A 72,089-nucleotide genomic window follows, 5' to 3' on the forward strand; every position below is an offset into this window, starting at 1 on the left:
TTTTTTTTAATTAGAGCCCAAACAGGAGCTATAGTTGCAGGTCTTTCTGGAATATAGGGCAGTAGGTCACCCCACCCATTCCAGTCCCTTTGTTGACACATATACACCTTGTCCTTTAATCCAGTCCAGTCATGTGATTTGCTCTCACTGCCCTCTAAGTAGAACAGTGTACTGAGGGCCTCCCTGACTGTGCCTGCCTTCCAGCCTTTCAACTTTAAACTCTCACACCTGAGAGCTGCTCCCTCACGGTTCCTGGATCTCATTGGCCATATTTCTAATGAGAGCTGTCAGAATTATAACTGCCTTCTCACGTTTCGCATTTTCTTGTCCATTCCACCAAGTTTTCAGCTCTACTATTGAAGTCTCTCTCTCTCTCGGGACCATTAGTTGGCCTCTGCCCTTTGCCATGCCTTGGAAGGTCTCCAGAAGGTGTACGAGTTCAGTCTGAAGGTGAACCCTGTTTTTATACTTTTACAGATGGTTTTCTGGTACTTTAGTTTTAGCCAATGAGGAAGACTCACTTTATAATTTGAAACATTGTCTGTCATTTGGACGGTGTGCTCCTTTGTTTCATGAATAAGTTGTTGGGACGAGACAACAGCTTGATGTCTGGCTTGGGCACTTTACAGAGGTAAATATTTAGAATGAACAGTTCCACATTTTCATTGTACGTATTTCACCGTATAATAAATCAATAATCTTCTATGTGTTAAAAGAACCCTAATTGATGGATCTTTTTATTTTAAACCTAATGCAGAGAAAGCATTAAATTGGCTATAACAGACCGCGAGCACTGGATTCACCCTGAGGGGAAAGAAATATCCATGCTCACCCTGTCAAATCTTATATTAAATTCAGGATCTTGTATGCTTCAACTAAGTCAACCCTCACTCCTCTGAACTCAAATAGAAACAACTGCAGCCTGTTAAAGCTATTCTCATAAAACAATCCAGGTAACAACCTCTTTTGAACTATTTCCAATGCGCAGGATCAATAAGTGTAAGCAGGTAAATGCATGACTCAAAGATTGGTGTGGGAGAAATGAGTTTGGATTCATAGGACACTGGGGAAGAAGGCATCTGTTCTGATGGGAAGGTGTTCATCTGAACCGTGCTGGGACCAGAGTCCTAACGAATTGTGTAACTAGGGCTGTAGACAGGGCTTTAAATTAAATGATGTTGGAGTGCAGTCTGGATTCAGTTATAGGGAAAAAATAGAAAACCCGAATTAAAAGAGGAGGTAAGACTGCAGGACCCAGGAGAAGTTAGACTAAGATCTCCAGAATGGACCCAAATGCAATGATCTCTCTGTATAGCTAGCAAAACAAAACTTTTCATTGTACTTACATACACGTGGCAGCAATAAATCACATCAAATCAAAATGTTCAATTCCTCTTGTAATAAAGGATAGCATTTAGTGATTTTGTGCTGTACCTCCATCATAAATTTTAGTGACTCATTTCTGATGAAGGGCTTATGCCCAAAACATCGATTCTCCTGCTCCTTGGATGCTGCCTGACCTGCTGTGCTTTTCCAGCACTACACTCTCGACTCTGATCTCCAGCATCTCCTCAATCGTCACTTTCTCCCTCCTACTCATGTACCAGAATACGTAAATTATTCTGCAACTCGAAAATCTCCAGTTCTCCATTTAGTAAAGTACTCTTTTTAAAATTCTTACCATAAAGGAAAACAACTTCCCATTTTCCCAAGTAATATTTTACCTGCCAGATGTTTGCCTGTTCATTCAACTCACTCCCATTTGTAACTTCCCTATGTGTTCTTCACAACATACCTTCCTACCTATCATGGTGTTGTCTGAGAATTTAGGTGCCATGATTTTGTTCCTCTCCTCTGAGTCATCGATGTAAATTGTAAAAGGTTGAGCTCTAGTATCGACAAATACAGGGCATCACTCATCACATCCTGCTCATTGGACAATGATTCATTTATGCATTCCCTCTGTTTTCTGCCAGCTAGCCAGTCTTCTTTCCATGCTATGTACACAGAACTTCTATTTTGTAGAATAACTTTTCATGTGGTACTGTATCAAATACCTTCTGGAAATTCAAGAACTGCATAACTACTCACTTCGCATTGTCTACAGTGTAATTCAGGTAGCTGTGGGAGGGGGTAAGTTTGTAGAAGATGGTCGTGGTTAATCGGTCACCAGAGATGGAGATGGGGAGGTCCAGGAAGGGGAGGGAGATGTCTGAGATGGTCTAGATGAATTTGAGATTGGGGTGAAAGACATTAGTGAAGTAGATAAACTGTTTAACTTCCTTGTGGGAGCATGAGGTAGCACTGATAAAGTCATCGATGTAACAGGGGAAAAGGTGGGGGATAGTGTCGGTATAGCTGTGGAAAATGGACCGTTCCATGTACCTGACAAAGAGGCATGCATAGCTGGGGCTCATGCAGATGCCAATGGCTACCTCTTTGGTTCAGAGGAAGTGGGAGGATTGGAAGGAAAAGGTGTTGAGGGTGAGGACCAGTGCAGCCAGACGGATGATGATGTCAGTGAAAGGGTACTGGTTGGGACGGCATGAGAGGATGTGTTGGAAGGTGTGGGGTTCAAGGGTGGAGGTGCAGGAAATGGAGGAGATGCGCTGGAGAGCATCATTGACCACGTGGGAGAGAAAATTGCCATCTTTGAAGAAGGAGGCCATTTGGGATGCTCTATGATCAGAGGGATCATTCTCTCTGCAACTCCCTTATTAGAACCACATCCCCCACCAGCACACAACCCACCCCTGGCACCTTCCCCTGCCACTGCAAGAAGTGTAACACCTGTGGCCACACATCCCCCCTCACCTCCATCCAAGGCCCCAAAGAATCCTTCCACGTCTGACAGAAATTTACCTGTATTTCCACAAATGACATCTACAGTATCCATTTCACCCGATGTAGTTTTCTGTACATCAGGGAGACGGGATGCCAACTTACAGATGATTTTAGGGAACATCTCTGGGACACCCACACCAACCCCACCACCTGAATACTTTAACTCCCGCTTCCACTCTGCCAATGACATGCAGGTCCTGGGCCACTTCCATCGCCAAACCCTAACCACCCAATGCCTGAAGGAAGAATGTCTCATCTTCTGCCTTACTGAGTAATCAATGGAGTCTGTCTTGGTCACAGTTGCTATTTGACAGTTGCTAGTCACAATGTATTATCCATGTTTACGAGATGTCACCTTTACACCTGACAATTAATTGGTACATGGATTGCAGATTGAAGACCAATTCCAAGTTTTCTAGCAATGTATTGTTCGTTCAAACCATGCTATCTTGTGCCTTTATTCCCTTTGGATCCAAACTTCAGTCTTTCTACTTTAAAAGGAAAGCGTTCTGGTTCTTAACCAAATCATAGCATACTTTTCACATTGCATTCAGGATCATAATGTAAATTGGGCGCACTGATCTAGAATCAGGGGACACTTTAATTGCAGTTTGCCAAGTAAGCTTTCCAGCATTTTCTGTTTTTATCGGACCTTGATGAATGCATTCCTGTGTTCATTCTCTCATCCCCACATATTAATCACTCACATGCTCTTCAGTAACCTCTGGATATCACTGACATGTTAGAGGTTGCAAATCTAGTTCTACTCTAAACTCCACTGGAATCTGTGAGATTCATTCATTTAATTTGCTTAAAACATTGTGCATTTTCTGAAGACACACCCACACAGCATGCATAGATTGCTGGTTATTCAAACCCATCTCCACTTCACACAATCAGGTTGCACCACTCCCATGTTTCACGCCCTTCTTTCATGTGATGCAATGAGTCATAGAGTCATAGAGATGTACAGCATGGAAACAGACCCTTCAGTTCAACACGTCCACGCCGACCAGATATCCCAACTCAATCTAGTCCCACCTGCCAGCACACGGCCCATATCCCTCCAAACCCTTCCTATTCATATACCCATCCAAATGCCTTTAAATGTTGCAATTGCACCAGCCTCCACCACTTCCTCTGGCAGATCATTCCACACCCGTACCACCCTCTGTGTGAAAAAGTTGCCCTTTAGGTCTCTTTTATATCTTTCCCCTCTCACCCTAAACCTATGCCCTCTAGTTCTGGACAACCCCACCCCAGGGAAAAGATTTTGCCTATCTATCCTTTCCATACCCCTCATAATTTTGTAAACCTCTGTAAGGTCACCCCTCAGCCTCTGACGCTCCAGGGAAAACAGCCCCAGCCTGTTCAGCCTCTCCCTATAGCTCAAATCCTCCAACCCTGGCAACATCCTTGTAAATCTTTTTTGAACCCTTTCAAGTTTCATAACACCTTTCTGATAGGAAAGAGACCAGAATTGCATGCAATATTTCAACAGTGGCCTAGCCAATGTCCTGTACAGCCGCAACATGACTTCCCAACTCCTGTACTCAATACTCTGACCAATAAAGGAAAGCATACCAAACGCCTTCACTATCCTATCTACCCGCGACTTCACTTTCAAGGAGCTATGAACCTGCACTCCAAGGTCTCTTTGTTCAGCAACACTCCGTAGGACCTTACCATTAAGTGTATAAGTCCTGCAAGGATTTGTTTTCCCAAAGTGCAGCACCTCACATTTATCTGAATTAACTCCATTTGCCACTTCTCAGCCCATTGGCCCATCTGATCAAGATCCTGTTGTAATCTGAGGTAACCCTCTTCGCTGTCCATTACACCTCCAATTTTGGTGTCATTTACAATGAAACCATGCAGAGTACATCCATGCAATAAACATTCCATAGATAATATGCTCATTTCCAAATCATTCCAATGGTCTTTCCAGCTGTTTGGAGTTGTCTTTTTGTTTGAAGTGATGTAGCAATCTTAGCTGGGCCCAGAGTGAACAAATGTTTGAATTATCTTTCCTGTGTGTGAGCCTATCCTGGTAACAAGGGCCAGGTTCCTATACCATTGTGTGAGGTGATCAATATCTTGATTGTACCAGGAAATGACAGGTTGTGGCAATTCCCTGTCCCGTTACTCCTTGATAGATATCAGATGTTAAATTCCTCATAGTGAGCTACTGTCAAGAACAAAGTACAGCACAGGAAGAGGCCCTTCAGTCCACCAAGACTGTGCACATGATGTCTTTCTAAACTAAATACCTTTGCCTCTTTGCAGTATGAATTCCAGTGTTCTTGCCTGAAGTGTTGATTCTCCTGCTCCTCGGATGCTGCCTGACCTGCTGTGCTTTTCCAGCACCACACTCCCAACAATAGCAGTTAATTTGACTATTTATTACAGGTTATGTTCAGATCGAAGGTAAACTGGGGAAACACTTACAGGCTACAAACTAAAAGACCGGTATGACATTTTTATAAATCAAATTAAGAAATAAGTATTTACAAGTCAGGCCAACTTTAAGGGCATTTAAATGGTCATTGGATAGACATATGGATGATAATAGAATAGTGTAGGTTAGATGGGCTTCAGATTGGTTTCACAGGTCGACACAACATCGAGGGCTGAAGGGCCTGTACTGCACTGTACTGTTCTATGTTCTATGTTCTCTGCTTATGCACATATTTGTCAAAAGATCTCTGAAACATTGCTATTTAATCTTCCATCACCATCTCCTTTGGCATCTCATTCCAAACGATTACCATCCGCTCTCACATCTCCTTTAAAATTACCTGTATTTTTACCGTAAACCAATGTCCCCTGATAATTTACATTTCTATCCTGGAAAAATAACTCTGACTGTCCGTTCTATCCATGCCTCTCATAATTTTGTAAACTTCTGTCAGAGTCACCCATCAGCCTTTGATGTTCAAGAGCAAACAAATCAGGATTGTCCAATCTCTCCTCACAGCTATTCCCTCCAAACCAGGAAACATCCTGGTAAGCTCTTTCCGAATCAAATGCAACATTCCAAATGAGGCCTAACTAAAGTTCTATTCAACTGCAAAAAGACTTACCAATTGTTATACTCTATGTCTAATGAAGGCAAGCATGCTATGTACCTTCTTGAATAGTTTATCCACTTGTGTTGGCCAGATCCCTCTGTTGTTGATGCTACTAAGGGTTCTGCCATTTACTGTACATTTCTCTCTTGCATTTGATCTTCCAAAATGCATCCGTTCGCATTTGTCCAGATTAAACTCAATCTGCTAGTTCTCTGTCCAAGTCTCCAGCCTATCTATATCCTGCTGTATCCTCTGGCAATTATCCTCACTATCCACAGTTCCCAATCTTTTTTATCATCCGCAAGTGTACTCATTAGGTTTCCTATATTCTCCTCTAATGGTCTTAGTACCATTCCCTGAGGAAAACCAGTGATCACAGATCTCCAGTTAGATCTCTATTCTCTGTGTTCTATGGCGAAGCCAGTTTTGTATTCATTTTAACAGCTCACCACAGATCCACTTCACCTTTTGGTTCAGCCTGCCAAGAAAGACTTTATTGAAGTCCTTGCTAAAGTCCAAATAGACAATATCTACCGCCCTGCCCTCAACAACCATCTTTGTCACTTCATCAAAAAATTCAGTCAAGCTTGTGAGACACAATCCCACACAACTCTATATCTTTCCAAATTTGAGTAAATCCTATCCCGAAGAATCTCTCCTTCCCACTGATGTAACGTTCACCAGCTTGTAATTTCCTGGATTTTCCCTATTGCCTTCTTTAAACAAAGGAACAACATTGGCTCCTCTCCAAGTCTTCTGGGACATCTCCTGTGACTAGGAGAATGCAAAGGCTTCATACAAAGTCCCAACAATTTCCTCACCAACCCCCCTCAGCATTCTGTGATAGATCCCATCACATCGTCGGGACTTATCTACCAGAATGTTTTTTAAAGCACCCAACACCTCTGTTGGAATACCTCATAAAATCAACATACACCTCCTGAACCTCAACCTCCACCATGTCCTTCTCCTTTGTGAATACTGATGCAAAATATTTCATTCTATCCCTACAGTGTGGAAGCAGGTCATTTAGCTCATCAAGTCCACACTGACCTTCCCACAGCATCCCACCCAGAGACACACCATTCCCGTAACTTTGCATTTACCATGGCTAATCCATTTAGTTTGCATATCTGAAGCACACACAGTTGCCTGAGGCTAGAATTGAACCTGGTCCCTGGTGATGTGAGGCAACAGTGTTTGCTACTGAGCCAACCTGCTGCCCGTAGAAATCTGGACTCGTCTGGAATTGGAACCCATGGACCTCTCACATGTCTGCAATGTACAGTCCCCAAAGTGTGAATCATACTCCTCAACCAACAAGCCATTGCAGGATCTCACCCACTTCCTCCAACTCCATGGATAAATTCACTCTTTACTCCTCGAGGGATCTATCCTTTCACTAGCTACCTTCTTGTTCCTTATGTATGTATAAAATGCCTTGGAATTTTCCTTGTTCTTATTTGCCAAAGACATTTCTTGACCCCTTTTCACCTGCTTAATTCTTTGTTTACGTTCTTTCCTGCTATCTTTTATTGTTCAAGGGCTCTGTCCATCTTCAGTTTCCAAAACCTTACAGATGCTTCCTTTTGTTTTGGCTGAGCTCTCAATTTCTCCTGTCATTCAAGTTTCCCGAAACTTGCCATCCTTATACATCATATTCAGAGGGACATGCTGGTCCTGAACTCTAATCACATGGTCTTTAAAAGAGTCACACATGACAGATGTGGATTTACCCTCCAACAGCTGCCCCCAATCTATGTTCCCTAGTTCTGGCCTAATATTGTGGTGGTTAGTCTTCTCAAGAGAATATTCTTATCCCTCTCCTTAGGTAACTTAAAACACAATGGAATTATGATCCCTGTTCCTGAAATTTTCCCCCACTGAAACACGGATCACTTGGCCAGGCTCATTACCCAATATCAGGCCCAGTATGGTCCCTTCCCTCATTGGAATATTTACATGTTGTTTTCAAAAACTTCCCTGGACACACTGAACATTTTCTCCCACATCAAAGTCCCTGGCACTAAGCGAGTCCCAGGCAATATGGGGGAAGTTTAAATCCTCCAGAACAACCACCCTATTGTTTTCACCTTTTTCCTTAATCTGTCCAAATATTTGTTTCTCTACCACCTGTTGGCTGTTGGGAGGCCTGTAGTACATCAAAGTGACTTTACCTTCCTGTTCCTGAGCTCTACCCATTTGGCTTCACTGGATGAGCCCTCCAAGATGTCCTCCCTCAGTGTAGCTGCAATAGTTTCCCTACCTCTTTTACATCACTCTCTATCATACCTGTCTTTGTGTTAATTTCTGAATTTAATCGCTGACTGCATAGCCTGCCTTTGTGTTTTTGTGGTAACAGCTGGAATTTCTTTGCAGCATTTATATGCTGGGTCTTTAAGGCTTTTTTTCAAATTTCATAACATCCAGTCGGAAAAGTTTTTGATCCCACACTTGTGATGTGGCATGTTGTCACTTCAGGAAGTTGAAGCGCAGTACATCCACCAGCTCCCCATTATCTACAGCATTTGTTAATTCCTCATAGAACTCCAAAATACTTTTTTTCTCCTCATGGTATAGGGGTATTCTTGACACTAGCCAGTATTTATTCCCTGTCCCTCGCTGACTGTGAGAATGTGGTGGTGAGCTGCCTTTTTGAACCAATGAAATCCATGTGCTGCAGGTAGACCCACAGTGCTGTAAGAAGGGAATTCTAGGATTTTAACCCAATGACACTGAAGGAATGGCAATATATGTCAAAGTCTGGATGGTGAATTGGTGAAACATGATTTCCCTTTCACAAGATCATATTGACTACAATCCATTACCATCTTCATCTTAATAAACACCTGAACAAGAAATGTTTCTCTACCTTAAAGGTGTTTGGAATGCAAGCTCCAACTCTCTCTGTTACCAATAACCCTCTGGATTCTCCCTTCCCACTCCAGTTCCCTCATTCCACCATTCATCTAAGTTCACCTCGCGCTGTGTAGTTCCTATAATTTCTGGCCTTCCCCTCTCTGATGTTGCATGATAAGTGCTCTGCAAAGGATATAGTTTTATCCCATGACACCGACATGGGATAAAACTATATTATAATCATGAGGTAGTGTGGGAGCATTTCTGACTGCTCAGACTGCATAAAGAAGAGCTCACTCTCCCTGGAAGAAAGAATAATCTGATAAGAAATAATGATCTCAGAAGAATAAGGAAGAATTTATCATGACAGAATACCTAATGCAGAGGTAAATTCATAATGAAGCAAAATAACTGTTCCTCTTTATTCATTATATTTGGTAAAAGTTAGATTTTGTAGCAATAAAAGTTGAATCTGAATTGTTGAAAACTTTGGTAAAAATTATTCCAATAAAATTATTGAATTATTATATGATTATGGCGTGCTGGGGCAAATCCTGTGTGTTATAATTTGATTTCAATCAATTTCATCATTGCTGCCCTGTTGATTTCAATCACTTATACAAAGTAAAACAAGAAAGCCAGTTTGAGAGTTTATGCAAGACCCTGCTGTATACACAAGATACACAGACATTGTAACAGTATGATAGCCTGCTATATTGTGAGAACTGTATGTTCTGAATACGTTTGAACATTCTGACTATGAAATTGGGCAGTAGCACCCTGATGCAGGATTGCTTCTGATTTAGCAACATGCAAATCTCATGCTGCTGACTGAATTAAATGATTGTTGTTTGCTGTCAATTCTTGGCTCATTCTTTACTGGTTATGTGCCTGAACAAGAAGCACAAAGTCAGGGATTCAAATTACGATGGCTTCACGATAGCTCATCCTGCTACCTCGCCTCTTCAAGGGGAGCTGCACTGCAGCTAAAGAAGGGAGTGGAAGTCTTTTCAAAGAAGTTTTTGCCACAGTCTATCCTCAAAATTGGCTGGCACTCTGCTCCAAGATTTTCCAACTGGTTGCTGGCCTTGTTACTGAAGCTTGTGAGGAAGAAAGCTGTCATCTAACCACAAGTGGCCTGGAGTTATTCCAGACAAACTTTGTGCAGTTTGTGGGTCCAGGCAACACCAGAAGTATAGGCCTGACGCTCTGGGTGCAGTGCTGCAATTTGCTAAATTACCTCACACCAGCCATCTAAGTCTGTGAATGTAACTTCAAATACCAGATCTTCATAGATCAGAGGGTCATATGACGTTGAAACTGTCTGCCTCAAGGTGTTGAAGGTAGAAGTCATTGAACATTGTAAGATGACGATAGATAGATAGATTCTTGCTAGTCATGGGAATGATAGGACATCAAGAGTAGCTAAGAATTCAAAACACAAAGCGATCATATTGAATGGTGGAGCAAGCCATGGGAGTTTAATAGCCTACTGCTGTTCCTTGTTCATATGCTCACATCACGGTGTTAGCTGGGATGTCAATCAAGTTGCCTGCTTTTTCCTGGATGGTGTTGAGCTTTTGAGTGTTGTTGGAGTTCAACCCATTCATCAAAGTGGATAATATTCCATCTTACTCCTGATTTGTGCAGTGTAGATGATGCTTTGGTATGATGGAGACAGAATGGGAGTTAGTCACCACAGAATTCTCAACATCTCACATAATCTTCTAATGACAGTGTTTATACAGCTGATCCAGCTCAGTTTTTATTCAATGGTAACCTCAGATTTCTTGATTACGGGTAGATCAGCTTTGATAATGTTAGTAATTATCAAAGGAGCAATATTTGGATTCTCTCTTGTTGAACATGGTCATTGCCTGGCACTTGTCTAGCAAAGAGGTTGCTTATCACTTATCAATCCAAGCTTGGAGAGAGTCCAGGTTTTCCTGTGTATGGACACGAGCTACTTCAATGTTAGAGGAGTCACAAACAGTGCTGAACATTTTGCAATGATCAGCAAACATTGACCCAATGATGGACGCAGGTAATTGATAAAGTTGGTTGGGTCTAGATCACTACCCTGAGGATCTCCCTTGGTGATATCCTGGAGCTGAGGTAATTGAACTTTAACAATCTTCTTCCTTCTTTGGTCAGTCTGTCTTCATCTCAAAGCAAGTTTTTCTCCTGACAACCATTTATTCCAGTTTTGTGAGGGCTCCTCAATGCCACACTCAGTCAAATGTGACCTGGACATCAAGACAGTCACTCTGACCTCACCACTGAAATTTAGCTCGTTTGGCCTTGTTTGAACCAAGTCAAAATAAAGTCAGGAGCTGAGTGTCCCTGGCATAATGCAAACTGAGATTCTGTGGAAAGGTTATTATTGGGTAAGTGTCATTTGAGAGCAATATCGATGACAGACTCTATCACTTTGCTGATGATTGGGAATAGGCAGTTGGGATAATGAATGGGCAGTTTAGATTTGTCCTGCCTTTTGTTCACAGCATGTACCTGCCTTTTTCCTCCTTGCTGTGGTGATGTCAATATTGTTGCTAAGTAATAGTTTGACTTTAGTTTCTTTCCCGCTTCCTGTGAAGATTTAAAATAGCAGTAAAGCCTTTATTGATATCATTTTTCTTCAGGGTAAAATCTATCCAAATGTCACAGGGAATCAGGACAAGTTTGGCAAAATCGTGCAAAGTGTGTCAGATAGTTATGTATGATCCTATTCACTGAATGTTGGCATTACATATCACTTACATGGTAGTTTCAGAGGAAATATCTATGAAATTCCAAAGCAATGCTGAGGTTGTTAGCAACGCGATATTCTCTCAGTGGCTTATCGTTCCCTCATTACTGATTGCATTCTCAGAGGAATTAAAAGGATGATTCATTTCAATGTAGGAGAGAGAGTTATTAATGATAGTTGCTGTGCTGACACAATATTTACAGCACAAATGAAAAAAAGACAGGGGAAAAAAAAGGAATTTGTCTGTCCATAACGAAAGTGGCAGTTCTCAGCTTCGACTCGAGTGTAAGCAAATATCAACTGGGGAATGACAAAAGAAAAACAAATTCTATCTGCAATAACAAAATAGACACATGTTAAGTTATAATACTCAATTATATTCATAGATAGCAGGAGGTGGTTGTTAATGAGGTCAGTATCTGGGAATTGGTTCCGGTAAGTCTGGAAGGCACCATGAATTCAAGCAGATGGCAGATGTTGAATAGTAATCTTGAATGTTACTGGTCAGTCGTAATTAACTGGTATATTAATCCTGGCACCACATCGTCTACTGTTGAAGCAAGGAAAACCCTAATGATAAATGTTGTTTTTCCTTGACATTGATATTTCCTCGCTCATTGTCCTGATGAATGGAAGAAAAAAAGCTTGAACTAAATGTATCTTTATTCAGTAATACTCAGGTGCTGTACAACCAAACCACAATTTGTATCCCTTCTGTATTTAAGAGTGGTGAACAATAGTTTATGAGCTGTTTCTATTTTAAACTGTATCACACAATCTAAACATTTTTACATGCCCACATTCCTGCAAAAGTCTATTTTTCGTTGCTGCTTCCTATTGTTCCACCTCAGTGAGTGGTCCAGGAGCATTGCAGACTGGGCTATAACTTTCCATCTTCCTGCACCGGAGAAAGCACTGCACCCCCACTGTCCTGTTCAAGATCCATCAGCTGCTATTATCGTTGGTAGATGTGGATAGTGATATGGTCAGATTTCGGATGAACTCAGGAATTGTTTGATTTTTGTTAATTCTCTTTCATGGTTGATGTTGCAACTCCTTTGTTGATCCTGATCCGAGTGGTGTAAATATTCCCTACGGTTTCAAGGATCCTCTGAAGCTTGTTGATGTATCTTGAAGATGAAAATTCACTAATGGCCTTGATTTTCTGGTTTCTGGGTGAAACCAGTGGTTTGGATAATGCGCCCAACTCATTTTCTTGTAATAAAAGCAGAGAGTCCTCTACAGAACAGTCTTACTGGACTCGAAATGTTAACTGTTTCTTGTCCACAGATGCTGCCAGACCTACTAGTTTTAGTCTTGGATATGCAACTTCACAGTTCTACATTAAAAGTGCTGCTCCCCATCATGAATTTAAAAACTTCACCTGAAACATAGTTAATAGATGCTGCAAGTTGTTGGTGATGTTGACATCAGCCTTGCTAGATTTCTCAAATGATTCTGCCACTTTGTTCAGACCCTGACTACATTCTGTTCCTTGTTACTAAGTCTCTTGGAAGAAGCAAGATAAAGGTCTGTCTCCTTTTCAGAGGTTTCTTTTAATTTATTCACTCATAGGACGTGATCATTGCTGACTGTAACAGCATTTATGTCTGTCCTCTTGAGAAGATGGTGATGACCTGCCTTCATGAACTGGTACTGTCCCTGTACTGCAGGTAGACCCCACAATACCACTCTTTTCATCTGGTGGGTCCAAGTGAAATTCTGGTCAATAGTAACCTCCCCCGCAAGATGTTGATAGTGGGGGATAAAGTGATGGTAACACAATTAAATGTCTAGAGGTAGTGATTAGACTGTCTCTTATTCCACATCATCATTACTTGGCATTTGTTTGGTGCGAATGTGACTTGCCACGTGTCAGCCCAAGCCTGGATATTGTCCAGATCATGTTACATTTGAACATGAACTTCTTCAGTATCTGAGAAGTCACAAATGATGCTCAATATTGTGCAGGTATTGCTGAAGATTCTGATCTTATGATGGAAGGAAGGTGACTGATGACGCAGATGAATATGGTTGGGTTGAGGACACTATAGTGAGGAATTCCTGAAGAGATGTCCTGGAGCTGAGATGGCTTACCTCCAACAACACAGCATTTCTCAATGTACCAGGCATGACTGCAACAAGGACAGAACCTGCACCCTGATTCCCATTGACAGGTGAAACTCCTTGATGCCACACTCCCGGCCAAATATGGCCTTCATGTCAATGGCTGTCACCCTTACCTCATCTCTGAAATTCCATGTTTTTGTCAATGTTTGAATCTAGGCTGTAACAAGATCAGGAGCCGAGTGGCCCAGGCAGAATCCAAACTGGACATCACTGAGCAAGTTATTGCTGAGTAGGTGATGCCTGATCGTGCTCTTGCCCGAGGGCTTTTGCACGGGGTGTTGACTTTTCTGCTCCTTGGATGCTGCCTAACCTGCTGTGCTTTTCCAGCACCACTCTAATATTGACTCTAACCTTGCTAACCAGTCTACCGTGAGGAACCTTGTCAAACGCTTTACTGAAGTCCATATAGATCACTGCTCTGCCCTCATCAATCTTCTTCATTGAGGTTTTTTTTTGAAGAAGTAATCAAATTAATGAGGCATGATTTCCCACACACAAAGCCATGTTGACTATCCCTAATCACACGTTGGCTTTCCAAATACGTGTAAATCCTGTTCTTCAGGGTTCCCTCCAACAACGTGCCCTCTTATCACCTTTCCTAAATAGTGGCATCACATTATGGAGGTTAAGAAAATCATGAGGCATCGATAAGGTAAATAGCAAAGATCCTTTCCTTTGGGAGGGGCGGGGGTGGGGGGGAGAAGAAATATCTAAGGGGCAACTTCTTCACACACAGGATGGTTCATATATGGAATGAACTGCCAGAGGAAGTGGTACATGCAGGTACAGTTACAGCATTTAAAAGGTAATTGGATAGACACATGATTAGGAAAGGTTGATTCTGATATGGTCCAAACGCAGGCAACTGGGACTAGTTTTTGGGAAACTTGGTCAGCATACACAAGTTGGACGGAAGGGTCTGTTTTCATGTTGTATGACTCTATGACTCTATAAGTTAAACAGTGGGACTCCTAGCATCGTTCGGCCACTTGCTGGTGAGGCCAGAAATAGGAAGATAATACAGCTGAATGTGTGGCTAAAGAGTTGGTGTAGGTGGGAAGGGTTCAGATATCTGGATCATTTGGGTCCTCTTCCAGGGCAAGATGGACTGTTCAAGAAGGACAGACTGAACCCTAACTGGAGGGGTACACGTATCCTTGTAGGGAGGTTTGCTGATGCCACTCGGAAGAATTTAAACTCGTGTGGCAGGGACGGTGGGAACCAGACCAATAGGTCAGTGTATATCGTGTTTGAAAGGAAGAGAGGGACTAAGTCAAGTAAGTCTTGTAGGAAGAACAAGTAGGGCCAGGTTAATGAACACATCAGGACTAAGTATGAAGTGTATTTATTTTAATACTCTGAGAATAACAAATAAGGCAGATGAGTTTAGAGCCTGGATTAGTACATGGGACTTTTATGTGTAGCTAGTACAGAAAAACTAGGTTGAGAGAAAAACAGGAGGAAGTGAGGACTGCAGATGTTGGAGATCAGAGCTAAAAATGTGTCACTGGAAAAGCGCAGCAGGTCAGGCAGCATCCAAGGAGCAGGAGAATCGACATTTCAGGCATGAGCCCTTCTTCAGGAATGAGGAAAGTGTGCCAAGCAGGCTAAGATAAAAGGTAGGAAAGAGGGACTTGGGGGAGGGGTGTTGGAAATACAATAGGTGGAAGGAGGTTAAGGTGAGGGTGATAGGCTAGAGTGGGGGTGGGGACGGACAGGTCAGGAAGAAGATTGCAGGTTAGGAAGGTGGTGCTGAGTTCGAGCGTTGGGACTGAGACAAGATGGGGGGAGGGGAAATGAGGAAACTGGAGAAATCTGAGTTCATCCCTTGTGGTTGGAGGGTTCCTAGGCGGAAGGTGAGGCGCTCTTCCTCCAGCCGTCGTGTTGCTATGGTCTGGCGATGGAGGAGTCCAAGGACCTGCATGTCCTTGGTGGAGTGGGAGGGGGAGTTGAAGTGTTGAGCCACGGGGTGGTTGGGTTGGTTGGTCCGGGTATTCCAGAGGTGTTCTCTGAAATGTTCCTCAAGTAGGTGACCTGTCTCCCCAATATAGAGGAGGCCACATCGGGTGCAGTGGATGCAGTAAATGATGTGTGTGGAGGTGCAGGTGAATTTGTGGTGGATATGGAAGGTTCCCTTGGGGCCTTGGAGAGAAGTATGGGGGAAGGTGTGGGTGCAAGTTTTGCATTTCTTGCAGTTGCACGGGAAGGTTCCGGGAGTGGAGGTTGGGTTGGTGGGGGGTGTGGATTTGACGAGGGAGAATGGTCTTTTCGGAACGCTGATAGGGGAGAGGAGGGAAATATATCCCTGGTGGTGGGGTCCGTTTGGAGGTGGTGGAAATGACAATGGATGATACGACGCACATGGTGGTTGGTGGGGTGGTAGGTGAGGACCAGTGGAGTTCTGTCCTGATGGCGATTGGAGGGGCGGGGCTCAAGGGTGGAGGAACGGGAAGTGGAGGAGATACGGTGGAGAGCATCATCGACCACGTCTGGGGGGAATTTGCGGTCTTTGAAGAAAGAGGCCATCTGGGTTGTTCAGTATTGGAACTGGTCCTCCTGGGAGCAGATGCAGCGGAGATGAAGGAATTGGGAATATGGAGTGGCGTTTTTACAGGAGGCAGGGTGGGAGGAGGTGTAGTCTAGGTAGCTGTGGGAGTCGGTTGGTTTATAGTAAATGTACATGTTGATTCGGTCGCCCGAGATAGAAATGGAGAGGTCTAGGAAGGGGAGGGAGGAGTCTGAGACTTTCCAGGTAAATTTGAGGTCAGGGTGGAAGGTGTTGGTAAAGTGGATGAACTGTTCAACCTCCTCGTGGGAGCACAAAGCAGTGCCGATACAGTCATCGATGTAGCAGAGGAAAAGGTTAATGAACACATCAGGACTAAGTGTGAAGTGTAATTATTTTAATCCTCGGAGAATAACAAATAAGGCAGATGTGCTTTGAGCCTGGATTAGTACATGGGGCTTTGATGTGCAGCCAGTACAGAAAAACTTGGTTGAGAGAAAGACAGGACTGACAGCTCAACATTCCATGCTTTCGATGTTTTTAGCATGGTAGAGCAAGATGTAAAAGGAGAGGGGGAATTGCATTGCTGGGTACAGAGAACATCACAGCTGCACCATGAAAGGACATCTTGGAGGACTCACCCAGCGAGACTAGATGGGTAGAACTCAGGAAAAAGAAAGCTGCAATCACTATGATGAGGTTATTTAATCGGCCCCCCAGGAGCCAGCAGGAATTAGAGGAACAGATATGTAAGCAGATCATGGAAAGATTTGAGAATAATAGAGTTGTGGTAGTTGGTGATTTAATTTTCCCAATATTGACTGGAAGTCCCTAAGTTCCAGAAGCTTAGATGGGACAGAATTGGTCAGGTACATCCAGGAGGGTTGCTTGAGCCAATATTTGAATTGATTTATTATTGTCACAGGAACCTAGGTGCAGTGTTTTGTGTGCAGTATGGGCAGATAATACCATACAAAGTGCATCAGGGGTAATAGGACAGAGCAAGGAATACAATGTTACAGCTGCAGAGAAGGTGCACAGACAGTGAGATCAACATTAAACATGAAGTTAAAAATCACACAACATCAGGCTATAGTCAAACAGGTTTATTTGGAAGGATCAGCTACCTGATGAAGGAGCAGCGCTCCAAAAGCTAGTGCTTACAAATAAACCTGTTAGACTATAATCTGGTGTTGGGTGGTTTCTAACTTAGTCCACCCCAATCCAACACTGATGCCATCCCATCATTAAATATGAAGCTGTCCACCAGAGAAGTGGCTGTTAGACCTTGTATTGGGGAATGAGCCTGAGCAGGTGATCAAAGTTTCACTGAGGGGGCATTTTGGGAAAAGTAATTATTATCCCATAAGTTTTAAGATGGTTATGAAAATGGATAAGACTAGTCCTTGGGTGAAAGTGCTCAATTGGAAGGACTTATTCAGCAGGAACTGCAAAAATTGGATTGGGGACAGAGATTTGAAGGTAGATCCATATCTGATATGAAGGAGTCTTTTAAAGGCATGTTGACTGGAATTCAAGACCAGCATACTCCTGTGAGGGTGTCAGTTCCTTCAGCAACTTCTATATGTCAATTAGATCTCATCTCACTCTTGTAAAATCCAAATAGTATAGGCCCAAACTGCTCAATCCATACTCATGATACCAAACCCTTATATGTGGAATCAATCTAGTGAATCTTCTCTGAACTGTCTCCTACATCCACTACATCATTCCTTAAGTGAGAGGACAGAAATTGTACTCACTACTCTAGGTGTGAGTTCACTAATGCCTTCTCCAGTTGCAGCAACACTTCCCTACTTTCACACTCCTTGTCTTTACCAATAAATGGGAGAAAGTGAGGACAGCAGCTGCAAGAGACCAGTGTCGAGAGTGTGGTGCTAGAAAAGCACAGCAGGTCAGGCGGCTTCCGAGAAGCAGGAGAAGTGATGTTTCGAGCATAAGCCCTTCAACAGGAATGAGGCAGCCTCATTCCTGATGAAGGGATTATGCCCAAAATGTCAATTCTCCTGCTCCTCGGCTGTTGCCTGACCCTCTGTGCTTTTCTAGCACCACACTCTTGACTCTTTACTAATAAATGCCAAGATTCGATTTGCCTTATTATCTGCTAAACTTGCATATTAGTTAGCTGTCATTCACGTACAAGGACACCCAGATTCCGCTGTACTAAAGCACTTTGAAGTTTCTCTGTATTTCAATAATCGGTTGCCTTCCTACTCCTCAGCTTCCCTCGCCTTCTGAATGAAGGTGTTATATTAGCATTCTTCTAGCATTCTTCCAACCCACAGAAATCTTTCTCATGCATCCAGGAAATTTTGGAGTTTTGTTAACAATGGATCATTAATCTCTGTTGCCACTTCCTTGAAGACCTTGGGATGTTGGTCATCAGGCCCTGGGAACTTGCCTCCTTTAACTCCACTAGTTTGTTCAGTATGTTTTCCACTAGTGATCACAATCTAAGCTCCTCCCTTCCTATCATCTCTGCATTACCTGTTACTTTTTGGATGGTACTTGTGTCCTTCACTGTGAAAACTGAAGTAAAATATTGATTTACTGGCTCCATTATTTCTGTGCTCCCCACTATTCACTCCTCAGTCTTTGCTAGCAAGGGACCAGCTATGCTCTTCCTTTTTATACAATCATAAAGGTTTTCCTGTTTTATACATTGCACTAATGTTCTTTCCAATTTAGATTGTTTTTAGATTTTCAATTTTTATTGTCACATGTACTCAGGTACAGGAGTACAGTGAAAGTGTATAATGTCACCATATATGTTGCCATCTGTGATATATTGTGTTATGAAATATTGTTATAGGCTGTCTTTATTAACTCACTCACCAGCTTGCAATATTCATTAATACCGCGTTCCCGTTCATTCATTCATAATCCTTTCCTAATCCATTATTTAATATAACACAGTCTCATTCATCCATTCATTCATAAAACCGCGGTTCTATCGTATTCAAATTTACAATCAAACCCTTTCAAACCCATCACTGTATTCCCACACCTTATCAGCCCCTGCTACAAGCCGTGTTTACCTCAGCATACAGACAATATCATCCCCATCAAGTCTCCATGAAGCAATATAATATTAGTCAGCTCTTACCAACCATCTCCTGGACCTGAATAGATTAAAAAACCTGTTAAATACCTTTGAAATGGGCCATTGCCCTTTTAAGAAAATTAACTGACAAAACAGCACTTGCATGAAATAACATGATGAGTAAACTCACACCGGCAAATTCTAAATAAATCTCGCAACCAGCTGCAGTAATCAGTTCAATATTCTTTATTTTTTAATTATGATTTCTAACTTATTTAGAGCATATAGGCCTAGTATTTTTACTGACACTTGCTAATTTAAAAGATAAAAGGGCTAACGCCTCCTAAATAGGCAAGTCGACTGGATGGACATCCCATCAGAAGTAGCAGCCAGCAGTTAGCATGTTTTAAACCATCCCCTTCAAAGCTTTGTATACTATACATAAAAAACATAACACTATAGAAATGAGATTTTAACATGTGTAAGAACTGTGTATAAAGAACAGTACAAACTGTATTTCAGGATGCTATTGCCACCTTGTGCTGTGATTGCTGAATGAACAAGCTGTTTTGGCCACTCACCAATTTCGGTCGTTATTTGAACAGGATCCCACATATTTTCGGTAACAAGTCCAAAAAAAGCTTCAATATAAGGTTGTAAGAGAAACAAGAGTTAAAATGTTAAATGTTGTATTTTATGACTTTGTTTCAGTAACCTTTTGTTGATCTTTAAAACTTCCCCAATCTTCCGGCCTGCGACTCACCTTTGCAGTAAGGCATGCCTTAGTTTTTAGATTTAATATTATCTTTAATGTTCTTGCTTAGCCAGTAATGTTTGTTGTGACTCTTATAATTTTTCTTCCTTTCTGAAATATATTTCACCTGGGAGCAATAGAATATCTCCTTAAACATCTGTCACTGCTCATCGACTGCCCTACCTTTCAGTCTTCCCAACCAGGGCGCTATGGCCAGATTGATCCGTATGCCGAAGTAATCACCTGGTGTGGGACTTGTTTCTTACTCTCCAACTGATTTAGAAATTCTAGCATGTTGTGATGACTCTTCTCTCGAGAATCTGTTATTATGAGATCACTCATTAATCCCACCTCATTACACAATGTATAATTCAGAATAGTCTGCTCTCTGGTTGTTGTTTAGAGCAAGATGCTCTGGAAGCAATCTGTAACACATTTAATGACCTCTCCCTCAAGGCTACCCTTGCTAATTTGATTATTCTACCTCCGCCTAATCCAGTTTACCCCGATAGCAGGGAAACAATGCATCATTCAGGACACAGGACTCTCAATGTATAAAGACAGACTGGACAAGTTAACCCTATATTCACTGGATTTTATAAGAATTGATGGGTTGGTGGGTAGTGGATGAATCTCCTTGAGACCTATAAAATCCAAATCGGATAAATTTAGGAATGATGCTCCCAATGCCTGGGCAGTCCAAAATCAACAACCAGAATCTAAGGACTGAAACAAGAAGCATTTTTCTTTCACCTAGAAAGAGCGATAAACCCGAAGAATTCTCAGCAACAGAAAGTGGTTGAACCCAAAACAGAGCTTGATGTAGTTCTTGGGGCTAAAGGATTCAAAGGGTAAGAGGAAAACTCAAGTATACTGTACTAGATTGGATGATTAGCCATGATCATATTGAATTACCAAACAAACTCAAAGGCCTGCTCCGACTTTCTGTGTTTTTATGTATGTGCTGATGTTAGTAACATGGCCTGTCTGTCCACCTAAATGTAGAATCTCCCAACTACATTTCTACACTTTGTTATTTCTTCCAGTGTGGTGCCCTACCTATTGAGAGACCGTGGTTTGGACTGCACATTTTTCAACGGATTCCTTCCTCTCACTCTGTTTCTGGCAACGCTTCATTTACCCAAGAAAAATTCCCACTGATAAGAAAAGAAGATGGTGTTTGTTACAATCCCTATCCCATCATTCAGTAATCTGTGCTGCTTTCGAAAAAATCTGTTACGTATCAAATAGGGACATAGAGCAGTTTGTTTAAATTAATTATGGAACCAGACCAGATCCCTTCAAAACATTTCAAGAAAGTAGCCTGGACCCTAATTTTGCTCGTTGTTTTCAGCAGATGTAACATGGATATTCCAGGAGTGATGCAGCTGGGCCAACCACTTAGTTTTTGTGGGAAAAGATTTGCTAACCCACGACAGGCGAATAGATAAGATGCTGTGAGGGGACGAAGCTAAGCTAGATACACCTGTACAAACAGTAGGTATAAACATCTGTTTCCCACTTTTACAGAAACACAGGAACAAATCCCAATTAAAAGGGTCATAAGGATCAGTATGGTAGGGGAAGGTACAGATGGAGGGAGTAGATAATGGTGAAGAAAGAATATGCCTAACAATGACCTACAGCGGGATGAGGTCAGAGACAAGGCCAGATAAGGCAAGAGATGAACAGGAGTAATGGGTGCTGGTCTTAGGGAAGTGGAAGATGTAAACAGAGGAGGAGCAATGAAAACAAAAGAAACCAAATTATATAAATATTGTTTATTAATTGAATTTGGGGTGTGTATGTCCCTTGCTTTGTAGACACTGGACATCACACCCTCTTGCAAGAGTAAATTTAAAGGACACTACTCATCCAGATTTTGTCTCAGACTGAAATTATTGAAGTGTGTGAGCTTTGTTTCTCACAATTCCCTTCATTGTTAAGAGCCTGAGAGTCCCTAAGGATTTAGGCCTCATGATGGTGCACCTAAAGGAGCACCCCCTCCATTTCACACCCCTTGGTCAAGCCCCCACCCATTTATTAGAGATTGCCCAACTTGAGCAGAAGGTGTTCTGTGTGCGCTGTGCTCCTGCAACACTCCAGGCCACTTTCACCAAGCTAACCTCAGACACTGCCTCCTCCTTCGAGAACCCCCTATTGCTATCAGACCTCCCGACCTCACTGTGGGCACAACACCCCAACCACGCAGGCCAGGTGAAGTCTGCCCCACCACACACTGTCACAGTTAAACAGGGAGCCATCGTGCCGTCTGTACAGCAATACCCACTGTCGCCTGCAGCAGCAGAAGGCATCAAGCCGGTGACTGACTCCCTCCTACAGCAGGGTGTCCTAATTCCAACAACCAGTCCCTGTAATACACCCATCCTACCCATCCTGAAACCCGGGAGGCCAGGAAAGTGGCATTTTGTCCAAGACCTCAGAACCGTAAATGTAACTGTAATTCACTGCTCCCCAGTGGTCCCGGACATTGACACCACCCTCACCCCTATCCCTGCCTCCACCAACTGCTTTTCTGTAATCGACCCCTGCTCAGCCTTTTTCTCCATCAAATTGTCCCCTGAAAGCCAGTACCTTTTTGTTTTTATGTACGGCGGCTGCCAGTACACATGGATCAGACTTCCCCAGGATTACATGGAGAGCCGCACAGTCTATGCTGCTACAGTACACCGTATCCTCTCTACTTTACACCTGCCATGCAACAGTACCCTTCTGCAGTGTGCAGATGATTTGTTACTGGCCTCCACCTCCACGAGATCATGCTTGCAGGACACTGTCGCATTGTTCTGCTGTCTGGCAAAGGATGGACATAGAGTCTCCGTGGAGAAAATGCAACTCTGCCAGTACACAGTAAAGTACTTGGGATACAAACTCTCACATGGCCTCAGGGTACTATCTAGAGAGAGAGTCACAGCCATCACTCAGCTCCCCCCCTCCAGCCACAAGAACTCAGCTGCAGGCTTTCCTGGGGATGGTGAATTATTGCAGACACTGGATCCCAGACCACCGTGTCATTGACCAGCCCCTACGGGAGGCAGCCTCACCAAAGCAGCCCGCAAAAATAACCTGGACACAACAGATGGAACGGGCATTCACTAAATTAAAACAACGACTCGTGTCTGCTCCTACCCTGGGGGTCCCAGACAACACTCAGCCCTTCTACCTATACGTTAATGAATCTGAAGAGTTTGCATCTGGCATCCTAACACAGCACCATGGGGATCTCCGGCGCGCTGTTGCTTTTTACTCTGTACACTTACCGCCTGTTGTAAGGGGAATGCCGGCATGTTTGAGAGCTGTGGCAGCAGCTGCGGTAACAGTAGAGAAGGCCAACCCCATTGTGCTGGATTGCCCATGCACCTGTTTTGGTTCCCCATTTAGTCTCCCTGCTGTTAAATTCAGCAGCAATCCAACATTTCACTGCCACCCAGAGAATTGGTTATGAGGTCGCTTTACTGTCCAAAGCCAACCTGGCCCTACAATGTGACCCTGCACTGAACCCCGCCACCCTGCTCCCACTCACTCAGAACGCCATTGCGGACGACCACGACTGTTTTGACCTTGTTCAGCAGGTTGTCACTCCATGCCCTGACTTCTCTGAAACACCTCCAGACAATCCTGACCTCCTACTCCATACAGATGGTTCATCGTTCAGGCCCTCAGACCACTGCACACTGGCAGGGTATGCCATCTGCTCCCCTTTCACAGTCCTAGAGGCAGCGGCACTGCCAGATGGCACATCCACACAGGGTGCGGAGCGGTTTGCGCTCACTTGGGTTTGTATCGTTGCTAAAGGACTCACAGCAAACATTTATACTGACTCCAGAAATGCCTTCGGAGTCATCCATGATTTTGTCACACTCTGGGAAAAGAGAATCTTCATCACGTCAGCAGGGAGGCCACTACAACATGCCACGCTGATTTTTAATCTCCTGATAGCAGTCCTGTTACCCTCGGCCCTAGCAATTACCAAATACACAGCCCCCACCTCTGCCACTGACCCGGTCACCCTCGGGAATGCCTCAGCTGACACAGCAGCCCGGGAAGCCACAGTGTGCTTCACCACCTACGTCCTGCAGGCCCCCAGAATAGTGAAGGCCCCAGTATTCCCTGACCCCATGGAGGCAGTGTGAACTGCTCAACAAGGCTGCTCCACATCAGGAAAAGGACAGTTGGGCCCCACATCGGGGCCACACAATCTCCTTCCCTCAACCTGTTAGTACACCCTGGTGGCCCCATCATTTGCCCAAGAGCCCACCTACACACACTGTCCGTAGCAGCCCACGGCACTGGCCACACTAGCAAGAGAGGCATGATGCATACTGTGAATCAGTCCTGGTATGCGCTGGGATTTGCTGCCGCAGCTCAAGTCCTGCTGTCACAGTGCCTCATCTGCCTGCAGAACAATGCAGGAAAGCCTGTTGCCATATATGATCACTTGCCAGTTCCTGAGGGGCCTTTTAGCCACTTACAGATTGACTTCACACACATGCCCCAAAAAACAGGGTTACAAGTACATCCTGGACATCATAGACATGTTCTCCAAATGGGTAGAGGCATTTCCCACGAGAAAGGATGATGCTCGTACAGTGGTTAAATGCCTCCTAAAGGATGTCATCCCCAGATTTGGAGTCCCTGGTAGCATAGGGACGGACAGGGGACTCACTTCACTGCTAGGCTTACAACTGGGATTAGTGAGGCTCTAGGGATACCATGGCGACAGCACACACCCTACCGACCCCAGTCATCAGGTATAGTTCAGCGAATGAATGGCACTCTGAAGACCACACTGATAAAAATCACCCAAGAAACAGGACTGACCTGGCCAGACGCCTTGCACTTGCTCTCTATACTATACGTATGCAGGCAAACTGCACGACTGGGCTCACTCCTTTTGAAGTACTTATGGGGCGGCCTATGCTTATTGTGACCAGACCCCCGAAGCACAACACAGACACAGCCCTTCTTCTGACACAAGTGGCCCTACTGGAGTATGTCCAGGCCCTAAGCAGGAGCATTAGTGCTAGACATGTCCAGGTCAGAGCCATGTTTCCCACACCCCAAGCAGTGCCCATTCATCTATTCCGACCCACGGACTATGTCATGATCAAATCACTAGAAAAAGATTCTCTCTCCCCTAGGTGGAAAGACCCATACTCGATCCTAATGACAACCCAGACTGCTGTGAAACTGGATGGACGGCCTGCATAGACACATGCCACCCACTGCAAGAGGGCTCCACAACCAATGACCAGGGACCACACAGAGGAAGACGCCACTCCGACCACCGAGGAGGAATCCAACAGCTTGCAACAGCCATCACCATCAGCACCCTAGGCCTGATCTGTCTGACCAACACACTGTGGCTTGCTGGTAAAAAGAGACAAGGGGCAGCACATGTCATAATCCGCCATGACCTACAGGCCAACACCTTCCTACCCTCTGCCCTCCCTCACCATTTAGCTAATGCAGATCCACTGGGAGAACATTCCTGCCCCAGGGATAGCCACTGCTGGGCCAGATTCGGACACTGAGAGCTACCTGTCTGATACGGAGTCCCCTACACCTGAAAATCCCCCTGGCTCTGGCTATATTGTCCCCTTCTCATCCCTCTCCGAAGCAAAACAAAAAGAAGGGGGGATTTGTGGGAAAAGATTTGCTAACCCACGATAGGCCCACAAAAGCAAATTGGCCAAATTGTACCAGAACACCCAGAATTCCCGAGCAGCTCACAAACTGAGTCAGACAGCACGCAGACAATAAAATACACTTTAAGCTCCCATGGACATGACAGAGATCTCAAAGCCCTTACGGCAGTTTCACAACCCAGCAATACCAAAGCCACACAAAGAGCAGGACAGGCACCACAGGACAATGGAAGCACCTCACCACTTCAGAAAAGACTAACACCTACCTGTGAAGATGAATGGAACCATGATACTGTCAGGATGTTGCATTGTGTGAAGGAACAGGACATTCATCATATTAAACTGTCTTCCAATTAGCATCCTTGCAACTAAATTACTCCATTTCCAGAAACATTGTAGTTTCCCATTTCTTAACCAGTCATTGTGCAGCATTACTATAAAACTGGTCTCATCCTCAGCTCTGGGAGGAGAAATCAAATTATCTGTGCAGACTGTCAGTTCTGTGTCAGCTGGTCTGTTTTCTCGCCCAGTGATATTGTTTGCAATAAACTGTTTGTCAATTTCACTTCGAGCTGTGTTTTGTGATCTCTAATCTATTGGGCAAATTTCTCTTACAGTTTTAAACAAAACAGAATTTATTTGCAAGATTACCGAATGAAACACAAGCAAAAGAGGACAAAGAATAACTTAATTGATCCAAAAACACAACAGATTGTCCCAACTTAATGATGCTGTTCCAAATAGAGCCATAGAGCCAGAGAGATGTACAGCACAGAAATACTTGCAACAATCCCCATAAACACCCCTTGGCAAAAAAAGGAAAAATCCAAGACAGGTTCTTCCAGGTGAGATGTCAGGGAGATGGCTGGGAGATTCAGCATGGAACACCCTCTTCCATGTCATTACTTCTTTGACCAGCAGCTTCAAAACTGACTGCTTCCTAATACCAAACCAAACCAGAGTCAGCCGAGTTGGGTGGACTGGCCACTTCCTTCTCATTGTACATGTTTTTTTTTAAAAGCTTGTAAAACTTTTCTTCTTAAGGCAGTATCTGTTAGCTATAATCAAATTGGTCCTAAAACCCTTCAAACCTAGACACCCTGGAATCTGTACCTTTATGACCACACTGAAAAAAACCGAAGACAACATAACCTTGTGAAAGGAGCAACATCATCACAAGTCACATTCCTTCGGTTATAATGTAACTTTTGCACAGAAAAAGAAAAAAAAATTATCAGCTCCAACTATAATGAGTGCTTCCACACATGAATAATTTAAGAATGGTCAATTGTTTAATTGTGTGTTGTCATCCATGTCTGAAAATGTATATTGATTTAAGGCAAGTACATAAATCTCAGTTTTCCAAAACCCACATAGATTTTGAAGACCACAGTAACTAAAACCTGTTTGGAATGGAACTAATACATAAGTTATTTCTTTATTTATTTCCAGAAGGACACACATATGAAAGAAGTACATCTATTTCATTTTTTACAATGATTCGTTCAGGGTGTAAATTATATGGCAAGTAATGTGCTATTGTCATCTCCCAGGCATCTACAAATGCCACATTGATGCCTGTGAACATCTTTCTCATCAGGATATCAAGCTGGTAGGAGTACCAGTCACTGTTATACAGACTGACATCTCCTGGAAGGGCCTGCACATTGGCAGTCATCAATACAACCACTGTATCTGGACTCCTCCCTTGTAACTGCAAAATTGACCTGCGGATATTCTGTAGTCTTCGGATGTAAACTTCCACTGGAAAAGTGCTGAAATGAGACCATAAGGTGATAGCTATGACCGTGCCCTTTCCTCCTTTAATTTCATCCAGTTCATTTGCAATGTAGTGTAGGTCCTGGCTTGAAACAGTGTTGAATTGGATTGGTGGGCCATGATTATTTCAAATGCGATGCCACAATATTGTTGACATTAATAGGTTTGAAATAGGAAGGGTATATTGTTTCAAACAGAACACCTAAATGTAGCCACAGATTTTCAAGCATGCTCACGTCATGAGTGAGAGTCATAATCGTAATGTGATATCTTACAACAAGCACAGACCAGCTGACAAACAATCATACACTAATATCCCATTAGTTTACTTCAATCTCGTTTGTTAATCACTTATTCTTCTTTTATGTACAGGACATTGGTGAGGCCACATCTGGAATACCACGTTCAACTCTGGCTTTCGTGTTATAGAAAAGATGTTGTGATAGATTTACAAGGATGTTGCCACGTTTGGAGGGTCTGAGCTATAGGAGACTCTGAATAGGCTGGTGGTATTTTCCCTGGAGTATCAGAGGCTGAGAGGTGATCTTATAGAAGTTTATAAAATCATAAGAGGCATGGATAGGGTGAATAGTGAATGTCTTTTCCCCAGTGCAAGAGAGTCCAAAAGTAGAGGGCATAGGTTGAAGGTGAGAGGGGAAAGATTTAAATGGGATCTACATTTTTCACACAGAGGGTGGTATGTGTGTGCAGAATAAGCTGCCAGAGTGGGTAGTGGAGACTTGAACCATTACAAAATTTAAAAGGCATTTGGATAGGTCTATGAACAGGAAGGATTTGGAGGGATATGGGCCAAATGTTGGCAAATCGGACCAGATTAATGTAGAATATCTGATCAGCAAGGATAAGTTTGATTGAAGGGGCTGTTTCCATGCTGTACATCTCTATGACTATGTTTCTTCATCTTAAACTGATGCACAATTCTAGACCAGCACGAACTGCTGCCCTATTCGCAATGTGCTGCCAATGCTAGCTAGCTCAGTTGGTTGGGCAGCTGCTTTGTACTACAGAGTGATGCTTGTAGAATGGATTCTACCCCTGAGAAAAGCAGAAATTGATAGATTAGCTCAGCAGGTCTGGCAACATCTGCAGAGAGATATCAGGGTTAACATTTTGGGTTAAGTGACTCTTCTTCAGAACAGTTCCTGTACTGGCTGAGGTGACCATGAGGGCTCTCCTTCTCAATCTCTCAGTTTGCCTGAGGCATGGTGGTGGTTTAACCTGAGGGTCACCATGTGTCTCTCTATAATGAGAGAGCAGTCCTATGGTCCTGTAGGACTACAATTACCTTAATTGGTATTAGTTACGCTATGGACTATGAAATTCAATTGCCGTATCCCTGATGAAGGGCTTATGGCCAAAATGTTGATTCTCCTGCTTCTCGGATGCTGCCCGACTGGCTGTGCTTTTTCAACACCACACTCTCGACTAAGAAATTCAATGTTACTGATGTCATCTGAAACATTTTCTACCAGGTGATCACAGTTAACAAAGACTGTCGCCTTTCCTGCAACTATTACTCAATTTCTTCTCCACACCTGAATTCCTTTGGTCCCTGTCTAACTATTTGCCTCAGAGCTCGTACTGTTCTGTTCTGTATTCCACTTCCAACATTTGTTTGTCATTTCTATTTTATTTTATCTTCTAAACAACAATTTTCCTGCTTTTCTTTCCTTTCATTTGTTATTTCTTTCATAAATATTGCGTTATCCATTGATACACATTTTGTATCACTTTTAAAACCTAAGGCAGGATATCAAAATGGCTGACAACATTGCACGGATCGGATATTGATGCCTGGTCCAATCAGGGAGAGGACAATGCTGGATGACAAAAGGAAGTAGTATTCCAAGAACTACTGCAACTCATATCAGTGAAGGAAATTAGAAGCCTTGAGCTGGGAGGAGAGACATTGCACAGAATGAGACTGAGGATTCATGGTTAAGGTTTTCACCCAGGGCCAGAAGTTTGTTCTGACACTATCGAGATGAATCAGAACAATCATTACAATTGTTTCAGACACAGGGACCCACTGCAAAAATTTACAGAAGCTCAGGGTCTGTCATTGGAAGAAAGCGAGGTTGAAACTGGGTCTGGAACCTAGGAACATGTCGGAGAAACAGTGAGGTGGCAAACTTGGGGCTACTGAGCTGTAGAATCAACAGATGTGTAACCATGAATGAAACAGATCTTTTGAAATGGTCAGAAACATTTTTAATTGAATAACTGGATTGACCATACTGCTGTATCTGTTCAATACACCACACAGTCATCAGGAATCCTTAACAGTTAGGATGCAGGATGAACATTCAGAAATATGATCTCACATGCCAAAGATGCTAGTCTTGCATAGACACTTGTCAGAGTCTCCACACCTCCAGTTATTCTTCAATCCCAAATGCATTATCCTTCACATAATGCTATATAATCATTGTTGATTAAACTTGATGCCACGGCATAAGGTCATATACATCAGAAGAGAACATAACAGAACAGAAGCAGCATACCTAATGACAGAGAACACTGGAGATGTCAGGATGGCACTCTGCCCATTCTTACTTCCCAATAACCCTTGCACTGCTACTTGGCATGAAGTGCAAGATGCAGATAGTAGGATTATGGGGATCTTGCTTTCCAACTAATCTCACCCCAATTCCTCTGGCCCCAATTGTCGGCTTTCAGATATTAAAGAACAGAAACCCAGAGAATAGACCAGGAGTAGGCCAATCAGCTCCACCATTCATTCTGACGGTGGCTGATCATCCATCTCAGTAACCTCTTCTCACCTTTCCCCACGTTCTTTGATCCCTTTGGCCCCAAGTGCTACATCAAACTCCTTCTTGAAATCACATGACATTTTCGCCTCAATTGCTTCCTGTGGTAGGGAATTCCACAGGCTCATCATTCCTCAGGTGAAGAAAGATTTCATCTTTATCCTAAATGGTCTACCCACATCCATGGACTGTGGTTTGGGCTCCATCAACAATGACATCTTTCCTGCATCTGTCCTGTATAGTCCAGTTAGAATGTTAAAGGTTTCCATGAGGTCCACCTCTTTGTTCTGAACTCCAGTGAATATAATCCGAAACGATTCAATCTCCTCATATGCCATCCCAGGAAGCAGTCTGGGAAGACTTCACTGCAATCCCTCTTTGCAAGAACATTCTTCTTCAGCTAAGAAGACTAAAACTGCGCACCATACTCCAGGTGTGGTCTCACCAGTGTACTGTATATTTGCAGCATGACATACCTGCAAATCATTGCACTATGAAGGTCAAAATATCAATTTGCAGTTTTACTGCCGACTGCACCTGCATACTTACCCTCAGCAACTGGTACATGAAGACACCCAATTCCTATGCTCCAACAATGCCCATTGCACATTCCCCTCTCTCAACGTATTGCCATTCAGATAACAATGCGCCTTCATAGTTTTGCTCCCAAAGTGGATAACTTCACATTTAGGTAAAAACAATGACTGCAGATGCTGGAAACCAGATTCTGGATTAGTGGTGCTGGAAGAGCACAGCAGTTCAGGCATCATCCAAGGAGCTTCGAAATCGACGTTTCGGGCAAAAGCCCTTCATCAGGAATAAAGGCAGTGAGCCTGAAGCCTGGAGAGATAAGCGAGAGGAGGGTGGGGATGGGGAGAAAGTAGCATAGAGTACAATGGGTGAGTGGGGGAGGGGATGAAGGTGATAGGTCAGGGAGGAGAGGATGGAGTGGATAGCTGGAAAAGGAGATAGGCAGGTAGGACAAGTCCAGACAAGTCAAGGAGACAGTGCTGAGCTGGAAGTTTAGAACTAGGGTGAGGTGGAGGAAGGGGAAATGAGGAAACTGTTGAAGTCCACATTGATGTCCTGGGGTTGAAGTGTTCCGAGGCGGAAGATGAGGCGTTCTTCCTCCAGGCGTCTGGTGGTGAGGGAGCGGTGGTGAAGGAGGCCCAGGACCTCCATGTCCTCAGCAGAGTGGGAGGGGGAGTTGAAATGTTGGGCCACGGGGCGGTGTGGTTGATTGGTGCGGGTGTCCCGGAGATGTTCCCTAAAGCGCTCTGCTAGGAGGCGCCCAGTCTCCCCAATGTAGAGGAGACCGCATCGGGAGCAACGGATACAATAAATGATATTAGTGGATGTGCAAGTAAAACTTTGATGGATGTGGAAGGCTCCTTTAGGACCTTAGATAGAGGTGAGGGAGGAGGTGTGGGCACAGGTTTTACACGGTGGCAGGGGAAAGTGCCAGGATTGGAGGGTGGGTTGTAGGGGGGCATGCACCTGACCAGGTAGTCACGGAGGGAACGGTCTTTGCGGAAGGCAGAAAGGGGTGGGGAGGGAAATGTATCCCTAGTGGTGGGGTCTGTTTGGGGGTGGCGGAAATGTCGGCGGATGATTTGGTTGATGCGAAGGTTGGTAGGGTGGAAGGTGAGCACCAGGGGCGTTCTGTCCTTGTTACGGTTGGAGGGGTGGGGTCTGAGGGCGGAGGTGTGGGATGTAGACGAGATGCGTTGGAGGGCATCTTTACCCGTATTCCCAATTCCTCCACCTCCACCGGATCTGCTCCCAGGAGGACCAGTTCCACCACAGAACACACCAGATGGCCTCCTTCTTTAGAGACTGCAATTTCCCTTCCCATGTGGTTAAAGATGCCCTCCAAGATGCCCTGCATCTCATCTACATCCCGCACCTCCGCCCTCAGACCCCACCCCTCCAACCGTAACAAGGACAGAACGCCCCTGGTGCTCACCTTCCACCCTACCAACCTTCGCATCAACCAAATCATCCGCCGACATTTCCGCCACCTCCAAACAGACCCCACTACCAGGGATATATTTCCCTCCCCACCCCTTTCCACCTTCCGCAAAAACCATTCCCTCCGTGACTACCTGGTCAGGTCCACGCCCCCCTACAACCCAACCTCCAATCCTGGCACTTTCCCCTGCCACCGTGTAAAACCTGCGCCCACACCTCCTCCCTCACCTCTATCCAAGGCCCTAAAGGAGCCTTCCACATCCATCAAAGTTTTACTTGCACATCCACTAATATCATTTACTGTATCCGTTGCTCCCGATGTGGTCTCCTCTACATTGGGGAGACTGGGCGCCTCCTCGCAGAGCGCTTTAGGGAACATCTCCGGGACACCTGCACCAATCAACCAAACCGCCCCATGGCCCAACATATCAACTCCCCCTTCCAGCACCACTAATCCAGAACTTCACATTTATCCCATTCGCCCATTCCTTCAGTTTGTCCAAATCAAAGTGAAGCTTCTCTCATCTTCCTCACAACTCACCTTCCTAATCAGCTTTGTGTCATTGCCACCTTGGTGATATTGCATTTAGTTCCCTCATCTGTGAACAGCTGGAACCCAGCACTGAGTTACTCCCATTGTTTGCCATTCAGAAAAAGTCCCATTTATTCCTACTCTTTGTTTCCTGTCTGCCAACCTGTTTCTATCTATCTATCTCAATACACAACCCCTAATCTGATGTGTTCTCATTTTACATGCTAATCTCTGTCAAAAACCTCTGAAAGTCCAAATAAACCACATACACTGGCGCTACTCCATGAACTCTATAGGTTTTATCCTTGTAGGATTCTGAAAGATTGGTCAAGAATTCCTCCCTTTCATAAATCCATGCTGACACTGGCTGATCACGCCACTGTTTTCCAAGTGCTCAACAATTAAATATTTTATAATGGGCTTTCACATTTTCTGCACTGTTGATATTAAGCTAATTGGTCTACAATACCCACATTTCTCTCTGTCTCCTTTCTTAACTAGGGTGGTTACTTCAGTAACCCTCTAATCTGTAGGAACTGATCCAGAGTCCATAGATTCAGGAAAATGCCCACCAGTGCAATTATTATTGCTAGGACCATTTCCTTAAGTACTGTGGGGTGTCAGGCCTTGGAGATTTAACTGCCTTCAATTACTCCAAAATAATTTACCTATAAATATTGATTTACTTAAACTTTTCCCTCACACTAAACCCTGCTTTCTCAAACATTTCTGATGTTACTTTTGTGAACAAAGCATTTATTTCGCCCTCCATTATAAATTCCCCTCGATGGGACTTACATTTATGTCCAATCGTTTTTCTCTTCACCTATAGAAACTGTCTGCTCAATGACAGAAATATTTGGAGGAAGAAAAGTTAACAGTGCACTGCTAATGAAGAAGCATCATTATTTGAACCAAAACTTGCAATAACTAATGTAAACAGTGGCATACTAGAGGCCAGCATAGAATCAGGAAAAGCATGTGGTGAATTAATGAGGGCCAATAGGCTGCAGACAAATCACTGAGGAAAAGTTACCTCACGTACTAGCTCACCAGGGTGTGACGTCAATAAGTTCTATACTCAAAATGCTTTAACTTTGGGGTGGCACAGTGGCTTAGTGGTTAGCATTGCTGCCTCACAGCAGCAGGGACATAGGTTCGATTCCGCCTCAGGTGACTGTCTGTGTGGAGTTTGCAGATTCTCCCCATGCCTGCTTGAGGTTACTTCGGTTTCCTCCCACATTCCAAAGATGTGCAGATTAGTGAATTGGCCATGCTAAATTGTCCATAGTGTTTGGGGATGTGGAGGTTGTGTGCATTAGTTAGTGGTAAATATAGGATAATAGGGTAGCGGAATGGGTTTGAGTGGGTTACTCTTCCGAGAGTTGGTGTGGACTTGTTGGGCCGAAGACCCTGTTTCCAACTGTAGAGATCCTAAGTTCTAGTTCTGTTTCTCTCTTCACCAGTTTGGACTGAGGTGGACAAGAGCAGAAGTCACATGACACCAGGTTTATTTGAAATCATAAGCTTTCAGAGCACTATTCCTTCATTAGGTGGAGTGAAGAGAAGCACACAGACACAGAATTTGTCAGCAGAGAGCTCATAGGATTGTACAAACTCACACCATTGTACAACCCTTTGATCTCTCTGCCTGTAAATTCTGTGCCTGTGCACTTCTTTTCACTCCACCTAGGTAAAAACAAGGACTGAAGATGCTGGAAACCAGATTCTAGATTAGAGTGGTGCTGGAAAAGCACAGCAGTTCAGGCAGCATCCGAGGAGCAGAAAAATCGACATTTCGGGCAAAAGCCCTTCATCAGGAATAGAGGCAGAGTGCCTGCAGGTTGGAGAGATAAATGAGAGGAGGGTGGGTTTGGGGAGAATGTAGCATAGAGTACACTCATCTGACAAAGCAGCAGCGCTCCAAAAACTTGTGATTTCAAATAAACCTGTTGCACTATAACCTGGTGTCGTATGACTTCTGACCTCAAATAAAATTGTTAATAAAATCCTCAAAGATAAAAGGTGTTATTGTTAAGATGAAATAAAGTGGTTTTGCAATACATATTTTTAAACATTTCATATTGAGTGGATCAGAAGGGTATAAGAGCAGATTTTGATCTTTTTGATTGCTTCACCTGCACTTTATTGGATGCTGAGTTACTTTAGATATTTTTCCTAAATCCTGAGGTATTTCGTCATTTTCCAATTGCTTTCCCTTATTCAGGTGTGTGCTTTAGCCAATTATAAATGTCATGTACAGTTAATTCATGAAGCATTCTACATGTAAGATAGATAGATAAATACAAGTAACTAACTAGATTAAACAGACAACAAAAGACAAGCAGGCTGAGCTTAAGAAACCCAACCTGGAATGAATTCAGTCAAATATTCAAACCACTGACGAACAGTGGAATCTCCAAACAGAAAGACACTTTTTCCATGAAGACAGTCTGTAATTTTTGCAGGAGTGTCAAAGTGGTGAATATTGCAGGTTGTTGACATCCACTGGTCCTGATAATAAAAACCAGATGGTAACACCATGGGCTGTCCCTGGACACATTCTCCAAGAGGTGGAGCTGCAAATAAAGAGAAAATAAAGACAGAAATCACAATACCCTACTCATTCATCGATCAATACATTTTCAAAGTTTCAATTATGACAAATCTTAAATTTAACAATCATGCGCTTACACATATTTTACCTGCATGAGGTGAAGGCTCCACCATTATATAACCCGTGGGAATGGTAATGTAGCCCTTTTTATGTTTTTTGCACTGATAATGCAAAGATGCACCACATTAAACCAGTGTATCACCGTAAAGACCGGCATATACAAAAGACAACCCAAATTTATTATTTAAGATAAAAGCTTACACCTCAAGCAAGTTAAATATATAAACCTTTAACTTGAGATTATTTTATCGAGTCATAGATTTTATAGTTAGTTATCATTAGAGACCAGAGGGGAGAGAGGAGTTTTGGATGATACACGCCAAAGCAGGTTTCTCTAGACATTAATAGCAGGAAGATTTATTGCTCAACAGCAAGCCAGTTTAACAGGAAACTGCCCTGCTTTGTGGGAAAGCCAATAGTACAAAACTTTAGCAAAAAAATCAGACAGCGGGTGGGGCAGGAGATATTGCAAATGATGGATCACAGGGTCAGGGTAGAGAAAGATAACAAGTAATGAGGGAGAAATGTAGAGCTCACAGGGATGGGGCCAGGAGTGAGATCAGCCAGGGGAGCCATAACATGGACATAGAAATGATTGGGTTAAATGATCCTGGGTGAAAAAGTAGGTTAATTTATTGGGCAACTGGAAAAATATTCCTGCACCTCCAAGCACACAATCAGTAACATAAAAGACATTAATCTTCAAGATATAGCTCTTCTTGCTGCTTTTACTTGCTTGGTTTCCATTCACAACTGCAGCATGAAATACCTGGTTTTCAGCTGAAGTTAACTCGTGAGCATTGTGTAGGTTGTTCATGTTGCTTTTTCATTACAGATCTGCAAGGCCTTTTTGCTCAGTCACTACTCTATGCAAGATTATTCATGGTATATTGATTTTTGTTCTGAATGTTATTCTGTATTGCACCCAACAATACACCTAAATATCATTAGCCATAGGGAATTGGGGCACTGTCCTCCTGAGAATGACAAAACTCCAGATACTGCTGTAAAAGAGTTCATTACCTATCACAAAGGACCTAGAAGTATAGCATGATCCATGTGCATCTGTCAAGGGAATAAAAAATGATCAGATCTGGAACCTTCCTCACATGGTTCTGTCAGTAGTGAACCTGCAGGTAATGAGGACCACGAGTATAAGTCTATACATATTCAAAAACATCCAGTACTTCAGTGTATCATAACTCTACAGCAACTACTAACATTTCAAAATCTATTCAAAGTCTACAATGTCATTGGTATTTCCTTTCAAATGCCACACAATATACTCCCACCAAACTCTCAACTACAGGACACTTTCCATCTAACTGATCATTATCAAATGACTCTGTTTGCAAGGATTGGTTTATCTGAAGGGAACAGAATCAAGTATGGTGTACAGTGAATTTCCTTTGTTCTTTCTTTCCATGATAATTGGAACTTGCCAATGGATAATAAATTGCATTAGTCAGTATCTCTGAAGAACCCAAAGCGTTCCAATTTCTTATTATAATCGATAAATCATCTTCACTGTTTAATATAGCAAGAACAATTATTTGGAGACAATTGAAACTTTGCAATTGGTGCATTATAAATTTAACATCAGCTCAACACAAACAAAAAGTCTACAATTATTTATCTTTTAGTACTATTCAGGGTTTGCAGCAATTTAATGAAATCATGAGACACATGGAATAGTTTGAATCTTCCATATTATTTCATTGATTTTTAACATGTTGTTCTTTCTCAGTTACCACTCCCAGTCTGATTTCTGTCAGTACTTTGGCTCTGCCAGTCGGGCCCTTGCAACCGTCCTGGGAGGTTAACGAGAGTGATATATCAATTGTTCTTTCATTTTCCAGCCTTCACTCAAGTAGTACCTGAACTGTGTGAAATATGTGATGACACCAAAACAAAACACCAAGAAACACTTCAAAATTCTCATCCCAATTCCCAGAGATTTGCCCCTCCTTACTTCTGTAGCATCCTCCAGCCTTATATGTTTCAGATATCCATCTGCATCCAATTCTGCCCAATTGCACATTTTCAATTTTAAAAATCGCTCAACCACTGACAACTAGATCTTCAGTAGTCTACACCCCAAGTTCTGGAATTCCCTTCCTATACTACACCTGCACTTTCAACCGCTTTTAAGAGGTTCCTTAAGACCTTACACTTCAACTAGGTTTTGATCAACTGGCCTAACCAATGTCCTGTATAGCTGCAACATGACCTCCCAACTCCTGTACTCAATACTCTGACCAATAAAGGAAAGCATACCAAATGCCTTCTTCGCTATCCTATCTACATGCGACTCCACTTTCAAGGAGCTATGAACCTGCACTCCAAGGTCTCTTTGTTCAGCAACACCCCCCAGGACCTTACCATTAAGTGTATAAGTCCTGCTAAGATTTGCTTTCCCAAAATGCAGCAACTCGCATTTATCTGAATTAAACTCCAGCTGTTACTTCTCAGTCCATTGGCCCATCTGGTCAAGATCCTGTTGTAATATAAGGTAACCCTCTTCGCTGTCCACTACACCTCCAATTTTGGTGTCATCTGCAAACTTACTAACTGTACCTCTTCTGCTCACATCCAAATCATTTATGTAAATGGAAAAAAGTAGAGGACCCAGCACCGATCCTTGTGGCACTCTACTGGTCACAAGCCTCCAGTCTGAAAAACAATCCTCCACCACCACCCTCTGTCTTCTACCTTTGAGCCAGTTCTGCATCCAAATGGCTAGTTCTCCCTGTATTCCATGAGGTCTAACCTTGCTAACCAGTTTCCCATGGGGAACCTTGTCGAACGCCTTACTGAAGTCCATACAGATCACATATACTGCTCTGCCCTCATCAATCCTCTTTGTTACTTCTTCAAAAAACACAATCAAGTTTGTGAGACATGATTTCCCACGCACAAAGCCATGTTGACTATCCCTAATCAGTTCTTGCCTTTCCAAATACATGTACATTCTGTTCCTCAGGATTCCCTCCAACAACTTGCCCACCACCGCGGTCAGGCTCACCGGCCTACAGTTCCCTGGCTTGTCTTTACCGCCCTTCTTAAACAGTGGCACCACGTTAGCCAACCTCCAGTCTTCCAGCACCTCACCTGTGACTATCGATAATACAAATATCTCAGCAAGAGGCCCAGCAATCACTTCTCTAGCTTCCCACAGAGTTCTGGTCCTGGAGATTTATCCACTTTTATGCATTTCAAGACATCCAGCACTTCCTCCTCTGTAATCTGGACATTTTGCAAGATGTCACAATCTATTTCCCTACAGTCTATATCTTCCATATCCTTTTCCACAGTAAATATTGATGCAAAATATTCATTTAGTATCTCCCCCATTTTCTGCGGCTCCACACAAAGGCCGTCTTGCTAATCTTTGAGGGCCCTATTCTCTCCCTCGTTACACTTTTGTCCTTCGTGTACTTGTAAAAACTCTTTCGATTCTCCTTAATTCTATTTGCCAAAACTATCTCATGTCCCCGTTTTGCCCTCCTGATTTCCCTCTTAAGTATACTCCTACTTCCTTTATACTTTTCTAAGGATTCACTCAATCTATCCTATCTATACCTGACATATGCTTCCTTCTTTTTCTTAACCAAAACCTCAATTTCTTTAGTCATCCAGCATTCCCTATACCTACCAGCTTTCCCTTACACCTGAACAGGAATATACTTTCTCTGGATTCTTGTTATCTCATTTTTGAAGACTTCCCATTTTCCAGCCATCCCTTTACTTGCAAACATCTGCCCCCAATCAGCTTTCGAAAGTTCATGTCTAATACCGTCAAAATTGGCCTTTCTCCAATTTAGAACTTCAACTTTCAGGTCTGGTCTATCCTTTTCAGACATTATTTTAAATCTAACAGCATTATGGTCGCTGGCCCCAAAGTGCTCCCCCACTGACACCTCAGTCACCTGCCCTGCCTTTTTTCCCAAGAGCAAGTCAAGGTTTGCATGTTCTCTAGTAGGTACATCCACATACTGAATCAGAAAATTAACTTGTACATCTTAACAAGTTCCTCCCAATCTAAACCTTTAACACTATGGCAGTCCCAGTCAATGGTGGGAAAGTTAAAATTCCCTACCATAACCACCCTATTTTTCTTACAGATAGCTGAGATCTCCTTACAAGTTTGTTTCTCAGTTTCCCTCAGACAATTAGGGGGTCTATAATACAATCCCAGTAAGGTTATCATCCCTTTCTTATTTCTCAGTTCCATCCAAATCACTTCCCTAGATGTATTTCCGGGAATATCTTCCATCAGCACAGCTGTAATGCTATCCCTTATCAAAAATGCCACACACCCCCTTCCTCTTTTGCCTCCCTTTCTATCCTCCCTGTAGTATTTGTATCCTGGAACATTAAGCTGCCAGAAACATCCCTGAGCCATGTTTCTGTAATTGCCATGATATCCCAGTCCCATGTTCCTGAGTTAGGCAGCATGGTGGCACAGTGGTTAGCACTGCTGCCTCACAGCGCCAGAGACCCGGGTTGAATGCCCAGCTCAGGTAACTGTCTGTGGATTTTGCAAATTCTCCCCGTGTCTGCGTGGGTTTCCTCCGGATACTCTGGTTTCCTCCCACAGTCCAAAGATGTGCAGGTTAGGTGAATTGGCCATGCTAAATTGCCTGTAGTGTTAGGTGGAGGGGTGAATGTAGGGGAATGAGTCTGGATGGGTTGCTCTTCGGAGGGTCGGTGTGGACTTGTTGGGCCGAAGGGTCTGTTTCCACACTGTAAGTAATCTAATCTAATCATCTGCCTTCCCTGTTATGCCCCTTGCATTGAAATAAATGCAGTTTAATTTATGAGTCCTACTTTGCCCCTGCCTGCCCTGACTGTTTGACTCGCTTCTGTTCTCAACTGTACCAGTCTCAGATTGATCTCTTTCCTCATTTCTCCCTGGGTCCCAACACCCCCACCTTACTAGTTTAAATCCTCCCGAGCAGCTCTATCAAATTTCCCTGCCAGTATATTAGTCCCCTTCCAATTTAGGTGCAATCCGTCCTTCTTGTACAGGTCACTTCTACCCCAAAAGAGATTCCAAACATCCAAAAATGTGAATCCTCTCCTGTACACCAGCTCCTCAGCCATGCATTCATCTGCTCTATTCCCCTATTCCTGCCCTCACTAGCTCATAGCACTGGAGTAATCCAGATATTACTACTCTCAAGGACCTCCTTTTTAAATTTCTGCCTAGCTCTCTATACTCTCTCTTCAGAATCTCAACTTTTTCCCTTCCTATGTCATTGGTTCCAATGCGGACAATGACCTCTTGCTGCGCCCTCTCCCCCGTGAGAACATTCTGCAACTTCTCTGAGACGTCCTTGATCCTGGCACCAGGGAAGCAACACACCATTCTGCTTTGTCACTGCTAGCCACAGAAACATCTGTCTGTACTTCGGACTACAGAATCCCCTAACACAATTGATCTCTTGGAAGCCACACATACCCCTCGTTGCATTAGAGCCAGTCTCAATACCAGAAACTTGGCTGTTCGTGCTATGTTCCCCTGAGAATCCATCACCCCCTACATTTTCCAAAACAGCATCCCTGTTTGAAATGGGTATATGCACAAAAAACTTCTGCACTAGCTGCCTACCTTTTTTACCTTTCCTGGAGTTAACCCATCTATGTGACTGTACCTGAGACTCCCCCCGCCACCCCCCCTTCCTATAACTGCCATCCATCACATACTGTTGCTGTTGCAAATTCCTCATCTCTTCTAACTGTGTCTCCAGCCAATCTATTCAATCTGATAAGCTTTTCAGCCAGCAGCATTTATGGCAGATATAATCCACAGTAACCCTTAAACTCTCTTTAAACTCCCACATCTGACAAGAAGTACATATCATCCATTAAAGGCTATTTTTGCTCTTTCACAATCTACAGACCCAGAAAATAACACCGCCTTATTCCTCTGCAAACACTGCCCCAAGTTAAATTAACAGTTATGGCTTATATTTTAAGTTTAATCAAGAGACATATCTCCAAAAACATATAATCAAGAAAGAACCTACTCTGATCACTACTGCAGATTCTATGTAGGCCACACTTAAAACAATGAGTAACTTATCTGATTTTGTGCTGTGAACTTCGCCCAACAGTTCCTCCAAGATCAGATGTGAATTTCACCGTTTGAGAATTTCCCCAGATGTACTTCGATATCCAGCAATAAATGAATTCAAACAGCAAAGGCAGTAACTGTGCAGGTTTCTCTCTCTCTCTCTCTTTAAAACTGCTGTTGTGGAAATAACCTCCAGCACCTAAAATACCTCAAAAAAAGGAGCAGCTGTTACAGCCAGAAATTTTTCCTGTCCTCCATCTTGGATTACCAGAACCAAGGCTCCCCAGTCCAGGGATCAGTAAAATTACAGAGTAGTTTAGATGGAGGCAAATAAAGATTACAGACAGTGGTCTCTGGAGCACTCTAGCATCTGAAGATGCTTTTAAAATACACGCTCCCTGGCCGCTCCTCACGCAATTTTTTTAGTACTTGGATCCCTTCACTGGGATGACCCAGTAAAACGGAGATTTCAACTTTCCCCAAGATAAATTAAAATTGATATAGTAAATTCCATTTTCATCATCTATAACTGTTCCTGCTGAACCAGCTTTTAAAGCTGGGGTGTGGATCCGAGCTTAGAGATAGTCACCCCCATATCAGTTCGGGTGACCTTGAAAATCACTCATCTGCAGTATCACTTGTAACTGAACTCCCACATAGAAAGTATTTGGTGAATTTAAAATTACAAAGCGACTGTGTGATGGGTCACTGCTTTTCTGAAAGGGCACAGCAGAGTTCAGTGGTTTAGGCCATTCGATCATTTTCATAATGAACGCTCCCTCTGACCTTTCTTCAGGGGTGAAGCTGTGATTCTGGTAGCCATTTTGCACCAGCTTGTCTGTCCAATGGAGATTCCTTGTCACCATTTTCTGTCTCATGGTCTGATTAAACTTTGGAACTGGATATCTCCTCCATTTGGGATAAGATCCAATAATTGCAGTTTTGTCATAACTGTGAAAAAAGCAAACCATTTTTCATGAATAGTAGGGAATTCTTCAGAATTACAGCATCGTATTTAAAGGGTTACATACTTCAATGAGGTAGTGAGCATTAATTTAGTTATATACTGCAGCTCAGCTCAGGAAAGGAAACAGGTCATCAGAAAGTTTAACTCTTTCTGTCTTCCAGACAGTGCAGTGATTTTCTCCTGAAAATGACCAGGCCGGGAAAGTTCCCAGTTTAATTCCCAGTCTGTGCAGAGTTGATTTCACCACTGCTGAGATAGTGAGGGGAAAGTGCACAATCAGCTTGTGTTTCCAATTCTCACACTGTGCAATGACACTTGTTGGAAGAGCATAATATGCGGCATAGGATGAGGAACAGACCTGGGCTTCACTTGATTCAGGTCAGGTGATTTGTAAATGCAGTACAAGATCTGTCTGTTGAACTGTATCTCAGCAAGATTGGTTCTCATATCTTTAGACATAACATCAAAATACTTCATAAATCCAGTTCTTAATTGATGAGCACCCTGAACAATGTGTAAGAGATTCTGTCTGTCATGTTCAATAAACACCAAGAACTTTACCACCAGTGAATACTACCAGCTTGATCATGTCAGAAACAAAAGACAGGCAGGCAGACTGTTGATTTGTGAACTCCAGTCAGTTGGTATAAAATCAGTTATTTGTTACTGATGCATATCCGCTTCACTGTTCACATTTTACAAAAGAAAAAACCAGAAGCAACCCCAATGATAGGTTTAAAAGGAAAGGTAGAAAAGGAAGGAAAAACGGATGGGAAGCAGAATTGTTTAAGGAGTGCAGTACAGTGTGGGAGAAAGAGAATGTCTCACTCAGATCAAAGATAGAGTCAAATTGCCTCAAGGAAAGGAAAGAAAAAGTGTACAATTGCTTTGCTGAATGTAGTCTGTAGACAATCGGATGGAGAAGAACAAATTTTTATGAGTCATTTGTAGGAGTGCTGTGTCACTGGCTGGGCCAGCATTTATTGCCCATCCTTAATTGTCCTTCATTATGTGAGGGTATATATTGGAAGGGATGTGCAAAAGAAGCAAGTGTGATCTGAGAAAAAAAACGTTTTCACACAGCGAGCAGTTAGGGTATAGAATGCACTATCTGGAAATGTAGTGGAGGTAGATACAATTGACACATTCAAGTGAGCATTGGATGATTATTTGGATAGAAACAGTGTTCAAGTGTGTGGGGAAAGATCAGAGATTGGCACTGAGTAATGATGGTCATTTGAAGAGCCAGTGCAGCCGTGATGGGTTACATGGTCTCCTTCTGCACTGTAACCATCCTGTGATACAATTCCAGTAAGATTCTTGAGAACAACCTAATGCCTGGCAGACCCTTGCAGTTTCTGGATTAGTGGTGCTGGAAGAGCACAGCAGTTCAGGCAGCATCCAAGTAGCTACTTGGATGCTGCCTGAACTGCTGTGCTCTTCCAGCACCACTAATCCAGAATCTGGTTTCCAGCATCTGCAGTCATTGTTTTTACCTTTTAGACCCTTGCAGTGTTAATGGAGAAGCTGTTCATATTTCTGTGTTTATAACAGGCAGAGCTGAGAACCCAGGGTTCAGTTTGAATAGAATGCAATTACATTTTTGGCAAAAGTGAAAACTCCAGATGTTGGAGATTAGAGTCAAAGGGCTTTTGCTCAGAGTATCAACTCTCCTGCTCCTCAGATGCTGCCTGACCTGCTGTGCTTTTCCAGCACAATTGCATTTAGTTCAGTTCAGGGAAAAGTTCACTGCAGCAGCAGTGATTTTCTAGCCCATGTCATCTCCAAGTCAGGAGAATTTGGAATAAAATCTTCATGTTGTTCAAAAAGGAAAAGGTTTAGGCTTTCACACTTATGAAAGTTTAATGCAGTTAGACTCAGAAAGGAATTGTAAACTTTTCGTTATTGCTCCACAAAAAGAAAATGGAAGAGCTATTTTATTGGGAACTGGAAGAATTGAGACATGAGTATAATTTTGATGGATTTGCATCTCTGAAGCAGATGGCCTTGGGAGAAATGTTGAAACATTTCTTTGTTGTTTGTGTTAAGATCCTTCTAAAATGTTCTTTCTATTCATATTGTTTGGTTTATTTTAACGTTCCCTCTGTGTAATAAACTTCAGTTCTTTTGTTCAAGAATATCTTTAGCCTCGTGTAAATACTTACCAATGATGAACCACCACACTAACTGACTAAAACTAGTTTGCATGCCACTTATTATACAAGATTTTATTCTAGGATCTGACTTGTCCATTACTACTGTTAGCTGACATCATCTAAAGAAACAATTTCACTGTCTTTGGCCAAAATGAAGAAAACTATTTACAGTAATTGAACAAATTGATTACCAAGTGCTAATTTGGACATAATGATTTGTTAAAGTGAAATTGCCAAAGAAAAAGTAACTTATGGAAAGGCCAAATAGCACTTGGTGAAGCAAAAGTCTGGGTTATTTTGCAACTTACTGTGCTGAAGATAAAACACAAAAAGTTGCAAGGTATCAGCATGAATGGATTCTATTGGATGTTCATTTTGAATTTCAGCAAAATTATTAAAAGTGGCTCCTTAAACAAGTTTGCTGAAGAAATGCAAGCAATGTGAATGGATAAAAGAATGTCAGAGAGTGTTAGAAAGTTGGAAAGCTTTACTAACTACCACTGAATGTCATGGTGTCAAATTATGGGGAGGAACTGAAACTACAAAAATTTTGTATGAAACTGAAAGTTCTGGAAATGCTTAGCAGGTCTCACAAACTCTGTGCAGAGAGAAACAAAGTTAATGTTTCACTTGGATCAGAACTTTTCTGCAGGATATTGAGCTTGTCTTGTGGTTATCGGCTTTACAACAGATATTATCCAAACCACACATGATCTTTTCAATTCTACATACAACTTTATCTCTCCTTGAGCGTTGCCAATATTGAACTCATATCAAGCTATGCTGGTTAGTTAAATGTTTCACTTCCCTTACATATTGAAGGAGAATGTGCTGAGCATTTCCCTTACCTTTGCTGCCATGTACCTCACACAAAAAGTCACAGGTGAGGAGATCTAACATCTGAAAAATTGTATCAGCTCAGCATTCTACAAGATATCACAATGACTGTTTGAAAGTAAAGACTACCACAAGCTGAAGAAAATGCAAGTGTGCAGAGTAGCTGTTGCCAACAGCCCCTATGCTGCAGTGAGACCCAGACTACACATCAGTGTTACTTACAAACTGGAAGATAAATTCTATCACAAATCCCTCGAATGCATCCATCAGACTCAACAGGGAGATGATGAAGAAAGTACTCGCGCACTTCTCAGTTCAGGCTCCATCATCATTCAGTCTAAACTTCTGCACACAGGGATGATGGACTGGCTTGTTTAACTGGAAGGTGAATAACTATCTCACTGTCCAGGTCCTATTTCCTAAACTCACGCATGGCCAATGTTCCAGGGGAGGACACAGAAAATGCTTCCAAGATTCCCTGAAGCCTGTTTGAAATGTGGAATCATTGTCTTTAATAGACTGGAAGGAGCTTGTACTGATTATTCAAATTGTTTACGTTCACCTCTCTGCATCTTGGTTGAACTATCACAACAGTAAGTCAGAATGGCAGCAGAGAAGGAAAGAAAAGGAAGCAAATCCTGTACTCTGGATCCCAATATCTCATTAGACATCCTGTCCCATGTGACCATACATCTGTGGTCAAGAATCAGCCTTATTGGTCATGTAGAGGCTGTTACGAAATTGAAGGCATGTCCTGTATCTTTAAGAGAGAGTAAATGCTCTTCTGCACTGACAGCTTACAAACACCTGTGTATAAAACTAGATGTCAGTCCCAGGGTGTATTGGAAAATTGAAAATATGTAACATTTGGCTGTGAAATGGATACCTGAGTTGGTTGTTGTTTTGACAACAATTCAAATTTAACCAATCAATTTAAATATGCCCCAGGATACTAAAACCCAATCAAGCTTGAATACATTGTTTTGCCAACATTGAATCAATGAGACAATCTGACATTCGGAGTATAAAAATGCAGGCATTTTGGAATTTGAAGAGACAGCAACTGCCATTGAGAGAGACCCAAGAAATTAGGAAACACTCTTTATCAAAGGTATCTTTCATATGGAACATACTTGTAATAAAAGGAAAGAAAACAACCCAGGGAATTCAGCAGCCAGAAGAGTGAAGTCACAGAAGATGACAGCGACTGTGTGGTTTTAACATTATGTTGGTGTAATTTTAGTAAGTGTTTTATCGGAACAGCCTATTGTTGGAGATTTGGAGGCAGGTAATGAACAGTTAAGAGAAAGGTGGGGGGGGCGCTTAGAGTTGTGAATAGTTGTTATTTAGTATTCCCTTTTAGAGTTTAAAAAATAAATTGATGTTATTTTCGTTAAATAGTGGAATTAGAGAGTTCTCTGTCACTCACATGTTAAAAAACTACAAGATGAAGTGAGCTTTTCTGGGTGTTTGATTTTATTAACAGAGGGGTTCACTGCTACGTTGTAACAGTTTGAGCACTGTTCTAGGATTTACACAGATTTTAACAGATTTAGGGTACAAAAGATCCCAGCAGATTTAAACACTTGCCGACTAGTGTCTAGATCTTTAGATAAGAGATTGATGAAAAGATTTGTTCTATTTTGATTACTTGTGATTGGTTAACTTAAGAATGAGAGAAATGACTCTTAAGATTGCTAAAGAGTTTCTAGGGTTTAAAGATGCTTCCCAAATTTGCCAAGAAAGTGGAGAAAGACAGAGAAAAGGCATATTTTTAGAATTAGCGAATAAGTTAGAATTGGGTCTAACCAGGGACAAAAGGAAAGCTGAAATTGTAATGGAGTTGGGCGAGCACTTAGGTGTGTCAAAGAAACAGATAAGTACATGAGAGTTTGAAAAAAAAATTAAATTGCAATTGAGACAAATAGAGTTAGAAGATAAAGGAAGAGAAAGAAGAGTCATGAGAGAAGAAAGAGAAAGAGGGAGAAAGAGAGAGTGAGAAGGCAGAGAGAGAGTGATAAGGAAACAAAAGGGAAAGAAGATTCTTAGATGAGCAAAGAGAGAGAGAGAGAGAAGAAAGAGAAGGAGAAAGGGAGAGCACATTTGAACTTCAGAAGTTGTAATTTAGTCAGGAAAGTCCAATTAACAGGATGGAAATGAAGAGGGAAGGTGGTGATGTATAGAAATATGTTAAAACATTGCCATGTTTTGATGAGAAAGATGTCAAAGCCATCTTTATTTCATTGGACAAATGGCTAGGCAGACAAAATGATCAGAGAACTTGTGGGTAATGCTCGTTCAGACTAAGCAATAGGCAGAGCTATTGATGTATTTGCAGTACTGTCAGATGAGGGATCAAGAGATTGTGCAGATCTCAAACAGGCTATTTTAAGTGCTTATGAATTGGTACCAGAAGTGTCTAGACAGCAGTTCAGAAACATAAAGAAGTAACCAGGTCAGACTTATGCTGAGTTTGAAAAAATTAAACTTAAGTAATTCGGTTATTTCGCTGAGCTGGAAGGTTTGTTTTCAGACCTTTTGTCACCATCAGTGAGAGTTTGCGGTGAAACGCTGGTGGTATGTTCTGCTTCTCTATTTATAGATCTTGGTTTTTTTAAGGTGGTTGATGTCATTTCCAGTTCTTATTTGCAAGGGAAAGTAGATAGGATCTACATCGATGTGTTCATTAATGGAGTTCTGGTTAAAATGTCATGCCTCGAAGAATTCTCATGCGTATCTTTGTTTCACCTGTCCTAGGATGTGTGTCTTGTCCCAGTCAGGGACTTCCTGAATGTCTAAAATACAAACACCCGCTTAACACTCCACCAGCCAAAAACATAGCAGAACAAAATGGCCGCAGAATGCTTAAAGAAATGATAAACGATGCTCACAGCCAACTCCATAAATACAATCAGGAGATTTCGCGCCAAAAAAGCTTTGTTCAATACCACCTTGAATGGACAAATGCATTAGAACAAACCATTAGCTTGAAACAACAGCAAACGCAGGAAAAGAAAAAAATTGAATTTCAATGTAAGTTAGATAAACCCACACAAAAAAACATTTCATACAACACTGATGCTTAGATAAAAAATCTTTCAGACCATCCACTTATTGATACAGGAAAAGCAGTCCTAGTCAGGGGGTTAAACTACAATTACAAAGACGCGAGTAAAAAGGACTTCCTCGCAGCATTTAAATCCACTTTAAAAAATAATGGTCTTTCAGAAAAAAACACAGCAGACCATAAGACAAGCTATTGCACCAACATAAGGCCGATAAAAGGAAGGAAACACACTTTCTGCTCAAGAAAATGAAGTCTTAGAAAAACTTAAAAAAGACAAAAACATTCTAATAATTCCTGCAGACAAGAGACATGTGACCATTATATTTAAAAAGTCCAACTATCTTGAACAGGCAAATGCTCTGCTTGCACTTAGCAGCAAGTGGCGATAGACCCAACTACTAAACAGAATCCTCATTCTTTCCAACAGGACTGAAAAAAATCAGGAGAATTAAACAGGACAGACTTCCAAAATATGAAATCAGATAAGTCGAACACACCACGCTTCTACAGATGACCAAAAATACACAAACCTGGGACCCCCTCAGACTTACAGTCTCCCTACCTGGTATATCAACATACAGACTAGCCAAGGAGCTCCACCAAAAACTAAAACACCTAATTGAAGATTCACACCACTCCATTCACTCCAAGAATTTCTAAACACCATCAAAGACACCAAGATAGAAGAGGATGGAATAATGGTCTCCTTTGACTTTTCACATCAATTACATTCGACCTGGCCAAAGAAGCACTGGCGTCACTATTAGGAAAACCAGGACAGCACCAACTTCATCAACAAAGACAACATCCTGAAGCTAGTGGACCTGTGCCTCACCACCCACTTCACATTCAATAACAAAACCCACAAACAAAAGAACAGAACGCCCATAGGATCACGAATATCAGGGCTCATAGTGGAAGCAGTAATGCAGAGACTGGAACAACTTGCCATACCATCGATCCAACCCAAACTTTGGGTCTGCTACATGGATGACACCTTTGTCATCACAAAACGGAACAAATTAGAGGAAACCTACAACACCATCAACAATATCTTGACAGGCATAAAATTCACAAAAGAGCAGGAGAATAACAAAAGTCTCCCATTCCTAGATTTGACAGTTGAACGTACAGTTAACAGAAAGCTACAAACCAGCAGAACAGAAAAACAAACAGACCAAATACTTAACTTCAGAAGCAATCACCCCAACACACACAAATGGAGCTGTATCAAGACATCATTTCAATGAGCTATATCACACTGCAGCACCCAAGCACTACAAACAGCAGAGGAAAAATATGTATTCAAAGTTTTCAAGAAAAATCAGTACCCAATAAGCACAATCCGCCAATTCCTCAGAAACAAACCTAAACAAGCAGACACAATGCAACAAAAACTATAGCCACATTACCTTACATAAAAGATATATCAGAAATGACTTAGAAATGACTTAGACTACTCAGACTCCTTGGCATCATGGTAGCCCACAAACCTACCAACATGCTTAAACAGCGACTAATGAACCTAAAGGATCCATTAGATACTATCAGCAAAACTAACGTCATTTGCAAAGTATTGTAATATTACAACATTTCCTCTTGTGATCAAGGATAGCATTCAATCAGTCTACTTGATTATGTGCTGTACCTCATCATAAACTTTAGTGACTCTTGCTCTAGAAACGCTAAATTGCTCTGCAACTTGAAATTTAGAAGTTGTTCTCCATTTAAATAACACTCTGCCTTTTTAATCTTACCATCAAATCAACTGACTTCCCTTTTTCTCAAGTAATATTCCACCAGCCAAATGTTTACCTACCCGTCCAACCCATCTCTATTTGCAATTGCTTTCTGCCTTCTTCACAACATACCTTCCTATCTATCATTGTGCTTTCTGAGAATTTAGGTGCCATGAGTTTTCTCTTCTCCTTGAAATCATCGATGTAAATGTATAAAGTTGAGGTCCAGCAGAGACACGTGCAGGGCATCACTCATCACATGCTGCCCATTGGACAATAATTCATTTATGCATTCTGTCTTTATGCATTCCTTCCCACCTATCTGCTCCACCCTCCTTTCCGACCTATCACCTTCACCCCACCTCCATTCACCTATTGTACTCTTTGCTACCTTCTCCTTAGCCCTACCCCCCTCCCATTTATCTCTCCACCCCAGAGGCTCCCTACCTTCATTCCTGATGAAGGGGTTTTGCCCTAAAAGCCGATTTTCCTGCTCCTCAGATGCTGCCTGACCTCCTGTGCTTTTCCAGCACCATTCTAATCTAGACTCTGATCTCCAGCATCTGCAGTCCTCACTTTTGCCACCCTTGTTCAGCCCACTCCAACACATGACTCCTCCATATCATGGCCTGTTAGACTATAACCTGGTGTGAATTTTAACTTTGTATAGTCCAGTCCAACACTGGCTCCTCCACATCATGTTTTCTGCCAGCCAGCCAGTCTTCTATCAATACGATCATGTTAAACTCTGTGGTCCTATTTTGCACAATAACCTTTAATGTGGCACTTTATCAAATACCTCCTGGAAATTCAAGGACTGCATGACTACTGACCTCAGTTTATCCACAGTGTAATTCCCTCCTTGAAAGAACTCCAATTAATTGTTTAAACATGATCACTCTTTCACAAATCTATTGTTACTCTTCCCATTTACTAAGTGCCCAGTCATAACTTCCTTAATGATCAAATCTAACACCATCTCCATGGCAGATGTCAAGCTAATTGGTGTACAGTTTCCTATCTTCAGCTTCCCTCCCTTCTTGAATAGAAGGATTATATTGGTGATTTTACAACGTTTCTGTTTCAAGATTGACTGAGCAAAAGGGAAGCATCGCAATCGCTTTTGAAGCTTGATATGATCTGATGATCCAGTGTGTCATTAATATCTGGGTGTCAGAATTATTGAGTAATTGTTGGAATCTGTCTTGATCATAAATGCTTTTTGATGTGGACTGTATGGTGATTAATCACAATCAATTGTCCATAACCACTAGGTGTTAGAATTCATTTGAACATGAACTGCAGATTGTAGATCAGCTCTGTTTCTAGCAAAGGTTTTTTTTGCTCAAACCATGGAATCTTTTGATTTTATTCCCTCGGATCTTTTTCTCAGTCTTTCGACTTTAAAAAAGAAAGCTTTCTGGTTCTTATCCAAATTGTAATGTAATTTTCTGATTGCATTCAAGATCATAATGTAAAGTTGACACTCTGATCTGGGATCAGGGGATATTCTATTTATAACAGCAGTTTGCCAAGTGGAAGGGTCACTCACATCCTGTTCAGAAACCTCCAGATTTCACTAACAGGCTAAAGGTTGTATATCTAGTTCTATGCTAAACTCCACTGTCATCTGTGAGATTCATACATTACATTTGCTCAAAGGATTATGGATTTTCTGAGTTTACAATTGTCTAAATTTCATTTACCTCAGATATAATGAACAGTGGACAAGATAATGTCATTCAAGATGGGATTGTCACTGATTCTGAACAGGAACAGTAAATAGAAAAAGAAAACTAAGTACGCTCAAATAATGATGTTCTTTCTCCTGGATTCATTACTTAAAATATAATGAAGTGCAAATATATGTCATTGCAGACTCTACCTGGAAATAAAACTAACTTTAAAGCAGTACAAACTTTTGTGTGTCCACATTAAAGAAAAAATGCAGTCATTTAAAATGCCTCTGCAGAATATTTAGAATTTGGATTGCTCGTTTTTAAACCATGAGTGATATGAAACGAGTCTCACAATTAATCAGTTTGACCGGACACACCCTTTGTGAATGATCACAGGTGATGACTGAAATGCATTGAGTAAGATCTAATAAAAACAGGAAATGTTGGAAATTCTCCAGAGGTCTAGAAGCTTCTGTACTAAAAAAAGTAGAGTCAATTTCCTGACATGATTTTCCTAAATTCAGAATGATTTTGCTGACAGTATAAACTTTGAGCTGTTGTCATTGAGTGCAATAATTGGAACTAGCCCTTCTTTCAATCTCCCCCTTCTAAACCATTGCTGAATGACAGATCCTCCATAATAACAATGCTTGTAGAAGGAGCTGGTGTGGGGAGCTGCCATTCTACAAATGAATCTGAATTGAGAAAGAGATTATAAAGGTTGACGATGGGACAGAACAAACTCCCAGGTTTTCAATGCTGTACGAGAGCTCGAGCTGAGGAAAGGTGCACATTGTTCACAGCAGAACAGCAGGATAACAAGGCATGTAAAAACAAGGGTAATGGAAACAGTCAGCCACAGAGAGTGATCAAATAAAGAAAAGCAATACATGGAACTTATCCTCAAATAGCTGGATGTAACACCATAAGTTTAATAACAACATAGAATGATCAAGGTCAATGAATGCTTCCTCAAATGCCACGCCCCTCTAATTATAACACGTGCCTCGGTGATTTCTCAGTTCAACTTGCCACCATTATATACCCAGCAGCAATCATTATCGATTTTCACTCACATCTATATTACCTGCTTCAGCACAGGCTGTGAGACACACCCACACCCACACAGATCGCTGGTTATTCAAACCCATCTCCACTTCACACAAACAGGTTGCACCTCTCTCATGCCCTCCTTTCATGTGATATGATGAGTCCATCCATGCAAAGTGCATCCACGCAGTAAACATTCCACAGAGAATATGCTCATTTCACAACGGTTCCAATGATCTCTATTTGGAGTTGTTTTTTTGTTTGGAGTGACATAACAATCTTAGCTGGGCCCAGGGCAGACAAATGATTGAATTATCCTTCCTGTGTGTGAGCCCATCCCAGTAACAAGGGCCAGGTTCCTATACTGTTGTGTGAGGTTATCAGTATCTTGGTTGTACCAGGAAATGACAGGTTGTGGCAATTCCCTGTCCCATTGCTCCATGATAGAAATCAGATGTTAAATTCCTCATAGTGAGCTACTGTCAAGAACACAGCACAACACAGGAAGAGACCCTTCAGCCCACCAAGACTGTGCTGACACATGATCTCTTTTGAAGCTTTGCCTCTGTGCTCTATGAATCCCTGTATTCTCTGCTTGTGTATATATTTGTCAATATATCTCTTAAGAGCTGCTATTATGCACAGAACAGTGAGGAGAGAGGGTGGAGAGGAGCAAGGGCTCCTGGGTAAGTCAGTTTTTCCCACTTAAAAAGGGACTTACCTCAAGAGTCGGGCCTCCATTTTGAACAGAGTGGCGAGGAGAGTGGGCAGAGAGTGGGCGAGGGCTGCTGGGAAGTTTTTAAGTGGGTGAGACCTAAACCTGAGACCCAACTCCGTCAGGCCTCCATCCCACCCACCTCTTCTAACCTTACTAAGAGTCAGTAAACACTGTAAGTTTTCAGGTTTTCTCATTTTTTTGCCTTTTCTTCTTTTCCTTATTTAGTCCTATGTGGGCTTTCAGATTAGCGGGGTATGGCTGTTAGGGCAGTTACATGTTCCTCCTTCAAAATGTGACAGGTGAGAGAAATGACACACGTCTCTGCCGAACACATCTGTGGGAAGTGCACCCAACTCAAGCTCCTCGAAAACCGGGCTAGGGAAGTGGAGCCGGAGCTGGATGAACTGCGGATCATCCGGGAGCCTGGGGAAGAAATTGAGAGGATATATAGAGAGGTGGTCACTCCTCAGGCACAGGATAAGGACATCTGGGTTATAGTCAGGGGCAGGAATGGGAACCCACAGATAGGGCAGGGATCCCCTGTGGCCATTCCCCTCAGCACTAAGTATATCATTTTGGATACTGGTGGTGGAACGGCCAACCAGGGGAAAGCTGTATTTATAGAACCATAGTCATAGAGATGTACAGCATGGAAACAAACCCTTCGGTCTAATCCATCCATGCCGACCAGATATCCCAACCCAATCTAGTCCCACCTGCCAGTACCTGGCCCATATCCCTCGAAACCCTTCCTATTCACATACCCATCCAAATGCCTTTAAATGTTGCAATTGTACCAGCCTCCACCACATCCTCTGGCAACTCATTCCATGTACGTACCACCCTCTGTGTGAAGAAGTTGTTCCTTAGGTCTTTTTTATCTCTTTCCCCTCTCATCCTAAACCTATGCCCTCTAGTTCTGGACTCCCCCACCCCAGGGAAAACACTATTTATTTATCCAATCCATGCCTCTCATAATATTGTAAAACTCTGTAAAGTCACCCCTCAGCCTCCGACACTCCAGGGAAAACAACCCCAGCCTGTACAGCCTCTCCTTATAGCTCAAATCCTCCAACCCTGGCAGTATCCATGTAAGTCTTTTCTGAACCCTTTCAAGTTTTACAACATCTTTCTGAGAGAAGAAGACCAGAATTGCACACAATGTTCCAACAGTGGTCTAACAATGACCTGTACAGCTGCAACATGACCTCACAGCTCATGTACTCAATACTCTGACCAATAATGGAAAGCATACCAAATGCCTTCTTCACTATTCTATCTACCTGCGACTCCACTTCAAGGAGCTATGAACCTGCACTCCAAGGTCTTTTTGTTCAGCAACACTCCCTCGGACCTTACCATTAAGTGTATAAGTCCTGCTAAGATTTGCTTTCCCAAAATGCAGCTCCTCGCAGTTATCTGAATTAAACTCCATCTGCCACTTCTCAGCCCATTGGCCCATCTGATCAAGATCCTGTTGTAATCTGAGGTAACCTTCTTCGCTGTCCACCACACCTCCAATTTAGGTGTCATCTGCAAACTTACTAACCATACCTCTTATGCTTGCATCCAAATCATTTATATAAATGACAAAAAGTCAGGACAGGTGACTGAGGTGTCAGTGGGGGAGCACTTTGAGGACAGCGACCATGATTCTATTCGTTTTAAAATAGTGATAGAAAAGGATAGACCAGATCTAACAGTTGATGTTCTAAATTAGAGAAAGGCCAATTTTGACGGTATTAGGCAAGAACTTTCAAAAGCTAATTGGCGGTAGATGTTCGCAGGTAAAGGGACGGCTGGAAAATGGGAAGCCTTCACAAATGAGATAACGAGAATCCAGAGAAAGTATATTCCTGTTAGGGTGAAAGGGAAGGCTGGTAGGTATAGGGAATGCTGGATGACTAAAGAAATTAAGGGTTTGATTTTGAAAAAGATGGAAGCATATGTAAGGTATAGACAGGATAGATCGAGTGAATCCTTAGAAGAGTATAAAGGAAGTAGGAGTATACTGAAGAGGGAAATCAGGAGGGCAAAAAGGGGACATGAGATAGCTTTGGCAAATAGAATTAAGGAGAATCCAAAGGGTTTTTACAAATACATTAAGGACAAGAGGGTAACTAGGGAGAAAATAGAGCTCCTCAAAGATCAGCAACGCGGCCTTTGTGTGGAATCGCAGGCGATGTGGCAGATACTAAATGAGTATTTTGCATTAGTATTTACTGTGTAAAAGGATATGGATGATATAGACTGTAGGGAAATAGATGGTGACACCTTGAAAAATGTCCATATTATAGAAGAGGAAGTGCTGGATGTCTTGAAACGCATAAAGGTGGATAAGTCCCCAGGACCTGATCAGGTGTACCCTAGAACTCTGTGGGAAGCTAGAGACATGATTGCTGGGCCTCTTGCTGAGATAGTTGTATCATCAACAGTCACAGGTGAAGTGCTGGAAGACTGGAGGTTGACTTACGTGGTGCCATTGTTTAAGAAGGGTGGTAAGGATAAGCCAGGGAACAATAGACCAGTGAGCCTGACGTCGGTGGTGGGTAAGTTGTTGGAGGGAATCCTGGGGGACAGAATATACATGTATTTGGAAAGGCAAGGACTGATTAAATTGGCACTGAGCCTGGCACTGAGGCTCAGAAGGGAAGGGGGAAAACAGAAAAGCGCTAGTGGTAGGGGGCTCAATAGTTACACAGATTGACAGGAGATTTTATGGTCAGAAACCAGACCCATGGAAGGTATGTTGCCTCCCCGGTGCCAGGGTCCGGGATGTCGCCGATTGAGTTTTCAGTATTCTGAAGGGGGAGGGTGGGCAGCCAGAAATCCTGGTACATATTGGCACCAATGATATAGCCAGGAAAGGGATTGAAGATCTGAAAAGTCGCGACAGAGACCTAGGTTGGAAGCTGAAGGGCAGGACGAGTAGAGTAGTGATCTCAGGTTTGCTACCAGTGCCATGAGACAGTGAGGTGAAGAGCAGTCAGCGAGTGCAGCTTAACACATGGCTGCGAGGCTGGTGCAGGAGGGAGGGCTTCAGATACTTAGACCATTGGGATGCCTTCTGGGGAAAGTGGTACCTGTACAAGAAGGACGGGTTACACCTGAACTGGAAGGGCACAAATGGAAGATTTGTTTGTGTGGTTCGGGAGGTTTTAAACTAGTTTGGCAAGGGGGTGGGAACCAGAGCTACATATCTGAGAGAGGGGGTAGTTGCAGATGGGGCAGTGACAGGATGTAGTGAATCTATCGGGAAGGTTTTTCAGGTGATGAAACAAAAGGATCAGTTAAAGTGCGTCTGCTTTAATGCAAGAAGTATCAGAAATAAGACTGATGAACTTTGAGCATGGATCAGTACTTGGGACTATGATGTTGTGGCCATAATGGAGATGTGTGTTTCACAGAGGCAGGAATGGTTGCTAGATGTTCCAGGGTTTAGAATGTTTAAAAATAACAGTGGAGAGTGGAAAAAGAGGAAGGGGTGTAGCATTGTTAATCAGAGAATGCATCACAGCTACAGAAACGAAGGTTGTTGAGGAAGGTTTATCTATTGAGTCAGTATGAGTGGAAGTTAGGAACAGCAAGGGAGCAGCCACCTCACTGGGGGTTTTCTACAGACCCCCTAATATCAGTACGGAGATTGAAGAGCTCATAGGCTGGCAGATTTTGGAAAAATGCAGGTGCAGCAGGATTGTTGTTATGGGTGATTCCACCTTTCCCAATATTGACTGGAACCTCCTTAGTGCTGATGGTTTGAATGGAGCTGTTTTTGTCAGGTGTGTTCAGGAGGGTTTCCTTACTCAGTATGTAGACAGGCCAACGAGGGGAGAGGCCATTTTGGATTTGATGCTCGTCAATGAGTCAGGACAAATGTCAGATCACACGGTGGGAGAACACTTTGGTGACAGTGACCACAACTGCCTCACATTTACCATAGCCTTGGAGATGGAAAGGAGCAGTTACCAGAGGAAGATACTTAATTGGGGAAAAGGAAATTATGACGCTATCAGACAGGAGGTGGGAAGTACAGATTGGGATCAATTGTTCCACAGAAAGGAGACTGTTTAAGGAGTAGTTCTTATGAGTGATTCACAAATTTGTTCCTCTGAGACAGGCAAGAAGGAGTAAGATTAAGGAGCCTTGGATGACAAGACCAGAGGAGCTTCTCCTCAAAATGAAGAAGGCAGCTTATGTAAGGTGGAGGAAGCAAGGATCTAGCACAGCTTTAGAGGATTACAAGCTTCCTAGAAAGGATCTCAAAAATGGACTGAGGAGAGCCAGGAGGGGGCATGATAAAGGTTTGGCAAAAAGGATTAGGAAGAAGGCAAAGGCATTTTACTCATACGTGAGGAATAAGAGAATGATCAGAGAGAAGGTAGGGTCGATCAAGGACAGCATAGGGAACTTGTGCTTGGAGTCTGAGCAGATAGGGGAAGCCCTAAATGAGTTTTTTGCTTCAGTTTTCATTAAGGAAAGGGTCCTTGTTGTGAATGAGAACTTTGAGGAGCTGGGAAACAGGCTTGAACAGATCAAGATTGATGAAGTTGATGTGCTGGAAATTTTGGCAAACATTAAGATTGATAAGTCCCCAGGGTCAGGCCAGATTTAACCGAGGTTACTCTGTGATACAAGAAAGGAGGTTGCTAAGCCACTGATGAAGATCTTTGCTTCCTTACTCTCCACAGGAGTCGTACCGGGGGATTGGAGCGAGGTGAATGTCGTTCCTCTTTTCAAGAAGTTAATAGGGAAATCCCTGCCAATTACTGACCAGTCTGTCCTACATCTGTGGTCAGCAAGGTTTTGGAAAGAATTCTGAGGGATGTGGTTTATGACTATTTGGCAAAGCATAAAGTGATTAAAGGCAGTCAGCATTGCTTTTTGAGGGGCAGGTTATGCCTCACAAATCTTATTGAGTTCTTTGAGGAGGTGACAAGACAGGTTGACTAAGGTCAAATAGTGGATGTGGTGTATATGGACCTCAACAACGCATTTGATAAGGTAGGCTCATTCATAAAGTCAAGAAGTATGGGATACAGGGAGATTTAGATATCTGGATTCAGAATTGGTTGGCTGACAGTGGTTGTAGATAGAAAGTATTCTGCCCAGAAGTCAGTGGTGAATGGTGTCCCGCACGGCTCTGTTTTTGTGCCTCTGCTCTTTGTAGTTTTTATAAATGACTTGGATGAGGAGGTTGAGGAGTGGGTTAGTAAATTTGCTGATGACACAAAGGTTGGAGGCACCATTGATAGCATCAAGGGCAATTGCAGGCTGCAGTGTGACATAGACAGAATGCAGAGCTGGGCTGAGAAATGGCGGGTGGAGTTCAACCTGGATAAATGCAAAGTGGTGCATTTTGGAAGGTCGAACTCGAATGCTGAATATAGGATTAGACAGGATTCTTGGCAGAGTGGAGGAACAAAGGATCTTGGTGTTCAAATACATAGATCCCTCAGAGTTGTCACCCAAGTGGATAGGGTTTTTAAGAAAGCATATGGTGTTTTGGTTTTCATTAACAAGGGGATCGAGTTTAAGAGCCGCGAGGTTTTGCTGCAGCTCTACACTTGGAATATTGTGTCCAGTTCTGGTCACCCTATTATAGGAAAGATACAGAGGCTTTGGAGAGGGTGCAAAGAAGGTTTACCAGGATGCTGCCTGAACTGGATGGCTTGTCCTCCAAAGAGAGATTGACTAAGATTAGATTAGATTAGATTCTCTACAGTGTGGAAACAGGCCCTTCGGCTCAACAAGTCCACACTGACCCTCCGAAGAGTAACCCACCCAGAGCCATTTCCTTGTGACTAATGCACCTAACACTATGGACACTTTAGCATGGCCAATCCACCTGGCCTGCACATCTTTGGACTGTGGGAGGAAACCAGAGCACCCAGAGGAACCCCACACAGACACGGGGAGAATGTGCAAACTCCACACAGATAGTCGCCTGAGGCTGGAATTGAACCTGGGACCCTGGTGCTGTGAGGCAGCAGTGCTAACCACTGAGCCAAAGCTTGGGCATTCCTCTCTGGAGAGAAGGAGGAAGAGAGGTGACCTGATCAAGGTATCCAAGGTAATGAGAGGCTTGGATAGAGTTAATAGTCAGAGACTTTGCCCCAGAGCAGGATTGACTGGCACGAGGGGTCATCATTTTAAGATATTAGGAGGAAGGTATAAAGGAGACATCAGAGGTAGGTTCTTTACGCAGAGAGTTGTGAATGCATGGAATGCATTGCCAGCGGTGGTGGTGGAAGCAGAGTCATTGGGGACATTTAAGCGATTGCTGGACATGCACGTGGACAGCAGTGAATTGAGGGGTGCGCAGGTTAGGTTATTTTATTTTAGATTAGGAATTATCCCCAGCACAACATCGTGGGCTGAAGGGCCTGTTCTGTGCTGTAGTTTTTTATGTTCTATTATTTCCACCACCATCACCCCCTCTGGCAGTGCATTCCAGGCATTTACCATCCTCAGTGTAAAAAATGTGCCTCTCACATCTCCTTCAAACTTACCCCCTTTTCCCTTAAACTGCTATCCCACAGTAATTGACATTTCTACCCTGGGGAAAAGACACTGACTATCCATTCTATCCATGCCTCTCTGAATTTTGTAAGCTTCTATCAGGATGCCGCTTTGATGTTCAAGAGAAAACAAATCAAGTTGTTCTAATCTCTCCCCACAGCTATTCCCTCCAAACCAGGCAACACCCTGGTAAACTGTTTCTGTACCATCACTAAAGCCTCCACATCCTTGTGGTAGTGTGGAACAGAGTTGTACACAATACAGTCAGATCTTTTTCAACACAATTGTTGCGTTCTTGTCTCACCCTACATTATAGAAAAATCATGCTTTAGAAACAGTGATTAAAGTGTTGACAATGTAGTTGTATTACAGCCAATACATTTTAAAAATTTGCACTGTAGAAACAGGGTTCCCAATTCGTCAATCACATTACGGTGAATTTGTGTTGACAAAAAGCATGTTATAACAGAATGGTCTGTGTTCCAAATGAGGCCTCACTAGAGTTTTCTACAGCTCCAACAAGACTTGCCATTTTTTATACTCTATGCCTTGACTGATGAAGGCCAGCGTGCTGTATGCCTTCTTGACCAACTTATCCACTTGTATTGCCACTTTCAGGAAACTGTGGACCTATATGCCCAAACCTGTATGTTTGTTGATGCTACTAAGCATTCTACCATTTAATGTATACTTCCCTCCTGCATTCAATCTTCCAAAATGCATCACTTCACATTTGTCCTGATTAACTCCATCTGCTATTTCTCTGTCCAAGTCTCCAGCCTACCAATATCCTGCTGTATCCTCTGCCAATCCTCATTATCCACAGCCCTCTTTAACCTTGTCATCTGCAAACATACGAATCAGATCACCTACATTCTCCTCTATATCATTTAAAAATGTATATTACAAACAACAATAGTCCCAGCACTATTCCCAAATGAAAGCCAGTAGTCACAGATCTCCAGTCAGACCTTTATTCTCTGTCATCTATGACTAAGCCAGTTCTGTATCTATTTTAACAGCTCACCACAGATCCCATGTGACTACACCTTTCAGGTCAACCTGCCATGAGGGACTTTATTAAACTAAAGGACTTGCTGAAGTCCATATAAACAGCAGCTACCGCCCATCCCTCATCAATCATCTTTGTCACTTCCTCAAAAAATTAATTCAAGTTCTTTTCCTAATCAGTCCATATTTTTCCAAGTGTGAATAAATCCTATCCCAAACGATCTTCTCCAATAATTTCCTTACCACTGATGTAATGTTAAACAGCCTGTGATTTCCTGCATTATCCCTATTGCCCTCCTTAAACAAAGGAACAACATTGGCTACTCTCCAGTCCTCTGGGACTGCTCCTGTTGACTGGGAGAATGCAAAGATTTTGTACAAGGTCCCAACAATTTCCTCACCAACCTCCCTCACTATTCTGTGACAGATCCCATCAGATCATTGAGACTTATCTACCTGAATGCTTTGTTAAACACCCAACACCTCCTGCTTTTTTCTATTTGCATACTTCATAAAATCAGCACACTCCTCCTGAACCCTAACCTCCACCATGTTCTTCTCCTTTCTGAATACTGATGCAAAATATTTCATTGAATCCCTACATTGTGGAAGCAGGCCATTCAACCCATCAAGTCCACACAGACTTTCCAAACAGCATCCCACCCAGCTGCACCCTATCCCTGTAACTTTGCATTTACCAAGATATTGCATATCTGAAGCACACACAGTTGACCAAGGCTGGAATTGAACCCAGGTCCCTGATGATGTGAGGCAGCAGTGATAATGATTGAGCCAATGTGCTGCCCATATATAAATCTGGACTCGTCTAGGATTGGAACCCAAGGACCTCTCACATATCTACAATATACACTCCCCAAAGTGAGAATCATACCCCTAGACTATTGAGCCATTGCTAGATCTCACTCACTTACTTCAACTCCATGGATTAAGTCTCTCTTTACTCCTTGAGGGGATCTACCCTTTCACTAGCTACCCTTTTGTTCCTTATGTATGTATAAAATGCTTTGGAATTTTCCTTATTCCTGTTTGTCATAGACATTTCATGATCCCTTTTCACCCTCATAATTCCTTGTTTACTTTTTATCCTGCTATCTTTTATTGTTCAAGAGCTCTGTCCATCTTCAGTGTCCTAAACATTTCAGGTGATTTTTGACAGAGCTCTCAATTTCCCTTGTCGTTCATGATTCCCAAATCTTACCATCCTTATCGTGCATTTTCACAGGAACATTCTGGACCTGTACTCTAACCACATGGCCTTTAAAAGATTCCCAAATGATAGATGTGGATTTAACCTCAAACAGCTATCCCCAATCTACATTCCCCAGTTCCGGCCTAATATTGTGGTCGCAAGCCTTCTCCCTGGTTAATACTTTCACCTGAGATTATTCATATTCTTATCCATAAGTAACTTAAAACTTAACAGAATTAAAATCCCTGTTCCTGAAATTTGGCAGCAATATCGATGACATACAATATCACTTTTCTAATAATTGGGAATAGGCAGGTGGGATAATAAATGGCCACTTCAGATTTGTCCTGCTTTTTGTTTACAACAAGTACCTGGCAATCTTCCACATTGCTGTGCAAATGTCAATACTGTCACTAAGCAATAGTGTAATTTTAATTTCATTCCCAGTGTCAGTGAAGATTTAAAATGATGGTTATGCTTTTATTGGTAAAATGTTTGTGCAGGATAGAATCCACCCAAATGTCACAGGAAGTAGGACAAGTTTAGCTAAGGCATGAAAACAGTGTCAGGTAATTATGTATGATCCAATTCACTGATTGCTGGAATTATGCACCACTTACATTCTGGTTTCAGAGGAAATTTCTAGGAAATTCCAAACCAGGGCTGAAGTGGTTACCAAAGCTATATTCCCTCAATGGATTGTCTTTCCCTGATTAATGAATATATTCTCAGAGGAATTAAAAAGATGGTTCATCTCAAAGTAGGAGACAGTTATTAATGATAGCTAATAAGCTGACACAATAGCTACAGCACAAATGCAAAAGACAGGAAAAACATTAATTTGTCCACTCAATGCTAAAGTGGCAGATAGAAATTTAGATTCGAGTGGAAGGTAACATCAACAAGGGAATGACAAAAGAAAAACAAATTCTATCTGCAATATCAAAATAAACACATGTAAGTTTTAACACACAGTTATGTTCATGGATATTAGAAGAAGCTTGTTAATGAGGTCAGTATCGGGAATTGATTCAGACAAGTCTGGAAGAGACCATGTATTCAAGCAGATGGCAGATGTTAAATAGCAACTGAGGTCACAGGAAAAGGTGGTGCATGTATTAGGGCAGGACCAGAGTTGAAGTTGAGTTTTTGAACAATGTTTTCTATGGAGATGGGTTTGACAGCTAGTGACACAGCATGAAAATCTAACAGCTCCCTGCCTAATCTCCCCCTCCAGTGTTTGGAAACAAAATGAGTAGAAAGCTAAATTTGAATTATTACACTACCTTTACATGAGTGAACTGAAAAGGTGAGAATGATCAACATTTCCAGAAAAGGAACCAAGGAGCTTACATTTCTCCCTGTAAAACAGCATATCAGGAAAACCATTTTCAAATCTTGCTAATTTTGTTACTTTCCTCATTTATCCCTTAACCATGTTTGTATGTCTGTCTGTCTTTTTGGTGGATGGAGCTGAAAACAAATGTTCTCCATTTATCACAGAGATATTAATTAGATTCCCTTGTTGTTCATTTTTTCTCTGCAAATATAATAATGTATTTAATAAATTTTTGAGTGTTTGTTAAAGATGCATACACACTGGAGCTATTATTGGGGGTCTGTGACAGTTTAATTTCACTGTGTTGCAAATACAGAAATAGAAAGGTTCTAGTTTGGCTGTTTATAACCATATGGTATATGAATTTCAATGCTGGTGTGATATTACGCATGTTGGCTGTCTGTCCCAGACTTCCACAACTCCCAACATAGTGTCCAACATTAGATATCATTCCATAGCTGGTCTGTATTTGGTAAATAATCCTGAGTGTGTGAGGAATCATGTGAACAACCAGTAGTTTGGATTACATGCCTAAGTCAGTTTTCTTCTAATAAAGGCAGAGACTCTTCTACAGACCAATCATACTGGACTCGAAATGTTAACTGTTTCTCTCTCCACAGATCCTGCTAGATCTATTAGATTTAGTCTTGAATGTGCAACCTCACCATTCGAATAAACTTGCTGCTTCCCAACAAGAATCTAAACACTTCACCTGAAAAGTTGTGAATACATGCAGTGAGTTGCCGATGATGTTGACATTAGCCTTGCCAGGCTCCTCAAGTGATTCTGCCACTTTCCCTGCCATAGCCCACCTTGTTCAGGCCCCGATAACATTCCATTCCTTTTCACTAAGTCCTTTGGAAGATACAAGATAATAGGGCTTTCTCCTTTTTGAGGAGAAAGTGAGGACTGCAGATGCTGGAGATCGGAGCTTAAAAATGTGTTGCTGGAAAAGCGCAGCAGGTCAGGCAGCATCAAAGGAACAGGAGAATCGACGTTTCGGGCATAAGCCCTTCTTCAGGAATGAGGAGGGTGTGCCAAGGAGGCTAAAGGTAGAGAGGAGGCACTTGGGGGAGGGGCATTGGGAATACGATAGTTGGAAAGAGGTTAAGGTGAGGGTGATAGGCCGGAGAGGGGGTGGGGGCGGAGAGGTCGGGAAGAAGATTGCAGGTCAAGAAGGCGGTGCTGAGTCTGAGTGTTGGGACAGAGAAAAGTACCAAAAACTTTCATGTATGTACCCTCACACACCAGATTCTCCTCCACTTCCCGCTCCTCTGCCCTTGAACCTCGCCCCTCCAATTACCACCAGGACAGAACCCCACCGGTCCTCACCTACCACCCCACCAACCTCCAGATACATTGTATCATCCTTCATCATTTCCGCCACCTCCATACAGATCCCACCACCAAGGATATATTTCGCTCCCCACCCCTATCAGCGTTCTGGAAAGATCACTCCCTCCGCGACTCCCTCATCAGATCCACACCCCCCACCAACCCAACCTCCACTCCTGGCACCTTCCCCTGCAACCGCAAGAAATGCAAAACTTGCGCCCACACCTCCCCCCTCACTTCCCTCCAAGGTCCCAAGGGATCCTTCCATATCCATCAGAAATTCACCTGCACCTCCACACACATCATTTAGTGCATCCGCTGCACTCGATGTGGCCTCCTATACATTAGGGAGAGAGGCCGCCTACTTGCGGAACATTTCAGAGAACACCTCTGGGACACCTGCACCAACCAACCCAACCGCCCCATGGCTGAACACTTTAACTCCCCCTCCTACTCCGCCAAGGACATGCAGGTCCTTGGCCTCCTCCATCGCCAGACCATAGCAACACGACGCCTGGAGGAAGAGCGCCTCATCTTCTGCCTAGGAACCCTCTAACCACAAGGGATGAATGCAGATTTTTCCAGCTTTCTCATTTCTCCTCCCCCCACCTTTTCTCAGTCCCAATCCTCAGACTCAGCACCGCCTTCTTGACCTGGAATCTTCTTCCCGACCTCTCCGCCCCCACCCCCTCTCCGGCCTATCACGCTCACCTTAACCTCCTTCCATCTATTGTATGCCCAACACCCCTCCCCCAAGTCCCTCCTCCTTACCTTTTATCTTAGCCTGCTTGGCACACCCTCCTCATTCCTGAAGAAGGGCTTATGCCCGAAACGTCGATTCTCCTGCTCCTTTGATGCTGCCTGACCTGCTGCGCTTTTCCAGCAACACATTTTTAAGCTCTCTCCTTTGTGAGGTTTCTTTTCATTTATTCACTCATGGGATGTGATCATTGCTGGCGGTACCAGCATTTATTGCCTGTCTCTAGTTGCTCTTGAGAAGGTGACGATGTCCTGCCTTGTTGAACTGCTGCAGTCCCTGTCCTGCAGGTCGACCCAAAATGCCACATGATTTACATGGCGAGTCCAGGTAAAATCGTCATTACTTGGCATTTGTTTGATGCAAATGTGACTTGCCACGTGTCCATAAGACCATAAGACCATAAGATATAGGAGTGGAAGTAAGGCCATTCGGCCCATCGAGTACGCTCCGCCATTCAATCATGGCTGATGGGCATTTCAACTCCACTTACCTGCATTCTCCCCGTAGCCCTTAATTCCTTGTGACATCAAGAATTTATCAATCTCTGCCTTGAAGACATTTAGCGTCCCGGCCTCCACTGCACTCTGTGGCAATGAATTCCACAGGCCCACCACTCTCTGGCTGAAGAAATGTCTCCGCATTTCTGTTCTGACTTTACCCCCTCTAATTCTAAGGCTGTGTCCACGGGTCCTAGTCTCCTTGCCTAATGGAAACAATTTCCTAGCGTTCACCCTCTCAAAGCCATGTATTATCTTGTAAGTTTCTATTAAATCTCCCCTTAATCTTTTAAACTCCAATGAATACAATCCCAGGATCCTCAGCCGTTCCTCATATGTTAGACCTACCATTCTAGGGATCATCCGTGTGAATCTCCGCTGGACACACTCCAGTGCCAGTATGTCCTTCCTGAGGTGTGGGGACCAAAACTGGACACAGTACTCCAAATGGGGCCTAACCAGAGCTTTATAAAGTCTCAGTAGCACAACAGTGCTTTTATATTCCAACCCTCTTGAGATAATTGACAACATTGCATTCGCTTTCTTAATCAGGGACTCAATCTGCATGTTTACCTTTAGAGAATCCTCGACTAGCACTCCCAGATCCCTTTGTACTTTGGCTTTATGAATTTTCTCACCGTTTAGAAAGTAGTCTGTGCTTATATTCTTTTTGCCAAAGTGCAAGACCTCGCATTTGCTCACATTGAATTCCATCAGCCATTTCCTGGACCACTCTTCCAAACTGTCTAGATCGTTCTGCAGACTCCCCACTTCCTCAGTACTACCTGCCTGTCCACCTAACTTTGTATCATCGGCAAACTTCGCTAGAATGCCCCCAGTCCCTTCATCCAGATCATTAATATATAATGCGAACAGCTGTGGCCCCAACACTGAACCCTGCGGGACACCGCTCATCACCGGCTGCCATTCCAAAAAATAACCTTTTATCCCAACTCTCTGCCTTCTGTCAGACAGCCAATCCTCAATCCATCCCAGTAGCTCACCTCGAACACCATGGGCCCTCAACTTGCTCAGCAGCCTCCCGTGTGGCACCTTATCAAAGGCCTTTTGGAAGTCTAGATAGACCACATCCACTGGGTTTCCCCAGTCTAACCTACTTGTCACCTCTTCAAAGAACTCCAACAGGTTTGTCAGGCACGACCTCCCCTTATTAAATCTGTTTCCAGCACCACTAATCCAGAGATCATAACCAATCATGACTGGCAGTTAGTGTATGCACAATTTCTGATCAGTTTTGTTAAAATTAATGATTTCTAGGGATGTGTTTCTTTCAGTGCAGGGAAGCAGTGGGCTGCCCCCACATTTGGTGAATAGCTGGCTGCACAGACACAACTTGGAGCTTAACAGCAAGTATTGAAAATAGCATCCATTCTCATCCAGAAATGCCACTGTGATTTTTACAGTCACTGGCAGTGCCATCTTCTCACTGATCCCAGGGTCCAGGTTGGCACTGTCCTGTAACTCGTTCCTTGTTGACCTGAAGCCACTTCAGACATTGTTTCTGGTTGAAATGAAGGCAGGAGAAATGCTGATGAAATGACCTTTGGAGAACACTGTTGCCTCTCTGTCTTCTCCCATTGTTGCTGAATGCCTGTGAAACTGTGGAGTAGGTTTCTGAAACAAGAATCCAGTCTGCATCCAATCTGATTGAATATCATTGCCATGGCAACTCCCAAGGCTTCCAGTGCAGACCAAGCACACTTGGACTTGTGGCCTTCCCAACATGCTTCACAGCACACAAAGTGGTCATGCCATTGTATGTCATTCAGGCTTCATGGTGTCAGCAGGAGCAGCAACTCTGTGGAAACCAATAGTGTGGTCAAAGACATCTAATGGTGTTTTAAGTTTTGCATCTTATGATAATCCAAACCTGGTTGGAAGAAATCTAATACAGGATTTCAACAGCCTTCCCATTTTCGAAGTCCGTACACAGATTTTTGCCATGGGCAAGTGTCCTCCTCACTTCAAAGGACTGCCAGAGGTGGAAGAAGACAGTGTTTATCTTTGTGTAGAATGGCACACATATGAAAGAAACACATCTATTTCATTCTTTATAATAATTCTCTCAGGATGTATATTGTGAGGAAGGTAATGTGCTATGGTCATCTCCCAGGCATCTACAAATACCACGTTGACACCTGTGAACATCTTCCTCATCACTGAATCAATCTGAGAAGCGTACCAATCACTGTAATAGGTAACGATCTGTAGGGGGTTTTCCCGGACATTGGCCGTCTTTATTACAACCAGTGTATCCGGACTCCTGTTGAGTAACTGGAGAATTGATCTCCTGATATTCTGTATTCTTCGAATATAAACTTCGACAGGAAAAGGGGGGAAATGGGCCGTTAGGGTAATGGCTATAACTATGTTTCTCCCTCCTGTAATCTCGTCCAGTTTATTTGAAATGAGTTGTAGGTGTTGACTTGTAATGGTACTGAACTGGATCGGAGGGCCATGAGGGTGAAACTCTAACATGATGATGTTTTCCAAGTTCACAGCAAGAAGAGGACCCACCTTGATAGGATTGGCAAGGTCCAATCTTTTGATGTCTAAAATAGAAAACAAAAGATACAAGCTGCTCAACTATAATATTTCTAATGTTAAGAGATAAGAAACTGGGAGAAAGCATCATCTTCATCAGCAAAATTCAAAACAAATGCACTGATTTTTGTGATTGTTGAGAAGGATTTAAATCCTACTCCTTGCAGTAAACACAGATAAAAGGACTAATCCTATATCACATTAATATACGTTCACTTATTCTGTCAACAATTTCTTTTCTTTGACCTATCTCCACCTTAAATTTATGGACCATTCTCCAATAAAGAGGCAGCCAGACTGTTGATCTGTTCCTGGTGCTCTGCCAATGCTGGTCTGTCTGATCTCAAAGTAACAGGTGAGACTGGGGAGAATGAACTGTGACAGATTTTGCAGTCCCCTCTGTGAGGAATACTTCAGTCTGACTAAGTGAACATAGACTGAAAATCACTCTGCGGCAATGCGGAGGAAGTACGTCCCGGTGAACATCAATGTTCATTGTCTGATATTCAAAATAATTTATTCAGAGTCAACAAAATAAATTAATTAATTATTGATCTGAAGGCAGAATTTTTGTTTACCAATTCTACCCAATTGCTTTGGACAGAGAAAAAAAATCCTCTGCAAATATCACTCTGTTTCTCTTCCATGACATGATCCCTTTGTTCTCTCGTTCTGTTGATCTATTTGTCTTGCTGTCTCTTTTGATGGAGAAAAGAAATGGAGAAAAACTGCATTAAGAATCCCTATAGTGTGGAAGCAGGCCATCCAGCCCATCAAGTCCACTCTAACCCTCTGAAGAGCAACTTATCATGAATGCATTTTCCATGGCTAATCCACCTAGCCTGGACATCCCTGGACACTAAGGGCAATTTAGCATAGCCAATCCACTTAATCTGCACATCTTTGGACTCTTGGAGGAAACCAGAGCGCCTGGAGAAAACCTACACAGAGATGCATAGAATGTGCAAACTCCACACAGCCAGTTGCCTGAGGGTGCAATTGAATCCAGGTCCCTGGGGCTGGCAGGCAGCAGTGTTAACCACTGAGCCAGCAAAAGGTTCACCAGGATGATCACTGGTATGGAGCTGTTGTCTTCTGAACAAAAGCCAAGCAAGCTGGGGCTGTACTCATGGGAGTTTAGAAAAATGAGAAGTGATTCCATTTCGCTCAAGGCAGATTCTAGGGCCTGAGGACATCATCCCAGAATTAACAGGAGCCAGTTTAAGAGAAGATGAGGAATTTCCTCTCTGAGAGTCTTTGGATCTCCTTGTCTCAAAGAGCTGTGGGGGAATAGTCCTTGTGTATATGTATGGATTTGATAGATGGATGCTTGATTCTATGGAGAGGAATCGAGGGATACAGAAAAAAACAATAAAGTGTATCTGAGGAATGTCGGATCAACCATGATACTATTGAACAGCAGAGCAGGCCAGTAATATTAGAAATGATAGTAAAAGTTTCTTTCAATACATAAGAAACAAACGACAGGCAAAAGTAGGCATTGGGCCACTTCAAACTGATGCTGGAAGTGATGGGAGATAAGGAAATAGCAGGAGAACTTAACAAGTACTTTGCGTCAGTTTTCACAGTGGAAGACATGAGTAATATCCCAACAATTAAAGGGAGTCAGGGGGCTGAGTTAAGTATGGTTGCCATTACAAAAGAGATAGTGCTAGAAAAGCTAAAAAGTCTTAAAATTGATAAATCACCTGGCCCCGAAGGGATACATCCTAGAGTTCTGAGAGAGGTGGCTGAGGAAATAGCGGAGGCATTGGTTGAGATCTTTCAAGAGTCACTGGAGTCACGGAAAGTCCCGGATGATTGGAAGATCGTGGTTGTAACCCCATTGTTCAAGAAAGGATCAAGACAAAAGATGGAAAATTATAGGCCAATTAGCCTAACCTCGGTTGTTGGTAAAATTCTAGAATCCATCATTAAGGATGAGGTTTCTAAATTCTTAGAAGAGCAGAGTCTAATTAGAACAAGTCAACATGGATTTAGTAAGGGGAGGTCATGCCTGACAAACCTGTTGGTATTCTTTGAAGAGGTGACAAGTAGGTTAGACCAGGGAAACCCAGTGGATGTGGTCTATCTAGACTTCCAAAAGGCCTTTGATAAGGTGCCACACGGGAGGCTGCTGAGCAAGTTGAGGGCCCATGGTGTTCGAGGTGAGCTACTAGGATGGATTGAGGATTGGCTGTCTGACAGAAGGCAGAGAGTTGGGATAAAAGGTTCTTTTTCGGAATGGCAGCCGGTGACGAGCGGTGTCCCCCAGGGTTCAGTGTTGGGGCCACAGCTGTTCGCGTTATATATTAATGATCTGGATGAAGGGACTGGGGGCATTCTAGCAAAGTTTGCAGATGATACAAAGTTAGGTGGACAGGCAGGTAGTACTGAGGAAGTGGGGAGGCTGCAGAAGGATCTAGACAGTTTGGGAGAGTGGTCCAGGAAATGGCTGATGGAATTCAACGTGAACAAATGCGAGGTCTTGCACTTTGGCAAAAAGAATATAAGCACAGACTACTTTCTAAATGGTGAGAAAATTCGTAAAGCCAAAGTACAAAGGGATCTGGGAGTGCTAGTCGAGGATTCTCTAAAGGTAAACATGCAGGTTGAGTCCCTGATTAAGAAAGCGAATGCAATGTTGTTAATTATCTCAAGAGGGTTGGAATATAAAAGCACTGTTGTGCTACTGGGACTTTATAAAGCTCTGGTTAGGCTCCATTTGGAGTACTGTGTCCAGTTTTGGTCCCCACACCTCAGGAAGGACATACTGGCACTGGAGTGTGTCCAGCGGAGATTCACACGAATGATCCCTGGAATGGTAGGTCTAACATATGAGAAATGGCTGAGGATCCTGGGATTGTATTCATTGGAGTTTAGAAGATTAAGGGGAGACTTAATAGAGACGTACAAGATAATACATGGCTTGGAAAGGGTGGACACTAGGAAATTGTTTCCGTTAGATGAGGAGACTCGGACCCGTGGACACAGCCTTAGAATTAGAGGGGGTCAATTCAGAACAGAAATGCGGAGACATTTCTTCAGCCAGAGAGTGGTGGGCCTGTGGAATTCATTGCCGCAGAGTGCAGTGGAGGCTGGGACGCTAAATGTCTTCAAGGCAGAGATTGATAGATTCTTGTTGTCTCGAGGAATTAAGGGCT

General features: G+C 42.8%; 1 protein-coding gene, 1 long non-coding RNA gene and 1 pseudogene across 3 annotated transcripts; 1 reads left to right on the forward strand and 2 right to left on the reverse strand.

The window, feature by feature from the left end:
* The first annotated feature begins 334 nt into the window (after window positions 1-334).
* On the forward strand, window positions 335-26,211 carry LOC140485919 (uncharacterized). 2 transcript variants are annotated; one of them, XR_011962480.1, is made up of 4 exons: window positions 335-450; window positions 19,746-19,845; window positions 21,332-21,474; window positions 25,140-26,211. It is a non-coding gene; the product is annotated as an uncharacterized lncRNA (long non-coding RNA). The 2 variants fall into 2 exon arrangements; XR_011962479.1 differs by having other exon boundaries at window positions 21,335-21,474.
* An 873-nt stretch (window positions 26,212-27,084) lies between these two features.
* Window positions 27,085-36,214, reverse strand: LOC140485855 (NXPE family member 3-like). Its single transcript, XM_072584314.1, has 3 exons — window positions 36,130-36,214; window positions 35,090-35,299; window positions 27,085-27,539 (listed from the first exon to the last, which is right to left on the reverse strand). The coding sequence occupies exons 1-3, from the start codon at window positions 36,212-36,214 to the stop codon at window positions 27,085-27,087; spliced, it is 750 nt and encodes a 249-aa protein (XP_072440415.1).
* A 5,526-nt stretch (window positions 36,215-41,740) lies between these two features.
* LOC140485856 (NXPE family member 3-like) lies at window positions 41,741-42,354 on the reverse strand (annotated as a pseudogene).
* Between the last annotated feature and the right edge of the window lie 29,735 nt (window positions 42,355-72,089).

The sequence above is a fragment of the Chiloscyllium punctatum genome, chromosome 15 (assembly GCF_047496795.1).
Source record: "Chiloscyllium punctatum isolate Juve2018m chromosome 15, sChiPun1.3, whole genome shotgun sequence".
Lineage (NCBI taxonomy): Eukaryota > Metazoa > Chordata > Chondrichthyes > Orectolobiformes > Hemiscylliidae > Chiloscyllium > Chiloscyllium punctatum.

Coding starts and splice junctions, on each gene's coding strand:
- LOC140485855 (XM_072584314.1), bottom strand. CDS start 36,214: ATGAACAACCTACACAATGCTCACGAGTTAACTTCAGCTGAAAACCAG. Junction 35,300..36,129: donor TGTGAATGGAAACCAAGCAA/GTAAAAGCAGCA, acceptor CTTTATTTGCAG/CTCCACCTCTTGGAGAATGT. Junction 27,540..35,089: donor TTTGACTGAATTCATTCCAG/GTTGGGTTTCTT, acceptor ATAATCATGGCC/CACCAATCCAATTCAACACT.